Source organism: Nicotiana sylvestris, chromosome 10 (genome assembly GCF_000393655.2).
Source record: "Nicotiana sylvestris chromosome 10, ASM39365v2, whole genome shotgun sequence".
NCBI classification, from domain to species: Eukaryota; Viridiplantae; Streptophyta; class Magnoliopsida; order Solanales; family Solanaceae; genus Nicotiana; species Nicotiana sylvestris.
In genome coordinates, this window is record NC_091066.1 from 63,156,556 (window position 1) to 63,228,644 (window position 72,089).

At 37.8% G+C, this 72,089-nt stretch overlaps 3 protein-coding genes and 1 non-coding gene across 8 annotated transcripts; 1 reads left to right on the forward strand and 3 right to left on the reverse strand.

Moving 5' to 3' along the window:
• Positions 1 to 22,001: 22,001 nt before the first annotated feature.
• LOC104210924 (MLP-like protein 43) lies at positions 22,002 to 23,248 on the forward strand. The gene is made up of 2 exons (XM_009759897.1): positions 22,002 to 22,205; positions 22,900 to 23,248. Exons 1-2 carry the CDS (start codon positions 22,019 to 22,021, stop codon positions 23,154 to 23,156), a joined length of 444 nt encoding a protein of 147 aa, XP_009758199.1. The 5' UTR covers positions 22,002 to 22,018; the 3' UTR covers positions 23,157 to 23,248.
• On the reverse strand, positions 22,283 to 22,386 carry LOC138880580 (U6 spliceosomal RNA). The gene has a single exon (XR_011403311.1). It is a non-coding gene; the product is annotated as a U6 spliceosomal RNA (small nuclear RNA).
• Positions 23,249 to 43,482: 20,234 nt separating the features above from the next.
• Positions 43,483 to 48,153, reverse strand: LOC104248843 (transcription initiation factor IIA subunit 2). Of its 4 annotated transcripts, none has more exons than XM_009805174.2 (4): positions 48,065 to 48,153; positions 47,782 to 47,929; positions 47,008 to 47,058; positions 43,483 to 43,906 (listed from the first exon to the last, which is right to left on the reverse strand). In XM_009805174.2, the coding sequence occupies exons 2-4, from the start codon at positions 47,908 to 47,910 to the stop codon at positions 43,766 to 43,768; spliced, it is 321 nt and encodes a 106-aa protein (XP_009803476.1). In that variant the 5' UTR covers positions 47,911 to 47,929; positions 48,065 to 48,153; the 3' UTR covers positions 43,483 to 43,765. The 4 variants fall into 4 exon arrangements, with proteins under 4 accessions (XP_009803476.1, XP_009803489.1, XP_009803483.1 ...); XM_009805187.2 differs by having other exon boundaries at positions 47,782 to 47,917; positions 47,997 to 48,144; XM_009805181.2 differs by having other exon boundaries at positions 47,997 to 48,144.
• Positions 48,154 to 66,909: 18,756 nt separating this feature from the next.
• On the reverse strand, positions 66,910 to 71,820 carry LOC104219787 (uncharacterized). Of its 2 annotated transcripts, XM_009770520.2 has the most exons (6): positions 71,735 to 71,820; positions 71,478 to 71,546; positions 70,353 to 70,488; positions 68,950 to 69,087; positions 68,715 to 68,836; positions 66,910 to 67,194 (listed from the first exon to the last, which is right to left on the reverse strand). In XM_009770520.2, exons 2-6 carry the CDS (start codon positions 71,519 to 71,521, stop codon positions 67,044 to 67,046), a joined length of 591 nt encoding a protein of 196 aa, XP_009768822.1. In that variant the 5' UTR covers positions 71,522 to 71,546; positions 71,735 to 71,820; the 3' UTR covers positions 66,910 to 67,043. The 2 variants fall into 2 exon arrangements, with proteins under 2 accessions (XP_009768822.1, XP_009768820.1); XM_009770518.2 differs by lacking the exon at positions 71,735 to 71,820 and having other exon boundaries at positions 71,478 to 71,719.
• Between the last annotated feature and the right edge of the window lie 269 nt (positions 71,821 to 72,089).

A 72,089-nucleotide genomic window follows, 5' to 3' on the forward strand; every position in this document is an offset into this window, starting at 1 on the left:
TTATTAGTTTGGTTTCGAGTCTGTTATTTTCCTTTCCAAAAAAAGCGTCTGGTTTGTAATAGAATGTTTATTAGTGAAAAATCGAAAATTTCCAAAATTATCTTTTTATTTTCTGCACTTATAAGGCAGAACTACGCCCGGTCTGATTCATGCGGGGACATGATACGTTGGCAATCCACATAAGATTCGACCACCACTAAAAAGAAAAAGAGAAAAGGCAAAGTGAATAAAAGATAGGAAAAGAAAGAAATAAAAAAAAAGATAAAGAAAGTTTCAGAAACACTTAAACGAGGCACAAACAAAGTAAGCCAGAATGACGCATGCGGTCGAAGCAAAGACATGTTAGAAATGGTTAAACAGCCTAGGAACATTGCATCCCCCAACGTGAAATTGCAATATGTGTTAAACTCTAACGCTAACAAGTTTGTTGTCCTTCCAGAAATTTCAAACAAGTTAGTTTGTTAGAACATTCTGGCAGATTACCATTACCAAACAAGATCCAAAGAGCAGGTATCAGAAAGTTGTCGGTCCCGAAAGTTCTCGGACCACTGATTGGGCCAGATGGAGATTTGAATGAGGGCTTTGAAAGGTTGTTCGCCGATGTTAACATGATAGAAGCTGGAGAAGGGTCCAGTAGGTTAGATGTACAGTTTGTGGGGCCTAAGGCAAATATCAACAATTGGATGGCTACTCCCCTTCCTACCCGGAGGGAGTCTTGGTAGTGGGCTCTGATTTTACTTTCTTGTCTTTTTGGATTATTCCAGGGTTGTAATCCAGTTTTGTTTTGTATTCGGCAAAGTGTGAAACTCTGTTATCCCATATTTTAATAAAGTGAAAGCTTTTGTTCTTCTTATTTTGTTTCAACTTTGTTTTCTTCTTTTCTCTTTCTGAACAGTTCTCTTTATATTGGTTCTAATGACATGGCATGCACAACGGATCTTCAACCCAGTCTAAAAAATCAATCTGATTCCGAACTAATTGTACAAGAGGTCGATTATGATGATGAATCGGAATACGATAAGGATGAAGCCTTCGAAGAGATAAACAGAGAGTTAAGCCAGTTTGAAGAGAAATCCAAGCCCAAATTAAATGACACAGAAGCCATCAACTTAGGGGATGCAGTTGATATCAGGGAAACTAAAATAAGCATCCACATTGCACCGAATATCAGGGAGGCACTAATCAAAGCACTCATTGAATTCAAAGATGTTTTTGCATGGTCGTACGATGACATGTCGGGCTTAAGCACCGATCTAGTAGTTCACAAATTGCCCACTGACCCGGCGTGCCCTCCCGTCAAGCAGAAATTGAGGAAGTTCAAGACAGATATGAGTGTGAAGATTAAAGAAGAAGTAACCAAACAGCTGCAAGCAAAGGTTATTCGGGTCACTCGATATCCTGATTGGTTGGCTAATGTGGTGCTAGTGCCGAAGAAAGATGGGAAGATCAGGGTGTGTGTCGATTACCGCAATCTGAACAGGGCAAGCCCAAAGGATAATTTTCCATTACCCAACATCCATATCTTGATCGATAATTGTGCCGGACGTGAGATCGGGTCTTTTGTGGATTGATGTGTTGGGTATCATCAGATTCTGATGGATGAAGAAGATGCGAAAAAGACGACCTTCATTACGCCGTGGGGGATTTATTGCTACCAGGTAATGCCATTTAGTTTGAAGAATGCTGGGGCAACGTACATGAGAGCAATGACTACTGTGTTTCATGACATAATACATAAAGAGATTGAGGTATACGTGGACGATGTGATCATAAAATCCAAGCATCAGGAGGACCACGTAGCAGACCTAAGGAAGTTTTTCCAAAGACTTCGAAGGTATGATATTAAGCTCAACCCGGCCAAATGTGTATTTGGTGTTCCATCTGGAAAGCTGTTGGGATTCATCGTCAGTTGGCGAGGCATTGAGCGGTACTTATTTCTGAAACAGAACATCATTATCCTGTTACGGCTCAGCTGCGTTTCTATTGTACCAACAACATAGCTGAGTATGAGGCATGCATTTTGGGTCTACGGCTAGCTGCAGACATGGATGTCCAGGACGTCTTGGTCTTGGGAGACTCGAACCTCCTGCTGTATCAGATTTAGGGTGAATGGGAAACAAGGTATTTGAAACTCATACCATATCGACAATGTTTGCACGATCTGAGTAAATGATTTCGTTCAGTGGAGTTCAGACACATCCCAAGAGTTCATAATGAGGTTGCCGATGCTTTGGCCACTTTAGCATCGATGTTGCACCACCCAGACAAAATTCATGTTGACCCATTGCATATCTAGGTTCGTGATCAGCATGCTTATTGCAACGTGATAGAGGAAGAAATGGATGGCGAGCCATAGTTTTATGATGTCAAGGAATACCTCAAGATGGGGATATACCCGGAGCAGGCCACCGGAGATCAAAAGAGAGCCATTCAACGATTGGCAAATGGATATTTCCTCAGTGGAGGAGTGTTGTACAAAAGAACACCAGATTGGGATTGCTGAGATATATAGATGCTAGTCAAGCCACGACAGTTATGAAAGAGGTACATGCTGGAGTTTATGGGCCACATATGAGTGGATATGTATTGGCGAAGAAGATTCTTCGAGTAGGGTACTATTGGCTCACTATGGAGCGTGATTGTATCAGTTTCGTGCAGAAATGCCATCAGTGTCAGATACACGGAGATCTGATTCATTCTCCGCCGACAGAATTGCATACAATGTCAGCACCATGGCCATTTGTTGCCTGGGGCATGGATATCATTGGAACAATTGAGCCAGCAGCATCCAACGGGCATAGGTTCATTCTGGTGACCATCGATTATTTCACTAAGTGGGTTGAAGCTACAACTTTCAAGTCGGTAACCAAGAAGGCAGTGGTAGATTTTGTTCACACCCATATCATCTGTAGATTTGGAATCTCAAAGGTGATCATCACGGATAATGGTGCTAATCTTAACAGCAATTCGATGAAAGAGGTATGTCAACAGTTTAGGATCACACACCGTAATTCCACCCCCATATCATCCCAAGGCGAATGGCGCGATTGAGGCAGCCAACAAGAACATAAAGAAGATATTGAGGAAGATGGTAGAAGGGTCCAGGCAATGGCACGAAAAGTTGCCATTTGCATTGTTGGGATATCGCACTACTGTCCGCGCTTCAGTAGGTGCAACTCCTTATTTATTGGTATACGGAACTAAAGTAGTAATACCGGCAGAATTAGAAATTCCGTCCCTCCGGATTATCGCTGAGGCTGGGATTGATGATGATGAATGGGTCAACGCCCGATTGGAGCACTTGAGCCTGATTGATGAAAAGAGATTGGCAGCAGTATGTCATGGCCAGTTGTATCAAAAGAGGATGGCAAGAGCATATAATAAGAAGGTGCGTCCCAGGAAATTTGAAGTAGGACAGCAGGTGCTGAAACGCATCCTCCTACATCAGGCTGAGGCAAAGGGCAAGTTCACCCCGAATTGGCAAGGGCCATTCATTGTAACCAGAGTGTTGTCCAATGGCGCTCTGTGTTTAACAGATATCGAAGGGAAATGCATCGACATGGCTATCAATTCTGACGCAGTTAAGAGATATTATGTATGATTTCTTTTGATTGTAATTGTTGTTTGTTTGTACTTGGCGTTTATCAGAGAATGAAATGACGGAGGCAATTCTTTCTTCTATCCAAATACTTTAAACTTTGCTTCCCCCCTTTTGAGCCTTATTTATTATTTCATACCCCTCTTTTGGAATCAGTAATGAAAATGGAAGAAAAAAAGAAGAGAAAAATAATGATAATAAAGACAAAAGAAAAGTCACGAGAAAAACAAAGGAACTGAAAACTACGTTTGACCTGATTCCTCAAAGAAGGATACGTAGGCGCCTCACGGCTCGGTGATAGTGTAACAAAAAACAAAAAAAATCCCCAAGTAAGAAAAACTGGGGTAGAAGTTGTATTTATAATTTTGGGAAAGAAAGTTGATTCCAAAAGTTATAATGTTTTACCCATCAAGATTATTTTGAACCTTTTACCCTTTTTCTTTTAGCCATACACAAAAACCCATATTGATGTCCAAAAAAAACCTCCCGATCAGTATCCGAAAAGTGCCAAGTCATGCAAACGGAAGTCGGGAATAACACTCTGATCCCTAGCAAAGAAGAGGATCATAAGGTGGAAATGAATTGGTAGCCGAAAGAATCCCCAGCAGAGAGAGCCATATCGGTAACACTCCAATCCCCACCTGGGAAAAAATAAAATGAAATGAGAGAGTCTTATCGGTGAAAACCTCCACAGGCACCATAAGGCGACGTAAGCTGAGAGAAATAAAATGAGAGAGTCTTATCGGTGAAAACCTTTACAGGCACCATAAGGCGACGGGAGTTGAGAGAAATGAGAGAGTCTTATCAGTGAAAACCCCTCGAAGGGCGCTGTGAGGCGACAAGACAAGATTGGCGGAAAGGATCCGCATTTGGCAAAGAGTTGAGTGCTTGTTTATTCCCAGCAAGATGAGGTCGTCCGAAAGATTGATTGATACAAATAGACTGGGTTGATTAATCCGGAATTGACATGATCGTTGGGATCGGTTATATCATTCAGATAAGTTCTTTTCTTTCCTTTCCCCAGCATTTGTTTAGAAAGATTTCTTCTTTTTCTATCTTTGGAAATCATCACTTTTTCATTTCTTGGTCTAAAAACTTTATCTCCCCAGCAGTTTGTTTTTGAAAAGGATTTTTCAGAGATTATTACCAGTTGCCAAGATAGTGAAAAAACACAATGTGGATAGGACATGCCAAAGATAAGGCGACAAAGCGAAAAGAAGTTTGTCGCAAGACCAAATGATGAATGGGTCTAGATTCCAAGAGGACCAAATTTCCAAAGAAAGTTGGAGAAAAATAGAAAAAACAACAGTTGAAAAGTTATGGATCAAATTCCAAGAGGATCCCCAGCAGATTTGTGAGATGCGGGAACAACTCCGACAGATTATCGACCAAGTTCCGTGATGGTCGGACAACACAGAGCGGGAAAGGAAGAGAAAAGAAAAACCATCCCCGGCAGGAATATCATCCCCAGCAAATAATATCATCCCCAGCAAGTTTTGTAATAAAACGCAAAGCAGGGAAAGGGAAAGGGAAAAACCATCCCCAACAGGAGTGGCACGACCACTCACCACGTTTTAAACTAACAAATTTTTCTTTGATTTGAAGCAGGGAAAAGAAATGTTATTGACAGCGGGAAGACATGGCCACAAAGAAGATTATCAAACTAGGGCAGAAAAGTTTCTCTCATTGCGAAAATTTTCTTGAAATTAGATACCCACTTGGGGAAGATGGAAGATAACACAAGTTTTGGAGAAAGTGGAATCCCCAGCAATTTACGGGAGAAGGAAATACAAGTTTTAAAGAAAGCAATCTTGGAAGAAGCAAGATAACTCGAGTTTTAAGGGTAGTGGTCTTTAAATCAGTGTCATCCCCACCTTTGTTAAAAGGAGGAAAGTAACTAGTCTTAACGAAGGAAGATAATTCCCCATCAGTGTTATCCCCGGCAGAAGTGAAAACACCAGTTTGAGGGAAGTAGTTCCAGTGGAAGGAAAGCGCCAGCTTTAAAGGAAGTAGTCTTTGAAGAAGGAAAATAACATATTTTTGAATAAAACACCGGTGTTATCCCCAACAGTTTTCAGAGGAATGAAACACCAGTTTAGAGGGAAGCAGTTCTAAAAAAGATATTTCAAGTTGAGGGAGTCAGGAGCCCGCCTGTAAAACAGAGATTGTTATGTTTCAAGTTGAAGGAGTCAGGAGCCTGCCTGTAGAACGGAGATTGTTATATTTTAAGTTAAAGGAGTCAGGAGCCTGCCTGTAGAACGGAGGTTGTTATATTTTAAGTTGAAGAAGTCAGGAGCCCGCCTGTAGAATGGAGTTTGTTAAATCTTAAGTTGATGAAGTCAGGAGCCCGCTTGTAGAACGGAGGTTGTTATAATTTCAAGTCGAAGTCAGGAGCCCGCCTGTAGAACGGAGGTTGTCATATTTCAAATTGAAGAAGTCAGGAGCCCGCTTGGAGAATGGAGGTGTTATGTCCTTAAGAAATAGTCGAAGTCAGGAGCCCGCCTGAAAAATGGATGTGTTATATTTTCGAGTTGTAGTTGAAGTCAGGAGCCCGCCTGGAAAACGGAGGTGTTATATTTTTAAGTCATTGTTGAAGTCAGGAGCCCGCCTAGAAAATGGAGGTATTATCTCTAAAATTGTTTATTGAAGTCAGGAGCCCGTCTGGAGAATGGAGGTATTATATTTTTAAGAAGTTGTTGAAGTCAGGAGCCCGCCTGAAAAATAGAGGTATTATATTTTTAAGAAGTTGTTGAAGTCAGGAACCCGCCTGAAAAATGGAGGTCGTTGTCATTTCAAGTTGAAGTTGAAGTCAGGAACCCGCCTGAAGAACGGAGGTGTTATATTTTCAAATTTTAGTTGAAGTCAGGAGCCCGCCTGTAGAACGGAGGTTGTTATATTTTTAGTTAAAGAAGTCTGGAGCCCCCCTGTAGAATGGAGGCTGAATTATTTTTAAGTTGTTGATGGAGTCAGGAGCCCGCCTGGAGAATGGAGGCTGATTTACTTTCAAAATTGTTGTTGGAATCAGGAGCCCGCCTGGAGAATGGAGGCTGATTTACTTTCAAAATTGTTGTTGGAGTCAGGAGCCCGCCCGGAGAATGGAGGCTGATTTACTTTCAAAATTGCTGTTGGAATCAGGAGCCCGCCTAGAGAATGGAGGCTAATTTATTTTCAAAGTTGTTGTTGGAATCAGGAGCCCGCCTAGAGAATGGAGGCTAATTTATTTTCAAAGTTGATAAAGTCAGGAGCCCGCCTGGAGAATGAAGGCTGAATTATTTTTAAGTTGTTGTTGGAGTCAGGAGCTCGCCTGGAGAATGGAGTCTGATTTACTTTCAAAGTTGTTGTTGGAGTCAGGAGCCCGCCTGTAAAACGGAGGTTATTATAATTTTAAGTCAAAGAAGTCAGGAGCCCGCCTGGAGAATGGAGGTGTTATATTTTTAAGAAGTTGATGCAGTCAGGGGCCCGCCTGGAGAATGGGGTGTTATATTTTTAGAAATTATTGAGGTCAGTGGCCCGCCTGGAGAATTGAGGTGTTATATTTTAAGAAATTGTTGAGGCCAGGAACTCGCCTGAAAAATGGAGGGGTTATATCTTTAAGTTGAAGGAGTCAAGAGCCCGCCTGTAGAATAGAGGTGTTTATTTTAAAAAATTGTTATTGAAGTCAGGAGCCCGCCTGGAGAATGGAGGTCGTATTATCTTTTAAAGTCAAGTTGGAGTCAAGAGCCCGCCTGTAGAACAAAGGAGTACACATTCAAGTTGAAGTCAGGAGCCCGCCTGCAGAACAGAGGAATACATTTCGAGATCAAGCCAGAAGTCAGTAATGCGGAGGGTTACAACAAAAATACCCCCAGCATGAATCCCATTTCAGAAATCTGAAAGAAGACTACAAGATCAAGTCGAAGATAGATACGATTCTGTAATCATTAGTCTAGTCTAGCTTTTTGCTTTCTTTCTAGCAATGGTGTAATAAGGAGGTCGGAAAGCAGTAGTAACAGCGTGCAGCAGCAGTAACAGCAAATATGCAGTCCCATGGTAGTCCCAGCTACCAAAACTTTCCGAACTGCATTAACCTGATTCCCTTCTAGCCAGGGATATGTAGGAAACCTTTGAAGCAAAGGTTCGGTTAAATCTTTTCAAAAATTCTTCACACGGAGTATTCCAACGGGCAAAAATCGCTCGTATCCGCTCACTTTATCTTTGCACGAAAACTCTTTGTGTTTTCGGACAAAGAGGGGCAACTGTGAGCACGTGATTTTTGCCCTATGATAACTACTCCCAAAAATTCAAAATAAAATGGTTTTGTGTTGTTTGTGATTTATTTGTATTTTGTCTGTGCATGTTTATTTCTACTCTACTTAAGAAAAATACAAAAATATGTGTTGTATGTGTATTTAGGATTTAATTTTACAATTTAAGAATTAATTAAACAAACAAGTTTGTTTTACAAAATGGAAAAATCACAAAAAAATATGTACTTTGCATTCTTGCATTTAATGTCCGAATTGTGTGATTTTATCTTTATTTGATGTTTAATTTCGTGTGATAGCTATTATTAAGAGTTAATGTTTTAGTTAATTGTCAATTTTATAATTTAATTAGGATTTTTAGTTAAAAAGGAATTAAAAGAAAATGAAAGAAAAAGAAGAAAAGAGTGAAAATTGGGCAAATTTCAGTGCAAAAAAATCAGGCCCAAATCACCCATGAACCAGGTCCAGTTTGGCCTGGCCAGAGACGTCTTAAAACGATGTCGTTTGGTCACTCTTAATCAAGGTCGTTGGATTAAATCGATCCAATGGCTGAGATTCAATCTCCCTTACCCATTCCCTTGCCCGACCTGTTCCCCGGTTCAAACCGCCCTAGTACTACTCCAAACAACGTCGTGCCTATTAAGTGAATTGATCCAGGCCGTTGATTGTGCTTGATCCAACGTCCAGGATTAAAACACTCCCTCCGTATATAACCCTAATCCCTTACTCCACGCCCCAAAGCCATACCCCCCCCCCACCTCTTCATCCCTGAGCTTCAGAGACCAAACAGATCCCCCGCCTCTTGCCACCGTGCACCGCCCATCGAAAATCGCCTCACGGTGGTTTCGGTGGTCCAAACGACCGCATCTTTTCACCATTGATTCCCCTCGACCTCCCCATTCTGAATCCCTAACTCTTATCCCTCGAATCCCAGCCGTGTGCTTCGAATATTAAATCAAAAATCAGGCCAGAACCCTATCTCGTCCAATAGCCTCCAATTTCACACCACAGCTTCCCCAAGACTTCCTCGTTCCAGTCTCATGCTCAGTTTTCTTCGAATCACCCCCGAGCTATTCGAATCTTAGATCGAAGGAATCGACCCAAACCCTAATCCGTTCAAATACCACCAAACTCACACCTTGCCACCCCCTGACCTCCCTCGTTCCCAAACCACCCTTAGTTTGCGTCGAATCACCCCGAAAAGTCTCGAATCAAAAGTCTCAGAGTGGTGATCTGAAGCTAGTTCAGAGATTGAGGTCAAAACGGACCTTAGTTGAATGTGTTCTCGTTCAGGAACACTCGACTAGGGTTCGTCTTGGCCCCAAGTCCAAAAGGCATCGGAGGTTCGAACCCAGGCCCCGTTTAATTGGTAGGTTTTCGTTTTATCTTCTTTCTTTGTTCAGTAAATTCATCCTCTACTCCTTTCTTATTTCTTTTGTCTAAATTCAAATGTTTTGTGCTTACTCTGTATTTTGTTTCTTCTTTGTTTTCCTGAATGATTCGAATTAGTCAGTATTAGTAAGTTTTGTATAAACTGTAGCTATTCCCGTAATTGGTCGCTATTATAGTTAGTTCAAAGTATGTCATCTGTGATCGCCCCTCACTTTGTATATGAATTCAGTGTTTTCATTCAATGTATTTACAGTGTTGTTCGTATTTAGATTTAACATGGAATTATGTTTAGTTTATTCCCTGATTCATTGTTCTTATGTTGATGCCATTTGATCTGATTTAAATTCTAGTTTGAAAGGTCATTTGAATCCGAATTGAATTGGTTATAGCTGAAAGATGTAGTATAGATTAAAGGGTTTAAGGTAGGACATTAAATCATAGGAGTTTTCAGGGGTATTTTGGGGTTTTAAAAGGCTTGAAATGTTTAATGTTAGTGATCTGACCGTAAGGGTACTTAATTGACCATTAAACTAATACTTTGTCTAGTAGTAGTGGCTTGGGAAACATAATAGCATGGGGGATTAATTGAATATTATAAGTTGCTCATGCCTTTGGACACAAGACACTAGATAATGGGCTGTAAGAGAATATCATGAGCAAAGATGGTGGTGGTATTAGTCTAAGTGCTTTTGAGAGTTGGGGTGTCTGTTTTGGTGATAAATAGGGTCACTCAAGACCAGAAAAGGGCTGGGTTTTTTTTTGGAGCAGAAAATCAGCTCTCTAGAGGTTTTTTTTTGACAGAGTATAGGGGGCTGGTTTTAAGGGCAGAAGATCAGTTCTCTTTAGGTTTTTTTGAGTCTGGTCTGGCTTTTCTTTTAGGCAGACTTTAGAAGAAAAAGTAATCTAAAAAGGGAGAGAAAGGAGTTCAAAGTTTAAATATGTTTGGAGATGGTTTAAGATGAGTTTGGGTGTAGTGTTGCAGTAGTATGTTTTTCTGATTTCCTTTCTGAGGTCGTTTGAGCTGTTGAAGTTTGAGTGTTCTGGTTTTTAACTGGTTTCAAATCCGTTTGGGTCTGCTACATTTGCCACTAAATGTTGGTACCTGCTATTTGGTATTTGCAGTGGTTGTTTGCTGTTCTGCTATATTGTATCGCTACTGTTGCTGCTGTTGATCCTCATCTTCCTCTTCTTGTACTGTCAATACCAGGTACACTTCGAGACTTTGATGTAGCATCTCTTATCGGATGTGAAATAGAAATGAAGCAAGTTCCCTGTGCGGAATTATAACGAAAAACTTCTGTTACATATATAGATAATTTGCTTATGATGCATGTAAATGTCCACTGTAGTTAAGTATGCTGAACTCCAATGGACTGTGATGGACTGTTTGTTTTAACATGTGGACTGTGTTGGACTGTTGTAATAGATTCTAGAATTTAGAACATCAATCTGATTTAGTTAAACTAATTAGATGTGTATTCCTGGAAGCATAAGAGTTCTATAGCTAACAATCTGATTTAACTTGTATTGATTAATGGAATCTCAGTTTGCTTTCATATATATTCCACTAAATTATTTTTCTAGGATATAGTTGATTTTGAAATCAGTGTGACGGCCACTTTAAGTTTGATGGCCCGGAATTCATTGTTATAGTATAAGTGTTGGTAATTCTGGATTAATAGTTCATAGCAGTAGTTAATCGAATTGAAAATGCCTTATTAATAATACTGCTTTGAATCTGCTCGTGGATGTTAGTAGAATCAAATAATTAAGCTGTTTAGTCCAAAACTCGATCCCTCATTAGGAATCACCATTAGTTAAACAGGTGGAGTAAGCTAAATTTTAATATGAGATTCAAATGATCAATTGTTCCTTAGTTTGAGTAGATAAACGTGATTCTCCCTTCTCATAATTTGTTGAGTGCACGTTAAATAACTTGAAGTTGTTCCAGTGATTCTGCGTTCAACTAGAATTGAAGTTGCGGTCAGTGGTCCACTTTGGACATTTTGGGCTTTGGTACTGTCGCAAACGGCCCAGGTCTAGCTCTAACTGCATGTTCATTTGGACCTGGGCCTAGATCTATAGTTGGTTTGCTCTTTGTATACACTTAGATAAGGGTCTATTTATACGGACTGCCTTCAGAACCTAAAGCGAATAAAAATTTGATTTCGTATGAGTTCAATAGACCCAGGTCTTCTAATTCTTAAATAATGCAAAACTAATTAGGATCTTCTTCTTTGTTTTAGAGGCAAATAAAATAGAAAATTATAGATTGCTTTAGGATTGGGCCTTTAAATAAAAATGATGAGACGAGCCTCGCCGAGTAAAATTGCAAGTTGCGGAGCTCTCAATGAATGGTTAAAATAAAACATTTAGAATTCGGGACGGGCTATTTAGCGAATTTTACGGCCTTCCCAAAAATAATAACGCGTTAGTCTCTTTAGGCGCGTATTTTAATAACATTACCTCCCTAAACTCGGGTGCACATTTATGTGACCCAAATCCAAATCTCAACGAAAGTCGAAACGTGTCGCTAATCACGGGTACATTGATTGTGACGTGCTTCGAGATGCATTTCCACGATGTTGCAAATTCCTTTTAAAAAATAATAAATGAGGCAAGCCTCGACAAGCAAAAGTACACAAGATGTCGGGCCCTCTATACGTGTTGGTAAAATTACTTAGACTTCGGGATGGGCCGTTTAGCAAAATTTCACGGCCCTACCCAAAATAATGATACGCTAGTCGCTTTAGGCGCGCCTTTAATAATTTACTTTCTTAAACTCGGGTGCACACTTATGTGACCCAAATCCAAATCTCAACAGAGTTGAAATGTGTCACTAACCACGGGTGCATTGATGTGATGTGGTTCAAGGTGTATTTTCACGACGTTGCAATCCTCGTTAAAAATAATAATAATAAAAGCGGTAAACAGTTAAAATTTGCACATAGTTTCAACATGTATTAAAACCAGATAAATAAGCCGAATATGACAATTGAGCGACCGTGCTAGAACCACGGAACTCGGGAATGCCTAACACCTTCTCCCGGGTTAACAAAATTCCTTATCCGGATTTCCTGTTCGCGGACTGTAATACAGAGTCAATCTTTCCTCGATTCGGGATTCAACCGGTGACTTGGGATACCATAAATCTCCCAAGTGGAGACTCTGAATTAAATAATAAATCCCGTTTCGATTGTCCTTTAATTAGAAAAACTCTCCCTACGCCCCTCTGCGGGCGCCGGTGAAAAAGGAGGTGCGACAGTAATAATGGTAACTATCCAAAATTATACTTATAAAACTTTTACTAAAATGTTTTACTTAAAAGAAAATGCCACACTAACATAATATCTAACGGTATTAAGGTTGTTAAACTTTCAGGGTCTTAAACCCTTCAACCTCATATGGATTACTACGACTTATTCTAATATTAAAGTAAGGGGTGTAACAGATCCACTATTGGTGGTAAACCAAGTAAACAAAAGTTTAGAAGTTCGAGAGGATAGGATGCAAGGGTATTTGGATAAGCTACAGGTAACCTTGCACCGCTTCAAGGAGTGGACTCTGGAACATGTTCCTCAAGAACAAAATAGCGAGGCCGATGCTTGCTAACTTGGGATCCTCGATTGAAGAAGATGATATCGTCCTGGGAACTGTCATCCAGTTATTGAGTTCCGTGGTTGAGTTTGACTTGGGACTGGAGGAATAAGTATACCGATTACTTGAAAAATGGAAAACTCTCATCGGACCACAAAGAATTGAGGGCCCTACGAACCAAGGCTGCTAAGTTTGCATTAGATGAAGATGGAACATTGTACAGGATAATTTTTGATGGGCCATTAGCAATATATTTAGTGTCGGGGGACACCGATTATGTTCTACGAGAAATCCATGAGGGTACTTGTGGGAATCACTTCGGCGCCGAATCTTTGATTCGCAAAATTATTAGAGCAGGGTATTATTAGGACATCATGGAAAAATATACTAAGGAGTTTGTCAAAAAATGTGATAAGTGACAACGGTTTGCACCGATGATACATCATCCCGGAGAACAACTCTACTCGGTCATATCCCCGTGTCCTTTCATGAAATAGGGAATGGACATAGTCGGCCCTCTACCAACGGCCCCAGGTAACGCTAAGTTTATTTTGCTTATGACTGATTATATTTCTAAATGGGTGGAAGCATAGGCCTTCGAGAAAGTTAGAGCAAAGGAATTTATTGACTTCATCTGGGACCACATCATATGTCGGTTTGGGATGCCTGTTGAGATTGTATGTGACAATGGAAAGCAATTCGTCGGCAGCAAAGTGACGGTGTTCCTCGAAGCACATAAAATAAATAGGATCTTATCAACACCATACCACCCAACTGGAAAGGTATAGGACGAGTCAACAAACAAAACCATCATTCAAAACCCAAAGAAAAGGTTGGACGACGCAAAGGAAAATGGAGAGAAGTTCTACCCAATGTCCTTTGGGCATATCGAACAATATCGTAGTCTAGCACAGGGGCTACCCCATTCTCTTTAGTATATGGCTTCGAGGCCCTAATCCCTGTTGAGGTCGTAGAACCCAGCGCCAGGCTTCAACATACATCGGAGGAGTCAAATCACGAGGCTATGAATACTAGCCTCGAGCTATTAGATGAAAAACGAGAGGCAGCACTTGTTCGGATGGCCGCGCAGAAGCAAAGAATCGAGAGATACTACAATAGGAGGACCAACCTTTGACACTTTGGAATTGGGGACTTAGTTCTACGGAAAGTCACCATCAATACTCGAGACCCGAATGAAGGGAAACTAGGCCTGAATTGGGAAGGACCGTGTTGAGTCATCGGAGTTGTCGGTAAAGGATCTTATAAACTTAGCACAATAGAAGGTGAACAACTGGCAAACAATTGGAACGTATCACTACACAAATGATATTATTGCTAAGGTATCACTTTCTCCTTTTGTCCATTTGAATTTGAAACTAATCCATTGCAGGTGACCGGTGGAAGGTATCGAAGACACCTTTCTACACGAAGGCCTTAGGTTTTAAAGAACGTGTTGCACTCTTTTTCCCTTAGAACGAATTTTGTCCCAAATGGGTTTTATCGGCGAGGTTTTTAACAAGGCAACAACTATGTGCTACCTAAGGAGAACTCAACAGTATCCAAGGCTTCTTTTCAATCAACCTCAAATACTGGGGTGAATTACCCTTGGAGGATATATTATTGAGGAAAATACTTCACGCCAAAGAGGGCCTCGATAGTAGAACTTTGTAATAGGCCAAACGGTCAGATGAATCGTGTCCATATAGAATAGTCGAGCCCCGTCGGCAGAACATGTACGCATGTATCAATTGTTCAAAGAAGCATTCTTTCTATATTAAAACGTTTTGTGTCTCAAAGAAGTCTACTATTATACGAGCTTTACACTTATAATTCTATGAGAAACAGCCCAAGGGCCAGAACGCAAATACACCCCGAATACTCGGGGACTGTCATCGATAGTCAACGCATCCGAGTCATCAAAAACTCGAATTTATAAGACCTCAAAGAGGCATCCCCTCGATATAAAGGCCAAGGCCTTCGTAATCGGGGACTAACCTTTTGAACAATTTTGAAAGGTTATCGGGAAACAAGTCCAAGAGACATACCCGAAGGCTGTGGCCATATTAAAGACTACGGTCATATAAAATGGCTACAACCAAAATAATGCGGCTCAGAGACATCCGGCTTCCACCATAAATTAAAGGCCTTCCAGCACTTTGAAAAAACCGATTAAATTAGGCTACCCTAGGCAAAAGAAAATGATAAAGGGCTTCGATAAAATTAGCCCTCGAATAATTTAAAGGCATCGATAACATCAGCCTTCAAAAAATCTTCTAGAGATACTGGATTATCGTTACACAAATGAATTACAAATAAGGTTCCGATCTATCGAACCTTCAAAAAACCCAACGGGTACAAAAACATATGCTAAGGCATAGAAAAATTTTCACTAAGTCTTTTAGCCAAAAAAGGGAAACATTATAGTCGCTTTAGAGGTCAAATTGGCCCAACCTAAAAGAGCCTAAGGGCCAATATAAAAGAGCCTAAGGGCTAAAACATATAGGGTTCGAGACCTTGCTCTCACTCAACTCGGACTCAAGAGTCCCATTATCCCGAGCTCGCATCAAATCAACTTAAGTTTAGCTCGAGGATTAACAAAAACCTTAAGAGGTATTCTACTGTAACGATCGCCCATTGATTAATAAAAACCTAAGGGTTTATTATATTCGGAGTCCAAGCCAATATTCGGACTGATCATTAAAATTATAACATCAAATGTTTTCACAAATGAAGATGAAATGGAATTCAATGCAAATCGAAGATGAAGCAAAGAGATTCTTTATATTTACAAGAGATGTTTACAAAATATATTTACAGTACCCACGAGGGGCCCTTGCACAAAAACACAAAAATAAAATAAAGGAACCTAAATCTACTTCGGGACCACATCCTTAGGAGCTGCCTCTTCGGGAGTCGCGTCTTCAGGAACCTCCTCATTGGGAACTTCATCTTCATCTCCTCCGCTCTCGGAGCCACTAGCTGAATCCTCGTCATCAGAGAGCAAAGCGGCAACCTCTTCCTCCAAAGTCTTTGCTTTTTCAATGTCGGCTAAGAGGTCAAAACCACGAGCGTGCACCTCCTCGAGGGTTTCTCTCCGTGACTGTCGCCTGGCATGGTCGAGTGCATGTGATAGATTAACTTGGGTCGCAATGGAGATCTCATGTGCCGAGTGTTAGCGGCTTCAGTGTCAGCTTGGTACGAAGATACAAATGCCTCTACATCAGATTTGGCCTTTGCAAGCTCAGCAGCAGATTTAGTTTCGAGCTCCTCGATTTTGTGGCTTCGAGCCAGGCTTTCCTCCTTTACACTTTGAAGCTGGCATTCAATTGAAGTCAGCTGCTCCCGAAGAGTATCTTTCTCTGAGGCGAGACGGTCCATGCCTTATTTCCACCCTAGGGTTTCAGCCTCCTTCATCTTGAGCTCCTCTCGGAGCTGCTCCACCAGCTCGCCCTTTGCTGGGCTGCAAAGTTGAAGTGTTAGCCGCCCAATAGGACAAATGCATAACAAAACCTCAAAGGGTATATTACCTTTTCAATAAGCTCAGTTTGTTCTTGATGAGCCTTTGCCAGTTCAGCTCGAAGATTGCTGATCTCCCCTCTTTTTGACATAGAGGATCATAAGGTCGTCCCCCTCTTCTAAGAGCTTCTTGAGCTTGGCCTCACATCGTGCAAGCTCGGCTTGAGACTTGGAAAATGCTTCTCGGTGGAGCGTCACAGCCTTCACAAAAAGGAAAAGTTAGACTCGGAACAACAAGGATAAAGCGTAGGCGTAATTTTAAAGGCATAAACTTACTTGTTTGAAGAGTCGCTTCGCCTCATCAAAAATAAAAGAAGCATCTAGGTCGGGACCATCTTCGATCCCTACAAGGCACTCTTGAAAGATATCGTGCCCTTCGTGGCTCGTCCCAATATAGGGAGTTCTCATATTCCGGGCATCTCGAAATTGCCCCTCGGAGAACTCAAGACCAGGCGGCGATTCATCCACATTAATTACCTCAAGTGATCCACTTGGGACATTCTCGTCTCTTTGAAGGGCCTCGGATACGGGCCCCTCCGTCTCACCCTCCAAATGACCTCCAAGTCGAGGTGTTCTTTTGCTTCCCAATGGGTCGAGTACTTTGCTCGAGCTCCCTGCCAAAATGTCATCGGTTCGAGATTGAACCGTGTTCGCCACCATCGATTCAGTGGCCTTCGAAGCGTCAGAGCTTACTCTTTTCCGAACTACCAACAGGCAGTCGTCATTTTCCCCTTGTTTATCCTCATCCCGAAGGCGTTGGGCCATTTTTGGAGACAGGACCACAGTATCAGCCTTAGGCTTTCGAGCCTTGATTTTCTTTGGCTTCTGGGAATTTATGGGCGACCCCCTCTTTCTTTCCTTTTTCTTGGAAGGCTTTGGGATCTCTTCTTCACCGGGCGGGGACGGCCGCATAGTAACAGCGTCTTCGAGGCCTGCATAAATATAAATTAAGTATTTTGCTAAGAAACATAAGTATGCAAACAAGAGAACTCGCCATGGTTTTTAGCCTCCCATCGACCTTTGGCCAGGTCACGCCAATTGCGCTCTGCGTATGAACAAGTAGAGGCCAGTTTTCGGACCCAACCTTCGAGGTCTGGGGCTGCACTAGGAAACCAAGCAACAGCTACACCATCAGAAAGGGATTAGATCCAAAAAAATGATGAGGTCGAGAAACGGTAGGGAAAGTAGAATATAATGTCACTATCGATAAACCTGTACTTATGTTTCATGTTCCATTCCTCGGGGAATAGAATCCTCTTAGCAAGAATCAAGTCGGAGGTCCTGATTCGGACAAACCAGTTCATCAATCATCGGTCATTGTCCTCATCGATGCTGGAAAAGAGAGATTTCGTGGATCGGCATTACAGCTTTATCAGGACACCTCGATAAAGGCGAGGGCTGTATAGCCTGATCAGATGGTCGAGGGTAAACGGCATCCTCTCGGCCTAGCTCAAGAAGTATCTGATCAGATTGACGATGAGCCAGCATGAAGGGTAGATCTGGCCAAGAGTCACCTGGTATTGTTGGAAAAAATCAAGAATAACTGGATCTATGGGACCCAGAGTTGGATCTGCAAAACCCAGCGTGAAGGGGTAGGTATACACGCTTAAGTACCCTGCCTTATGAGTAGTGATGTCCTCTTCAGGGGAAGGGATCGCCACATCGTTTTGCAGTCCTTTTACACCTGATGGAGCTCACTTTCGATTATCAAGCAGATGTATCAGGACATGGGCTCACATCGGCCTGGTATCAATGCAGGTTTGTCGATTTTGAAATCGGATGTTAGTTCGCACGGTGGGGGAATACACTCCTCGATACGAGGTGGGCACCACCATTCTACTTCTGGCCGACCGCGATGATGAAGAGGCTTTTTCTTCTTGGGAAACAGTTTTAGATTTTTTAACCATTGTGTTTTAGATACTCAAGAGAAGAGAAAAAATTGATGCTGAAGTAAGAACAAATTGAGAAAAGGGTGAACTCAGAGAAGTTGAAGGAGCTAATGAGATTTTAAGGATGATTTGAGAAGTAAAGTTTGCAAAATTATGAAGTTGGCCTATTTATAGAGGCCTCTTAAACGTGTTAGGGAAGCCAAATAGCCGACCGTCAGTCGCCTCTAATTAATGACCTTGAGAACTATGTGGAAGCGGTTTTTCAATCACTTCAGTCGCTTACATCATGAGATTGACATCAGGATCAAGGCGTCGGAGCATCGAAGATCAAATCATTTCTTATAGTCCTACTCTAAGAAACGCGGGGACTATCTGTATATGGTCAAAATCATATGCCTCTGATCTATAGGCTCGAGAGGTCGCATCGAGGACCTAAGTGCTCGAGGAACATCGGAGCCAAGCTCAGGCTCGAAGGTAGAATAAGAGACTCGAAGACCTAAATGCTCGAGGAACATCGGAGCCAAGTACGACTGACTCCGAGACAGTGTCGTTATGAGTTTGTTACCGAAGGACAAGATTCCCGCCACGTCCCCAAGATCATGGCATAAATTCCGGAACAAATTTATACGAATTAGTACAAATCCGTACTAGGCGGTTATACAGCTGTCCTAATAAGATCTCTTACTGTAAATAGAAATGTACCTTATTTAGGGTTCCCCTATTATATAAAGGGGACCCCAATCATTTGTAAGGATCATCTATTCATTTTGGCAATGAATATACTATCCTACTTTTCTCGCTCATTATTCATCAGAATTGTCTTTTAGCTTTACTGTTTTTGCCTCGTTGTTCTTAACCCACCTCGAGGTCACTGGGCTCGAGGTCGATACTGCTTAAGTAGCACTGGTTTGATTCACTCATTTCTTTCATGTATACTTTATACTTTTTGATTATTAATTGGTTTTGAACTAAATCACCTATCTTTAAAATCACAAATCAAATTTAATTGTTACTCGTATTTTCGAGGTAAACACCTGTAAACTTGAAATCCTAGCTCTGCCTCCGTGTAATATCGTTCTTATGCTATTATACAATAGCATAGTGAGCACATTCCTCACTTTGACATTATGGAGGAAAGACATCATGTCCTTTTCCTTCATGTATTCATCTTTTTGACTGTTATCGTATAAGGTAAACGTTGTCAAATTGTCCATTTATGCCGTATATATTGAGAGAGAAAAAAGACTTAATTTTATTGGTCAAAAATTGTAAAAGCTATTCAGAAATGTCAATTATTTTATGTTTTGGGCAATAAGCAATTAGATTACCATGAATGATAGTTCTTGGTTAGTCTTCTAGCTACTATTAGCCAATGAGACACACCAAAGTTAATATACTAATTAACGAGGCAATATAGACTTCAGTTTTAGCTTATTTTATTTAACTAAGAGGAAATTTTGATCTATCTAATATCCTTCTTACGACATAATTACTGCCACTCATTTTTTACGCAGAATGGTGAGAAACCTATTAGCCAAACAACTAAATGAATACAAAAATAAACAAATAAATAAAAGGAAGCTTTTGCCAAATGATTGTATACGATTGTATCCATTTTATGCACCCTTTAGAAGTACTACATTCTGTATCTCAAAAATTGAATTATTCTCTTTCTCTTTTAGACAAAAATAGTTTCACTGTTTAAAGTAATTTCTAATATAGCAGAATGTTATTGCAAAAAAATATATATATTATAAACAGTTATATTCTTATCTTAAATAATTTATCACTGGAAATGAAAGCAAGAAGCTGGGATGAGATAACATAAAATAAGATCTGGCATTCAAAGTGGTATGGAGGATGTAAGCTTCATATTTAGTTTCAACTATACTACTTTGCAGCGTGAATTGGACGTGGACACTAGCAATAAATGCAACGGTATCTTAAATAGGTCTTCGAAAGATTTTTGAATTATTTTTTACTAAATTTTGGGTATGAAGAAAATAAAACATAAAACGAAAAGACAAATATTAGAGGAAGCCGATTGTGATAAATTTTCAAAGCTAGCAGTAGGAGTGTCAATGTATATCGTTCGGTTCGGCCGGTTATTTTGTAAAATATGTATTATATTAATTTTTTGATTATTTTATTTTATATAACCAAAATTAAACTTTTTGACACCGTCTCAATCATTTTGATTTTTCTTCGATATCGGTGCGGTTCGGTTAATTTTTGATATTTTTAAAAAATGTCATGTAAGAGTTGTTAATAGAAATTAGAACGCAATAAATTATGTACTTACTTAGGACTTCGACAAACTCTCTATATATTTTTACAGTTAAAAAGACGATGCTCAAGGGAATATGAAAGATAGCAAGAATAGAGATTTGTCTCACGATTCTACTACAACTTAAGAGAAATTGAGCAAAGATAAAAGAAATATAGATAACACGAGTTGGAACAGATTAATCAAGATTGGACTCAAGAATAAAGTCTATTAGAAGATTAAGATACAATAAAAAAAAACTTAAATCATACGAAAGGAAAGATATTCAATACATGTCCATTACCTTTACTACTCAAGATCGCTAGAATACTTGTGGCTTGCTACTCAAGATAATAGCTAAAACTGAATTAGTTTCAATAGAAGTAGCAAAATAGGTTTAAGAGTTGAGAATTTGGGCTTTAATTACTTATTGGCTTTTATACGGGTGAAGTTCAAAAATAGCAAGATTTACAAATGGTAATTGAAAAATAGTCACAATTTCAAAAGTAATCGAAATTTAGCCACTTTTTATGTAAAGATAAATCTAAACGAAAATATTGTTCAAAATCCAAAAAATATTCCATCATAATACACTGAAGGACCTCCAGTATAATATACTGGAGTTCCAGTATAATATATTGATTCAGTATAATATGCTGGAAGTTCATACATGGGTGCTCCAATCTCTAGTATATTATGCTGGAACTTTTCGTGTGTTGGAGTTCCAGCATAATATGCTGGAAGTTCATACACAGGTGCACCAATCTCCAGTATATTATGCTTGGAACTTTCCGCGTTGCAGCAAAATAGTGGTTATTTTTCAATGACTTTGTAAACACTGGCTATTTTTTAATTACCAGTCTAAAAACTGGTTAGCCCGTGTTATTTTCACCTTTTAAACGTTTCCATAATCACAAGGCCCAAGGAATGTCTTGTTATTTTTAAACTTAATATATAAATATATTTTTCTTATATAAAATTGATGGTTTGGTATTTTTTCAGTTTATGTTTGTAAAATTAAAAACTTACCCTAATTATTGGTACATTTATAATTTTATATAAAAACTTATAATTTTATTAAAAGAAATCTAATAATCGATTCGGATCAGTCGATTTAATCAATTTTTTAAGGTCTATTGACACCCCTACTAGCAGTTGCGCACTACTTGGATATGAAAAAGCCACGAATCAAATTGACCTGCCATTTACACATCCGGTGGTGCAATACAAACACTGTTACATGAGATTCAACATTAATACGTACACATAATTTTTAAAAAAATAAAAAATAAAAAAGATTTTTGCCTATACACAGAGTATATATATACATTTTTGGCCAAAAAACAAAAACCAAAATATATATATCCACGCACAAACACAATAAAATATTGACTCATTATAAAAAAAAAAAAAGAAATATTTTGTCACCCAAAAGGTGCTATATAAAGGCAAAGAAGCCTAGCTTCAAGTACAAGCTTTTCCTTCAAATATCACTACTCATAAGAAAGACAGCATTATGGGTTTGAGAGGTAAGTTAATTGCTAAGACAGAGGTCAAATGTGCTGGAGAAATATTTCATGATCACTTCAGCTCCAAACCTCACCATATCCCTAAGATAAGCCCTGATAAAGTACACAATTTTGACATTCATGAAGGTGAATTGGGAACTGTTGGTTCTGTTGTTTCATGGAAAATTACCCTTGGTAAGCCTCTTCAACTATTCTTTCTTTTATCATTCTTATGGTACCAATAATATAATGCATATTATTATTTATTTTTTTTAAATGTAGACCATTCCACGATTTGTGCGTGTCATCCTTGCGAAGGGGTCATGCTAATCTTCTCTGTATTGTTCCAATTTCATCAGATGCCCCTATAATGAATAGTTCAATGGTCACATTGGTAGTAACCATGACATAATGATAGCATGCTAGTTACCAATTAAAGACCATAATAGAAATGTATATATAATTTCCTTACAATTAACTTAATTGTGTAAATACTTTTACACAATTGGCCCATAGAACTTATAGATAGTCTCCTTATTTTAAAGCTAGTTAGATAAGGTGGAGTACCACTTTATTATGTTAAAGTGAATATTACTTTAGGATTGTATATCTAAATTAACGAGTCAATGAACTAAAAAAAAGGCAGTCTGGTGTACTAAGCTCTCACTATGTGGGGGTCCGTGGAACAGCTGGACCGCAAGAGTCTATTGTATGCAGTTTTATCCTATATTTCTGCAAGAGGTAGTTTCCACGGCTCGAACCCGTGACCTCCTGGTCACATGGCAGCAACTTTACTAGTTACGCCAAGGCTCCCTTCTAGTTAATTACCGAAGTAAAAGTTAGAAATTTGTTCTGCTTTGTTATAACCTCTTGAATGTTTCCGATGTAGATGGAAAAGAGAGAGTGTTGAAGCAAGTTATTGATGCTATAGACGAAGAAAAACAAAAAATCACCTTCAAGTTTATTGAAGGAGATTTGATGGAATTGTACAAGGCCCTTAGTGCTACTTTGGCTGCTGAAGGGAAGTGGATAGAATGGAGTTTTGAGTATGAGAAGCAGAATGAAGATATCCCAGAGCCTTTCACACTCTTGGGACTTGCCATTGATCTCATCAAGGACATTGATTCACACCATCACAACAAATGATACATCTATGTCATAGCTGTGCCTGCTTTAGTGGTCCAATAAATGAAGTATTTTCCGCTTCACTTTCACGGATCCGTTTTTCATTGTGTAATTTCGTGTGCATTTTCGAATGGTTTTTACCTATTTCGAAATTTTATTGAACAATAAAAATATAAATTCTGACTTTGGTTTCTCACTTTTAGTTAGTGGATAATGAATAATTGTGTTCTTAAAAAAAAAAGGATAAGACGTAATGGTTTATTCAGTTATTTAATTATGCAACTAGACAACAAAAACGACCATAATACGCGTCATGCTCCAAATTGGGGTGAGACATAATTTGGTACCAACCTATTTTAATATGTCGAGTGAATCCTGCCTAGTTGGCTGAAAGATACTACTGACCTTAACATGTCAAAAAAAAGGTGATAGTCTTCATTTAATAGTGTTTGAAAAGTGAAATTAAGAATCTAAAGCAATAAACTTCTGGGGTAGCCTCTACGAGCTAAAATCTAAATACAGAATCTACGGGGAATTTTTTGAAAATAACGAAATGTCTGCTAAAATAACGTAAGCTGGATAAAATACTAGTTACCGTTGGAAAGAATCAACGGAGCTCACCAACTGGGTCTATGACTTCAACACCTGCCACACGACGTAGCACACTCTAACAAATGAAGTACCACTAATCGAGTACCCAGTAAGTCTCGTTGAACAACCTTTAATCAGGGACAAGACTAGTTTGAACTAAATAAATATTAAAAAAATACAAGAAAACAACGCTAGCAGTTCATGTATTAAATTCTAAAATTTGAAAGCTGAAATTGAATCTAAAATCTGAGTGACAAGCTAAAATTTAAGTTACCATCTGAATGCATTTAACATAATTTTTTTTACAATCTATGGCCCTACTTATGTGAGATCTAACAACACGTACTGGGAGTGTCTACATATCTCCCACCTCAAATAATAGTACCTGCAAGTGTAGGGTAGCAAACTCTGGCCTCCGGTGGTACTCATACTCGGGGAGGTTGACTACTTCTTCCTCTCTGAATGTGATCACACTAAAATGAATATGATCTGATAATCTGAGCAATACAAGCTCATTCTCCCTTAGTGTTTGTAAGGCGTTCTCAAGTGATTTGTGCGATCTTCATGAATTTTTAAATACACCAGAATATCGTCAACAAAAATAATAATAATAATAATAATAATAATAAAACTATCTAGGAAAAGCTTGAAGACATGGTTCATTAAGTCCATAAATGCAGTTAGTGCGTTGATCAGGCCAAAAGGCATCACCATAAATTCAAAATGATCATGACAGGTACGAAAAGCTATCTTTGATATATCTTGCTCTCTTATCTTAAGCGGGTAATATCATGTCCTTAGGTCAATTGTTGAAAAGAATCTAGCTCTTTGAAGTTGGTCAAATAAGTTGTCAATCCTAGGCAACTGATATTTGATCTTGATGGTCGCCTTATTAAGTTGGAGATAATCAATACACATCTGCAAAGATTCATCCTTCTTTCTAACAATTAGGACTGGTGTTATACCCCATTTTAAACTGGTTAAAGTAGGGTATGAGACAATTCCGAATTTGATTAAAGTTAAGGAATTGCCATCTAATTATTTTTTCATGGTAAATTAGGACACCTAAATTATTTAAAGTAATATAATAAAGTATAATTCCGTTAATGATCTACTTAATCTAAAGATTCTAGGCAACGGTTCAATTTTAAAGGGAAGGTTTTAAGGCAACCTTTAAAATACATATTAAATAGTTAAGTGACCGAACTAATTTAATTAACTAAGGCTAAGTATTGTGAAAAATATGATATTTTATAGGTATAGATAAACGAAGTTAGCATTAAAAGACTAAGTCATATGAAGTCTAGAAGAGGTATATATTTTGATAACAAATACTCTCTCCGTTTCAATTCATGTGAACTTGTTTGATTGAGCACGGAGTTTAAGAAAAAATGAAGACTTTTGAAATTTGTGGTCCTAAACAAGTCAAAAAGGGGCCAGAGTATTTGTGTGGTTATAAAACCTTCTCATTAAGGGTAGAATTATAAGTTTAAGCTAAATTGTTACCAAATTTAGAAAAGGGTCATTCATTTTGGAACGGACCAAAAAGGAAATAGGTTCACATAAACTGGAACAGAGGGAATAGGAAATAGTTATTAAACTGACAGAGGGTTAGTTAAAAAATGGTTAAGATAGGCAAAAACATGATTACTTAACTGAGCTCAAAATAGAGTTTAAAACTGATCTAAAAAAATCTTAGATTAAAAGACTATGTACTGTTTTGAAGAAATTGTCGCAACATAAACGATGTCTCAGAGTTGCTTCGAAACATTTTGGATATTAACGGGTTAAAACAAAATGAGACAAATTGCAGTACACTAGGCTTTCAAAAATATAAATATTATCTCAAAAACTTTACTGACAAATAAATGACTAATTTAAGCACCTAAAAGTTAGATTTTTAGGTTAACTAAAGGTCAAGATCCCAAATAAACTTGTCATAGTAATTCTTGGCTGAACAACAATCATGATACAATTAAAAAGAACCTTACTCGCATAAACAAAACATAAACTAAAGGAAACGTTAGTCTCGTAAAACAGCAAAAATGAAATGAAATAGCCAAGAGCGCGCCATGTAAGCACCCCAGAAGATTTATTATCTCCTGTATTTTTTGTTGTATAGAGAAGTAAAAGTTGGACACGAGTAAGGATATGCATGACTCGTTGTTCTTGTGGTAGTGACGTTGAGTCTCAAAGTGAAACCTTTCGGCTTCGGTGTTCATGTGAACGAAAAGAAGGGGAATGTAGAGTTACAAGGAGAATTCGATTCTCAACATAGTATTGCCTATACGTATGGTGTTGGTGATGGGGACCATACCCATTAAAAGAAAAAAATCCAATTTCCATTGCAAATTGTGTAGTGCAAATTGCAGATTGAAATCCAATCTTCTTACTTAATTTGGGTGGCCATCCCTTAAGGAGAGCTTCAGCTCTCATTTTTATCTCACCAATTTCAGAGGGGAATATATCTGAGAGTAAAAGAGCAGTGTGAGGTATTCACAGGCGGTATAGTCTGTGAGGGAAAATAGAGAGTGCGAGCGGTATTGTAGTGAAGTGGGAATCTCAATAGAGGGTTATTTTTTTTGAGTGTATAATGGTTCCTGGATTATTTATTCGGGACTATAGAGTATAAACTTCCTCATTATAATGGATTACTTTATTCCTCTCGGGCTCGTAATTTTTTCCTTAATCAGAATGGTTTTCCACGTTAAAATCTTTGTGTTCTTGTTGTTCTTTTTATTCTTGTTGATTACCCTATCTCGGTGATACATTATTATTCCGTTATTATTACCGTGAATGTTATTTCTATGGGGGGAAGGGTTATTCCCAACAACTAGTATCAGAGCACAGGTTCTGCTTGTTCACAGTATTAGATAGTGATGCCAAGAAGTATGATACCATGAAAGCTAAGGATTTGGCTGACTTGGATGAAAAAGCTTCCAGTGCAATCAGGTTGCACTTATCAGATGATGTGGTAAATAACATCATTGATGAAGATACTGCATGTGGTATTTGGACAAGGTTGGAAAGCCTATAATATGAAGAAGCAACGCCAGGGGCGGATTTATTCCTGCCGAAGCGGTGTCACGCGACACTGCTTCGTCTGAAACTTTTATTATATATATATTAATACTGTACGAAAACGGATAAGTAGGAAAAATGACACCACTTGACAAAAATTGTGTCTTGTTGTATTGGTAATGTGCTTGCTTTTTCTCTAAGAGGTCAAAGGTTCAAACCTCAACTAGGACATTTTTCTTTTCCAAATATTTGAGAGGGCCTTTGTAGTAAAAATTGTGATGAAGTAGAATTGAACACCTTTTCTAACTTAAGACTCAACAAAATCAATAGACTAAGGTTATTTTTTGTCTAAAAGTATGATAATCAAAGTTATACTCCAGTTCTTTTATAAATTTCGACACCGCTTACAAAAATTCCTGCATACGCCCCTAAGCAACGCCCTACATATGGGCGAAGGTACAAATCTTTTTTCACATTTAAATATGTTTAATGGACTAATCACGTAGCTTGCCAACCTCAGGGTAAAGATCGAGGAAGAGGATAAAGCTATCTTTCTCTTGAACTCATTGCCATCTTCGTACGATAATTTGGCAATAATCATCCTACACGGTAAAATCACTATTGAGTTGAAGGACGTCACATCAGCTCTTTTACTCAATGAGAAGATGAGAAAATAACATGAAAATCAAGGACATGCTCTCATCGTAGAAGGTAGAGGCAGGAGTTACCAAAGGAGTTCGAGCAACTATGGTAGATCCGGAGGTCGTGGGAAGTCTAAAAACCGATCCAAATTAAAAGTTAGAAATTGATACTATTGCGATCAACCGGGTCACTTTAAAATAGATCGCGCAAATCTAAAAAGCGACAAAGATGAAAGCAGTGGCCAGAAGAATGACGACAACACAACTGCCATGGGGCAAAACAATAATAATGTTGTTCTCTTTATAAATAAGTTGATACAAAAGAATCTTACCATGCCACACCGGTAAGAGAAAGTTTTTCCAGATATGTAGCAGGTAATTTCGGCACTGTAAGAATGGGTAACATGAGTTACCTAAAGATTGCGGGGATCGGTGACATTTGTATCAAGACAAATGTCGTATGCACATTGATTCTAAAGGACGTGCGGCATGTACTTGATTTGCAGATGAACTTAATCTCGGGAATAGCTTTGGATCGAGATCGATACGAGAACAATTTTGAAAATCCAAAATGGAGACTCACCGAAGGATCATTGGTGATTGCAAAGGGAGATGCTCGTAGCACGTTGTATAGGACAAATGCAGAAATATGTCGTGACTTGAATGCAGCACAAAATGAGATTTCGATAGATTTATGGCAAAAAAGAATGGATATGAGCGAGAAGTGATTGTAGATTCTTGTCAGGAAATCACTCATCTGTTTTGCCAAAGGTACAACAGTAAAACCTTGTGACCACTATTTATTTGGTAAGCAGTACAGAGTCTCTTTTCAGACATCATCTGAAAGAAAATTGAATATACTTGATTTGATATATTCTGATGTTTGTGACCGAATGGAAGTTGAATCGATGGGCGATAACAAATATTTTATTACTTTTATTGATGATGCTTCACGAAAATTATGGGTTTATATCTTAAAAATCAAAGATCAGGTGTTTCAAGTTTTTAGAAGGTTCATGCTCTGGTGGAAAGGGAGGCGGGCCAAAAGCTAAAGCGTCTCCGAAGTGACAATGGAGGTGAGTACACTTCAAGGGAATTTGAAGATTATTGTTCGAGCCATTGGATCATAAATGAAAAGATAGTTCCTGGAACCTCACAATACAATGGTGTAGCTGAGAGAATAAACCGCACCATTGTTGAGAAGGTGAAAACATGCTCAAAATGGCTAAACTGCCTAAGTTATTCTGGGGTGAAGTAGTGCAGACAACCTGTTACCTGATCAATTGGAGTCAATCAGTTCCATTGGAGTTAGATATCCCAGAAAGAGTTTGGACCAACAAGGAGGTGTCCTACTCATATATAAAGGTGTTCAGTTGTAGAGATTTTGCATATGTACTAAAGGAGTAGAGAACAAAGCTGGATGATAAATCTGTTCCCTGCATATTCATCGGATATAAAGATAAAGAGTTTGGGTACAGATTATGGGATCTTGTGAAGAAGAAGAAGGTCATCAGAAGTATAGATGTAATCTTCTGAGAAAGTAAAGTTGGAACTGCAGATTATCAGAGAAGGCCAAGAATGGTATAATCCCTAACCTTGTTTCCATTCCTTCTACTTCTACCAATCCTACAAGTGCAGAAAGTAGGACCAACGAGGTTGCCGAGCAGGGGGAGCAATTTGATGATGATGTCGAGCAAGTGGAGCACCCCACTCAGGGAGAAAAACAACCTCAACCTCTAAGGAGATCAGAAAGGCCAAGGGTAGAGTCATGCAGATACCCTTCACAGAGTATGTCCTCATCGGTGATGAGGGGAAACTAGAAGGTCTTAAGGAGGTGTTGTCTGTGAGCACGTGATTTTTGCCCTATATATGAATTATTCCCAAAAAATAATTCAAACAAAATGATCTTTTTCATTATTTTACAATTTTGTGAATTTTGTGTCATTCTTTGTTAATTGTTTGCATTTTATTTGTGCATTTTAATTCATATGAAAATACAAAAAATACATTTGGCATTTGCATTTAGGAGTTAACTTCATATTTTAGGATTAATTAGGGGTTAATTTGTTTTAGAATAAAATATAAAGAAAATAACAAAAAATAGTTCACTTTTGCATTTTTAATTGTTAATTGTTGAATTTGTCACGAAATAGATTTTAAACAATTTTAGAAGTTAATTAGTTTAACTTTGAGATATATTAGGACTCTATTTTACTTTTTGCATTTTTATAAAATCAAAAAAAATACAAAAATACATAATGAAATACAAAAATAGATAAAAGAAATAAAGAAAATACAAATAAAAAGGAAGAAGTGGACTGTAACAATGAAGTGGGCCGTTTAACTCGTTTCTTCATCCCAAATACACACCCGAAATGACCCAGCCAAGTAGCCTTTACCCGGTCCGCCCATTTGCATAACTAAAACGACGCCGTTTGGCGTCGATCAATCTAGGCCGTCGAGGTTAATCAATCCAACGGTGGAAAAGTGGGGTCTTATTAGTATAAGACTGTCTGAACCCCTTCACCCCCCCCCCCATCTCATCTCCTTCATCATACCCTAAACCAAATCCTATAACGCCGCCGTCCAGAAATCGTCGCCGCCGGCGGCCCGTCTCCAAACCATACCAAAATAACATCCTAGAACCCTCTTTCTCTCTTCTTTCCAACCCCCATCTTAGTTTTTCTCGAATCTCATCCAATTGGTTCAAATCTCCGATCGAAATTTTCCGGCCAAAACGCAAACTCGTCCAAATCCGACCAAATTTACACCATTGACTCTCCTCAACTCCCTCACCTCAAATCCACAACCATTTTCCCTCAAATATTAGTGGAACGTCTCGAATATTACATCACAGGTTGGCCGGAAACCCTAATTTCTCTGAAATTTAGCAAATTGGTAATATACAGTCTCCCTATTCTCCTTGTGAAGAATCGACCCTTGGCGAGGTTCAAATATCACCAAGACCGCTCGAATTTTGAATCAAAGAGTTCGAGTCAAGCCGTGAGTCTTCGTTTTTTGTTATCTTTCTATGTTCTCCGCTTCTTCTTTTGATTAAAACAATGAATAAGTCTCTTAAATTTCTGATTAGTTGTGGTTTTGTTTAATTTCAACACTAATTTGATTTTCTTTAGTTTAGTTTAATTTTAGTTTGATTGTTGTTTTGTACTGTTAGTTTAAGTGTTAAATATTAGCTTAATTAGTTCAAATAGATTAGTTTAGTCGAATGCCCTTCTTGTAATTTGATTCTTTTAGATTTTTAGTTTAATTCTGTTTCCAACCTGTTTTGAAACTGTTTGATTCTCGTCTGGTTGAATTAGTACTTTTGTTAGTTGAGTTTAGTTTTATTTGATATTCAGTGTTCATTTGCAAGATAATTAGCTTTAGGAGGATTGGATATAGTTGATTAGAATGTTAGTAGTGGGGGCAAATTGGGTATTTATATTAGGAGAATAATGATCTAGTTAATACTAGAGCTCTCTAGATCTTTCTAGAATGGGTTCAATTCGGATTTTAGTAATTGTTAGGATAGTGACTTGAGGCATAAGTTAGAAATTAAGGGACTAAAATGAGTAAAAAAGAAGGACCAATAGAGTAAATAGAAGTTTTTAGGGCTGCCCTCTTGGCGCCTATAAAAGGCATCATTGATGCCTTGAAACACAAGTTTTCAGCTCAAAAATTCCCCCCAAAAATACTCTATAGTTTCAGAAGTTGAAGTTTGAATTTCAGATTCATAAAGTTAGACCTGAAATTTGAAATCTCTTTTAGATCTTAAGCTTTTTTAGAAAAATCAAAAAAAAACATAACAGAAAATCCAAAAAACACTGTTTCATTGCTTTTCCTTAGGTCATTTTCGAATTCTAGCCTCAGTTCAACTCTCTAGCTCATTTCGAAACCAAAATAGCTTGAATTCCCTTTGTTTCTGTTGGATAGTTGAAATCTGACAGCGTTTGTAATGATTTGTTGAAATGAATCTGATTGGATTGAGTTAGTTGTGGGTTAGTTGCTGAGTATGTTCGATTTCTGAGCTCAATTGCTTGCTGTTTTGGGTTTTCTTCAAGTTTATTTGGTTTAATATTGGTGTTGTCCTTCTCGGAACTCAACTCTGGATTGCTGATTCTGTTTCTGGGCTGTTTTGATCATCTGCTAAGCTACTGCTAACATCTCTCTTCTCTCTTGTTATTTAAACTTCCAGGTGCACACTTGAACTTAAATTGATGTAGCTTTGAGATGAACATGAAATGAAAGTACTCAGACATTTGTTTACTGGATGATGCATGTTTGTACGACTATGCATCTGTAGTTAAGTAGATATTAATGATATGTAACTGTGTAGTGTAGTCTAATTGGATTTATATTCACATGAAACTCGGACTATGTAATTTGTACCTAATTGGACTGTTTTAGACTGTTAATTTGTGGTTATCCAGTTGTAGCCTTAGTATAGCTTAGAACTTACTTTAGTTTAACGTTTTTATTTTAAAAAATAACAAAAAATCAGAAATAGTTCGGGTGTTGCAATTGATTTTGAGATTAGCGTATGATATCCACATTAATTTTAATTTCAAGCTAACGAGACGTCTCAAACAACTTTGTATTGCAGTAGCTAAGATCAATAGATTAGTTACTCATATCAACATCTGCGTTTCATTAAGTAGTTTAGTTTAGCTGTATGATGATTAGATGTGAATAAAGTGTGAAGTTAGGCTATTAACCTGTTCGTGTTAGTGTAAGTAAAATCTCGTAATTAAGTTGCTTAGCCTGCTCATCTGAGGTTTATATTCATGACTATTTTTGTTAAAATTCAATTCACGTTTCCCAGTTTGTTTTGCCTTTAGTAATATCCAGAAGTTCACTAGTAGGTAAATAGATAAGAAAATCTGAATTTTAGAATATAAATCCAATCCAGTCGGTTTAGACGTCTAGCTGTTTTGAATTTTATTGAGATGAGCATATGAGTATGTCAAGTATTGATTTGAATAAATGTGAAATAGCTCCATCATTTGCAAGTTAATAAGCCTGAATGTCAAGGTTGGGCCTGAATGAAGTCTGTCCGAAGCCCAACTTGAGTTTTGACTGTGTCTTATTCTTACTGGGCTGAGCTTGAAGCCCAAGGGAATTACTGAAATTTTGAATAAAAGTCAAGGACGTAAGTGTATTAGTTCTTGAACAATACTAATTAATTAGGGCTTTTTCTTTTATTATTAGAGACAAACTAAGTAGAAAATTGTAGTTTGCTTTAGGTTGGCCTTTAAATAATAAATGAGGGGAGCCCTCCTAAACAAAATGCATAAATTGCGGGGTCCTCTTAAATGTCTATAATAAAATACTTAGAATTCGAGATGGACCGTTTAGCGAATTTCACACCCCTCCCCAAAGATAATAACACATTAGTCACTTTAGGTGCGCTTTTAATAATTTACCTTCTTAAACTCGGGTGTGCATTTCATGTGACCAAAATCAAATCCCAAAAACGTTGAATAAATGTGTTCAGGATTGCGGGTTCATTTCATGTGACGCAATCCAAAGACACGTTTTAAACGACGTTCAACTTTCTCTAAAAATAATTGAATAAAAGCGGTTGAAAGCTAAAATTGGCACATAGGTTCAACATGTATTAAAATCAGATAAATAAGCTGAATATGACAGTTGAGCGGTCGTGCTAGAACCACAGAATCCGGGAATGCCTAACACTTTCTCCCAGGTTAACAGAATTCCTTACTCGGATTTCTGGTTCGCGGACTGTTAATAGAGTCATATTTTCCTCGATTTGGGATTCAATCGGTGACTTGGGAAACCATTAATCTCCCAAGTGGCGACTCTGAATAAATAATAATAAATCCCGTTCCGATTGTCCTTTAAGTGGAAAAACCCCTTTATGCCCTTGCGGGTGTAGTAAAAAAGGAGGTGTGACATTGTCCTATCAAAAAAGAACCAGTGGATGAAATCCATGCAAGAAGATATGGAATCTCTACAGAAAAATGGTGTGTATAAGCTGGTTGAACTTCTAAAGGGTAAAAGACCACTCAAACGCAAATGGGTCTTTAAACTCAAGAAAGATGGAAATGGCAAGCTGGTCAGATACAAAGCTCGATTGGTGGTAAAAGGCTTCAAACAGAAGAAGGGTATTGATTTTGATGAAATTTTCTCACCTTTTGTCGAAATGAGTTCTATTCGAACGATGTTGAGCTTAGCAACTAGCCTAGATCTTGAAGTGGAGCATTTGGACGTAAAAACTATGTTTCTTCATGGAGATTTGGATGAGGATATTTATATGGAGTATCCAGAATGATTAAAGTACCTGGAAAGAAACACATCGTGTTCAAATTGAATAAGAGTCTTTATGGGTTGAAGCAAGCACCGAGACAGTGGTACAAGAAGTTTGACTCATTTATGAAAAGTCAAACTTACATAAAGGCATATTCTGATCCATGTGTATACTTCAAAAGATTTTCTAACAACAATTTTATTATGTTGTTGTGGTATGTGGATGACATGTTGATTGTAGGACAAGACAATGAGCTAATTGCAAAGTTAATGGGAGATTTGTCCACGTCATTTGATATGAAGGACTTAGGCCTAGCACAACAAATTCAGGGGATGAAGATAGTTCGAGAGCGAACAAGAAAAAAGTTGCGGCTATCTCAGGAGAAGTACATTGAACGTATACTGGAACATTTCAACATAAGAAGTGTTAAGCCAGTCAACACACTTCTTGCTAGCCATATGAAGTTGAGCAAGAAGATGTGTTCTACAACGAATGAGGAGAAAGTGAGAATGACCATAGTTCCTTATTGGTTAGCAGTTGGAACCTTGACGTATGCACCAGACCTAATTTGCTCATGCAGTCGATGTTGTCTGAAGGTTTCTCAAAAATCCTAGAAAAGAACATTGGGAAGAAGTCAAGTGGATACTCAGGTACTTGAGAGGTACCTTAAGAGATTGTTTGTACTTTACAGGATTTGATCTAATCTTGAAAGGCTATTCAAATGCTGGTATGGGGAGCTACTTTTTCATATTTGTTTACTTTTTCATCGGGAGCGATATCATGGCAATCGAGGTTGCGGAAGTGTGTTTCACTTTTTACAACTAAAGTGGAGTACATTGTCGCTACTGAAGTTGGCAAGGAGATGATATGATTGAAACGGTTCCTTCAAGAGCTTGGCTTGCATCAGAAGGAGTATATTGTCTATTGTCAGTCAAAGTGCAATATATTTGAGCAACAATTCCATGTACCATGCAAGGACCAAACACATCAATGTGAGATATCACTAGATTCGAGAAAATGTAGAGAATGAATCTCTGCAAGTCCTGAAGATTTCCACAAGTGAAAATCTTACAAATATGTTGATCAAGGTGGTACCAATAGACAAGCTAGAGCTATGCGAAGAACTTGACAGCATGCACTCAAACTAGCAACTCCGATGTTATCTCCTTCCGGTAAGTGGGTCTAGGGGGGAGATTGATGGGGTCCATAACAATTAAAAGAAAAGGAAATAAAAAGAATCTAATGATGGTAAAACAAGTCTCAAACTTGGAAACCAATTTGCATTATTGCAAATTGCGTAGTGCAAATTACAGATTGAAATCCAATCTTCTGATTGGTTAATTTAGGTGGCCATCCCTTCTATATAAAGAGAGCTTCGGCTCTCTTTCTTATCACACTAATCTCAGAGGGAAACATATCTGAGAGTTAAAAAGCAATGTGAGGTATTCACAAGCGGTGTAGTTTGTGAAGGAAATAGAGAGTGTTAGCAGTATTGTAGTGAGGTGGGAATCTCAATAGAAGGTTATTTCTTTTGAGTGTATAGTGGTTCCTGGAGTATTTACTCGGGACTATACAACGTAAAATTCTTCATTATAGTGGATTACTTTGATCCTCCCGGGCCCGTGGTTTTTCCCTTATTCAGAAGGATTTTCCACATTAAAATCTTTGTGTTCTTGTAATGACCCGATGGGTTGGAAGCTTTAATTTGAAAATATTGACCAAACTTTGACTTTTGTAGAAATGACCCCAGAATTGTATTTTTATGACTCTGATAGCTTCGTATCATGATTTCAGACTTGGGTGTATGCCCGAAATTTATTTAGAAAGTCCGTAGGTTGATTTGTGTTGATTTGCCGAAATTTGGCAATTTTAAGTTGAAAAGTTTGACCGTAAGTTGACTTTTATCTATTTAGCTCAGAAATTTTATTTTTGGACTTGGAATAAATCCGTTATGGCATTTGGAACTTGTTTACAAAACTTGGTGTCATTCGAAGTTGAATTGATAGGAATAAAACGTATAGTTGTAATTTTAGAAGTTCTTGAAACTCTCTTTGAAAATCATGCGTTTTAGAGTCCAATTCGTAGTTTAGGTGTTATTTTTGTATTTTGATCGCACGAGCAAGTTTGTATGATGTTTTATACTTGTGTGTATGTTTGGTTTGGAGCCCCGAGGACTCGGGTGATTTTCGAACGCTTAGCGGAGTGTGGTTGGAATCAAAAGGTTGTTAGTTTCTGTACAGGTCTCAGATCTCGCAATTGCGAGGTTTGAGTTCGCAATTGCGAATTTAAGCCAAACCTGCTGGGTTCGCATTTGCGAGCCCAGTGTTCGCACTTGTGAAAAAGGTTGGGAAAGGGTCAGTTCGTATTTGCGATTCATTTTATCGCAATTGTCAAAGTCCAAAGTTAGTAATTGCAAATTATTCATAGAAATTGCGCTGATAACAAAGGTAGAAGGGTCTTCACATTTGCAAGTGATTCTTTGCATTTGCGAGGTTCGTATTGCGAATCCTAGGTCGCAAATGCGACATCTGCGACTAGACTAATATTTGGGGGACGGGATTTTTGAGTTTATTCTCTCATTGTTGAATCCTAGACTCGGTAGGAGGCGATGTGGAGAGGGGATTTTCAACCACAAACCTTGGGTAAGTGATTCTAATCTATTTCTAGTCATATTTCATCAACATATCTTAGATTTTAACATCAAAATCATGTGAATCAAAGTAGAAATTTATGAAACTTTGTCATGTTTTTGAAAGATAAAAAATTGAGTTTTGAGAGTCGATTTGGACCCAAACTTTGAAACTAATCACATATATGAACTCGTGGGGTCATGGGTACACGGAATCTACCATTGGACCCGGGTTTCGACCGTGCAAGTTCTGGGTTGACTTTTGTTGACTTTTTTAGAAAAGTATAAAAACCTTAACTTTATCTATTGCAATTAAATTCCCTAGCATTGTTTGATGTTATTGAGTAAATTTTGGTTAGATTTGAGCCGTGTGGAGGTGGACTTTAAGGGAAAAGCTATTTTCGAGTTGTGAATTGGCCTATAAGGTATGTGTCTTGCCTAACTTCGTGTGAGGGAACTACCCCTTAGGATTAGTATTGTTTGATTCAATTATGCTAAGTGAAATACGTGTAAGCAAGATGTCGAGTAGGTACACGGGTTGTACGTAGTATTTGATCGGTTTAGGCTACTTAGACTATTTTTGTGCTTTAATTGAAATGCCACATTGTGTTTTAGATTCTCATAGTTAAATCATCCTTAATTGTGTTAGACTATCCTTAAATGCTTTAGTTGAATTGTTTAGTAATTGTCCTACATTTTACTTGCTAAATTGCTACATGCTTTAGTAGAACATGTTGCCCTTTATTGTCATATGTTATCTCTTCATTGTTAATTATCATTATTGAGTTAATTGTTTATGTTGCCCATTATTTGTTGACTTCCATTATTTGATACTCATTATTGAAGATAGTTTCCTTTATTGTGGGTAGTCTTATCTAATGTTGTAGTTACACGTTATTTTCTCATTATTGAGTTATTTGATGTTGAGGTGTGGAAGTTGTTAATATGTTGAGGCGATGTTGGTTATTGTTGGAACATCTATCCTATTGAGCATTTTTCATACATTATTGTTGTTGATATTCTTGTATACGTTGTAGTGGAGCCATGGGCTATTGTTGTGGAAACATTGATATTGATGTTGTTGGCAAGTTGTGATATATGGGCACTTGTGGTGCGATTTATTATTGTGATATGATATTTATGCGCATGCGATGGTATAAGGCTTGGGTTGATGTGCATGTGGCAGTATAAGGTGGGACTTATATGTGTGTTACTTGTAGGGGAACTACGTGAAGCCACACGACGTCATCAGGTGGGCTAAAGTATTTTCAAATGTAAGGCTCACGCGGCGGCATAACGAAAGATTGTGATGGAAATTGAGAAATGTGAATAAGAGGCGGTACCACGATTGTTACTCTTGATTATACGAGATAGTACCTCGGTTTGATTTCATTATACACGAGGCGGTATCTCGTTATGTTTCTTACTATTATTTCATGTTGCAAGTGTCGTGGAAGGAATATTTCTTGTTGTGCCATTCGTTATCATCCTAGTAGTTGTAGTCCGTACATGATCTTTGTATCACTTTAGTTGTTTCTTTCATGCTATTTCTATCGTTGATTTTCCCGTTTTAGATCATGCTATCATCTTGTTCCATATTAGTTGTTTTCTTACTTCCGATTTTATATCTGTATTTTATTTTATACTGTCTATTTCATATCCTAGTAGGTAACTTGACATGGCCTTGTCACTACTCTACTGAGGTTAAGCTTGATACTTGCTAAGTACCGATGTGGTGTACCTATACTATGCTTCTGCACATCTTTTTGTCCAGATCTAGGTACATCTGCTCGCGCCGGTAGATAAAGAGTCTTGCTAGCCGCTTTTACTGGAGACTTCATGGTATGCCTGCTCGGCGTCCGCAGGCCTCGGAGTCACCTTCCCTTATTTTCATTACTGTTGTTTTCCTTTTTGGCCAGTGATGTAGTAGCACTCTAGTAGCATTCTATAGAGCTTATGACTCAGTTCCATCGATTTTGAGGTGTGATTGTGAGATTCTATTTACAGACGGTTTTATCCATTTTTTAGTCGCTTTTAGTATCTTGTATTTATATTGTGAGCACGTGATTTTTGCCCTATGAGAACTACTCCCAAAAAATTCAAAAAAAAATAAAATGGTGTTGTGTTGTTTGTGATTTATTTGTATTTTGTCTGTGCATGTTTATTTCTACTTTAATTAAGAAAAATACAAAAATATATATGTTGCATGCACCTTTGAGATTTAATTGTGCACTTAGGAATTAATTGAACCATGTTTTGTTTTTAAGAGAAAGAAAATTACAAAATAATGTATTTTTGCATTTTTAGCATTTCATGTCCAAGTTATGTGATTTTATTTGATTGTGTGTGTTAATTGTTATTAAAAGTTAGTTAGTACTTTTATAAATTAATCTAGTCCTATAAGTTAATTTAGGATTTTTGGAATTTTTAGTTTTATTAGTTTAAGAAAAGAAAGGCAAAATAAAAGAGTGTTAAGTCATATTTGGGCCAAATCAATTTAAAGTCCATCATCCCAAACATTTTTTCTTCCCCTTTGAAATTAAAACCCGGATACCCAGTCCATACCCCATCCCCGACCCGGTCTGCCCCATAGCCCAAACAACACCCCCCATTTCTTCATTTCATTTCCAAACCCCTAACAATAAACCCTAAACCACCCGCCCCCTCTCCTCTTCATCTTCTCCAAACAGCTCATCCAGCTCCCACGACCACGTCCATGGCTGCCCTCCGTCTTCTTCTTCTCCAAACGACCCCTCCATCTCCCACGACCACCCCCATGGCTGCCCTCTTCTCCAAACGACCCCTCCCTCCTTCTCCCTCGACATCCATGGCAGCCCTCTCCATCGACGTCCAACGACCACCGGCGACTCCATCACTCGTCGACAGCCCGCCTCACGCCCACCACGACCACGTCCAGCAGCCACCACCAACTTCTCCAAACGACCACCTCCCTTCAAGCCAGCCCCACTACCAACGACCACCGTCGACTCCATCAGCTCGTCGACCACCTGAAACAGCCCGCCTCACCATCTCCAGCCACCCTCCAGTCCAAAACGAGACCAACCATCCGAGGTCGTGCTCAGTCGTACGTCGAGGGAGTGCGTCGAGGTTCCGTCCGAGTCCATGTTTATTAGTCAAGCATCGAAACAATGTTGTGAACGAAGCTGTGTTTCATTGGAAGTTCAGCATTGTTCGGCATCGGATCGTTAGAGTAAAGGTCAGCCATAGCTCGTTCCGGATTTTTTGCTTTTTCTTTGGAGTTTCATTTTCATTGTGTGTAACGGAGCAAGAAAGTGCAGTAGTAAAGGTTATATCTCTTACCTCGAATCTATGCTATTCACGGATCTATATGTGGTTTCGTTTTAATGTGGGTTCATTTTGATAAAGTTTTCGCATGAAGTATCCTACTGCATATTCGTTGAAATTATATGTGTATGTGTTTTGACGACTTTCCTACTATTTTGAGTTCAATTGATGATTGTGTTTAGTGATTTGGATATACTTGTTTGTTCTGTTAAGTTTGTTCTGATATGAATCTAGCCTTGTTGAATTGTCCTAATGTTGTTAGTTTCATGTGTTTAATTAGTCAATTGTTAGGATTTCTCAACTAAGATTGGTTATAGCTGCTATAGTTTGGTTAATTGATTAGGAGGATTGGATATAGCTGATGGGATAGAATGGTAATTTCAATAGTTTCAGGGGTATTTTAGGATTTAAAGTTTTAAAAATGATTAATTTGAGTGCTCTGTCCACTAAGCACTAATAATATTAAAATAAGGCATTGTTTAATACATAGAGGGGGACAAGACATTTGCTAGTGGGGAACAAGGCATGCAAGTGTGGGGAACAAAACATAATGGTATGAAAAGCTTAAAAATGATTGATTAAAATATGTTGTCCATACCTGTTTTTGGGTTATAAATAGGGTCATTTCAAGACAGAAAAGGGAGGTGGGTTTTTGGAAGAAAAAGAGGAGTTCTCTTTCAGTCTTTTTTTCAGAGAATTTAGGCTGGATTTTTAACATTTAAAAGTTCAGTAATTTGAGATTAAAAAACAGGCTAGTTTTTAATCCTAAAAGGTTCAGTGTTCGGAGAGCTAAGAAACTGAAAAGTGAGTCTTTTCTTTTACTACTGAATATCAGAACTAGACAGTTGTTGTTTCACTGTTGTTGATGTTTGGTATTTCTGGGGTTTCAATTGGTTCTTCCTGAGTTTGCTATTGGTTATTGGCTACTGTTTTCATTGGGTGTTGCTGGAACTCTGCTGGTTCCTTCCTTTTTAATCTGTCACTGGGTTGTTCTGTCACTGCGTTGCTGTGTTATTACTGTTGTTGACTACTCCTTCATCTTTTTGTATTTCCGTTATCCAGGTACATGTTCTACAGCTCTCAAATTTAAAGGAAAGGAAGTAAAGAGTTGTTGGAATAGATTTCTGAAAATAATTATTTCTTTGTGTTTAATTTGATGTATAAGCAGTAGTTCACTTGATATTTCATAGTATGTATTGGAATGACTTTGAAATGCATAAACTGGACTGATTGAATCTATTTCTACAAACATGGAATATCAATTGTAATTAATCTTAGTTGGTGATTACTAGTTATGAAATATACTGTATTTAATTCTTTTGTTCAGTAGTCGTGAAACAATTTCAAATAGTTTATGTCACAAAACAGATTCAAATAGTTTATGGAAATCAGCATGTTGGTTTAATAGGTCTAATTCTGAAATTGCGAGTTCACTTGAGTAAATAACATCATTTTAAATAGCAATGTAAATAATGTTAGTAGCTAATGTTAGTTCTCAAATGTTAGTGATTAATGTTAGCTTGATGACAGTTTTTTAAGCATTGATACATTTTTCAACAAATCGTAAAAAGAGCTCAAAAATGGCTTTGTATTCCACATAGTTAATTCCAATAGTCCAATTCATATAATAAAGCTAGGTTGAACTGAATCGAAATGGTAGTTGGTTTGTTAATATTTACAACGGCAGGCGGCGGATTTTAAGTTAGGTAGCGGGTTCAAACTAGAAGGTGTTTCCTTTTGTTTGGACCCGGACTTGAACTTGAAGCCCGAACTTTTAATACTAATTGATTAGGATTTTCTTTATTCTTAGAGACAAATAAATAGAAAATTAGTCGCTTTAGGATATCCTTGAATAAAAATGAGATGAGCCTCGCCGAATAAAAAATACAAAATTGCGGGGCCCTCAATAAATATTTGTTTCAAAATACTTAGATTTAGGGACGGGCCGTTCAGCGAATTTCACGGCCTTCCCCAAAAGATAATAACGCGCAAGTCACTTCCGGTGCGCGTTAAAAATTTACTCTCTTAAACTCGGGTGCACATTTATGTGACCCAAATCCAAATCTCAACGAAGTCGAAATGTGTCGCTAATCACGGGTACATTGATTGTGACGTGGTTCGAGATGCATTTCCACGACGTTGCAAATTCCTTTTAAAAATAATGAATGAGAGAGACGAGCCTCGACAAACAAAAATACACAAGCTGCGGGGCCCTCTATACGTGTTGGTAAAATTACTTAGACTTCAGGATGTGTCGTTTAGCAAAATTTCATGGCTCTACCCAAAAAATAATGATACGCTAGTCGTTTTAGGCGCGCCTTTAATAATTTACTTTCTTAAACTCGGGTGCACATTTATGTGACCCAAATCTAAATCTCAACAGAGTTGAAATGTGTCAATAACCACGGGTGCATTGATGTGACGTGGTTCGAGGTGTATTTTCACGACGTTGCAATTCTCGTTAAAAATAATAATAATAAAAGCGGTAAACAGTTAAAATTTGCACATAGGTTCAACATGTATTAAAATCAGATAAATAAGCCGAATATGACAGTTGAGCGACCGTGCTAGAACCACGGAACTCGGGAATGCCTAACACCTTCTCCCGGGTTAACAGAATTCCTTACTCGATTTCTGGTTCGCGGACTGTAATACAGAGTCAATCTTTTCCTCGATTCGGGATTCAACCGGTGACTTGGGACACCATAAATCTCTCAAGTGGCGACTCTGAATTAAAAAATAAATCCCGTTTCGATTGTCCTTAATTGGAAAAACTCCCCCTACGCCCCTGCGGGCGCAGGTGAAAAAGGAGGTGTGACATATATATCTGTTCAATGGTTGCTATTTGCAGGCTTACCTAGTCGTAGAGATTAGGCGCCATCACGACCTCCTTTGGAGGGAATTTAAGGTCTTGATAGTTCTTGTTGTTCTTTTTATTCTTGTTGATTACCGTATCTGGGTACTATATTATTATTCCGATGTTATTACCGTGAATGTTATTTCTGTGGGGGGTTTATTCCCAACAGTTGGATCAAACAACTCTGTCGAATAATCATATGATATAAATGCATTTATGTTGTTCTCTATACTTTTGTGGTGCTGTTGCAATTAACAAATTGTATAATATGTTGTTGGATGAAGAACGGGAAATTGAAATTGAATTTGGTAAAGGTATAATGCTTTTGGTAACTGTTAGAACCTTTGCTGGTATGGTTGATCCAGTTTTTGCCTGATCTTTTGCCTTTAAACCAGTGAAATTGAAAGTTTAAGCAGGTATTTTTATCAACTTTTTAAATTTGCCAAGGACGTTTTGATTTTTTCCTACTTGTATTTTGCAATTAATATAGTATTAGTTTTACTGCTATTATTATTACTAAATCACCACATTATTTGAATTTTGGTACTTGTTAATAGATAAGTAATATTGTGTACTCCTATTAAAGAAGACCAAACATTATAGGTACAACGAAAAGATCATAATATTTTCAAATAAAGATAACTGTAGCAAGCATCAATCCATTGTCTCAATTTATAAAGGTACATCCTTACAAAATAATGTTCCCACTTGGGACGCTAAGATGGCCTCTCAGTTGTTCCAATTCCACCTCTTTTCAGGCTTGTTCTTTATTTGCCTTTCCCAAATTCATCTACAAGGATGAGTCCCTTACAATTGCCTTATCTGGCATGGAGAATATTTTATTTTCTTGAATTTGGATGAACAAATTCCAAATTTTAGTCAACATTTCGACTACGTAACATTTGTGAGTTCTTTGTCGTAGAAGTGTTTTCAAAGGAACAATTTCACGTGCTGGTATACTTGAGCTGATGAATTTCAGTTTCACCCCAAAATGAGCAAATTACAAGATTTCAGAAAATATAAGAAGTTCCAGATAGGAGAAATTAAAATTGCGTAGCTCATATCAACGTCAGAAATACTAAAGTTTAACATTGTACAAAAGGTCCATCAAATACACTGGCATCATAGATATAACTGTTTGACTACTGATAGCTATAGATGTTTGCTGGTTTGTACAAAAATAAATGTAAGTGGCTGCCTGGAAATATACCCGGAATGGATATAATCACACTTCCCCTGCACCCTCTTCTCCCAGATTTCTCATTAAAGATAGAAATGCAAATCTGTAACAGAAAATTCTCTCCATCAGCTATCTACTCACTGTGTGAGCAGCTTTGAGTCACATGCCACAATCTTAACGCGGCTAACAGTCTCCTGGCATTCTTCACTCTTGAACACAGCATCTTGTAAGATAAAGGTCCACACATTGTCACAGAATCTGTAGGTATGAAGATGTCCCTGCACCAATAGTTGGGCAAATTCAAAGAAGAATGTAACTGAAGCATTATCATGCTAATAAGCCCCAAGAAATCATAGAAAGAACAACCAAATTCAGTAACAGTTAAAGGAGAGCGAAGACAAATAAAAAGGGTTGAAAGGCCTAACAGACAAAAATCCATATTTCATTAAAAAAACAGAGGCCTAACAGATATAAATGCTGGCAAAAGGACAATATCAAGGACATCCCGGTGCACAGGCATCCTGCGTTCGTGCAAGGTCCCGGAAAGGGGGTGTGATGCAGACAGCCTACCATAATGCAAGCATTAGTGGCTGGTTCCATGGCTCGAACCCGTGACCTAGATCACACAGAGACAACTTTACCATTGTTACAAGGCTTCCCTTCCAAGAGGACAGTATCCTTCACAAATAATTTTGACCATAGTATAGCAAAATCAAAGAGATGACAAAAGAAAGGACCTACCAAACAGAAGCCCTAGAGCTCAATTTCAAGATTGCACAAACTAAGCACACAAGATCTCATTCCACAACTAATGAAATGTGAGCACCTTCTTGAACACATTTTTTTTTTGTGATGAAAACCTTGTTGAACACCTATCCCACTTGCAGGAACAGTCATGCATATTTTAGCATCCAACAGAATGTTGTTCTCGATATATACATCACCTCCAACAGACCGAAAAGTGTGACCTAGAGGTCAACTGTTAATGAAGCTACAATGAAAACAATGGAAAATCACGATCAAATCCAAATTGAGACCTAAGAAGCTAAGTGAATAATCCTATCTGCCTAACCCATGTGGGTAGAGTCACTAACTGTATTAGTAAGAGGTTGTAGGTACCAAGTGGAATAGCCCAGGCGCGTAAGTTGGACCAAACACTACCAACTAAGCTATAAGCTAATTACAAAATTAGCACGAAATGGATGACCAATATCCCTATGCCAAATAGTTGACATCCAAATGTAGTGTTAAAGTTCTATTCTATTCCCCAGAGGAGTAGGAGTTAGTTGGTGTCTGGCTGGACACTGGTGAAAGGCACTCGCTTTTCCACTGCTTGTGCATAGTTCAATCAATTATTCTCAAGTTGTGTGCAATAGCTTTCTAGTCAAAAATTTGTAAGGCAGCCCTCATGGTAAGTGGAAAGACATGTTGTGTTAGAAAGATAACAGAATAAACAAGGGAGTGGAATGCATACAGGAATCAAGATGAAGAGCAAAATCTGAGGAGTCTAAATATAAACTTACTTTGTAAAATCAACCTGAAAGGAGGCGGTCTCTTAAGCTTCAGGTTCAACCATAGCTTTTATTGTGACAGTTGTATAATAATCAAAGCAGTATGACTTGAGCCTTATTGTGACAAGTTGTCAAGTCAAAGGCTGTTGTGCAATTTCTGATTTAAAATTAGCGATAACTTCAAGTCTTCCCTCATGTCTTTCTTGTGATCAAGAAGGATCAGCCAGTTAATTACTTTATTTCGAGTAATGTACCAGATCTTGAAAGATTACTGTATTTTACTGGATTAAGTTCTTTATATAATTTGCTCTTACAGGAAAGCACTCCTCAGAATCTGTTAAAATTTACAGCAGCTTTTCTTCTAATTCAAGCTCAGCTACTGAGCAATCATCCACCATACCTACTACCTTCAAAGACATCAACTGAAAGACTTCTCTCCTCATTTAACCACTTTAAGATACCTACCCCATTGAGTTGGATTTTCATGAATCCTGACAGTCAGGAGACACAATTTGGGTATACTACCTACCTATATGCTGTAGATGTCTATTGTAAAGAATAAGCAAATCAATAAAATCAGCCTCCTCTCTCTGATTGCAATCACTTGGCAATATGAAGATAACTAAACTCTACGCCTAGATGTTAACATCCGATGCCAGTCATATCATATAAGACGGAAAAATATAGCAACTAATCATCTATACTCTTCAAATATTTTTGTTTTTTCCTAAAGAAGAATGATAAGCTTCAGTCAGATGGATTAGAACGAGCATGATTCAAGTGGAAGACCTCAAGTTTTGCAACTGCAATACTTATGAGGTCCATTCTCGAATGTTACTAGACAAAGAAAGCGTAAAATATATGTGCCTGATCTATTGATAATTTAAAAGAAAAGGAAAAGATGTGAGTGAATGCTATGTCTCAAAAGTAATATGCTAGATATCAACACAGCACACAAATCCAGCAGGATGCAGTCAACCAAAAGTTGCTTCTAAGTTAACAATTTTGGGGCGGGAACTTTATCCACCGAGTTTTGAACCATGCGCCAGCTGACACTCAGGGATTTCTTGGCTATCAAGAAAAAAGGGTCTGTCTTATAAGCTTTTGGTTTTGTTCTAGAACAATGTTATTCAAATTCATTGATGGTGTTCAGAATGAGAGGAACCACCTGATATCCTAAATTTTCAACTAATGAGACACAAACATTTCAATTTATGGTGAAACTATTTGAGGTGCCAAAGATATCTTAACAGAAAACAAGCCAATAACTCATACCAACATAAGTGAGGTTTAGAGAAATGTTGCTCATTGGCAGATAACGTCCCATGTTCTACTGTATATCTTAATTCGAGTCCTGGCCAAGTGGGAAATATTGGACAACAACCCCCCCCCCCAACACAAACAACTAATGGGACAATATGGATTATGAAAATAACTTATGATGATGCGACTCATTGTGCTGGACAAATGAAAATATTCTGATGTGACTTCGTATTATGGATATAAAACAGACACACGAGTGAATTCATCAGCTTCTTCATCTTCGATTCTTTTAAATAAAGCCAACAGAGACAGATTCAGCCACAACTATTTTTTCTTCTGTTTTGTAACACTATTGCATCTTCTTGATGCCATTAATGAAACCAATTACTTCATAAAGAAAAACAGAGACATATTCAGCCACTACTACTAGTAAATTAGATCATAATAGTAAATTTTCACATAAATACCCAGAAAGCCAAAAAGAGTCAGTGATTCTTAATTATGTGAATCATGAAACTGATCCAATGATATATCATCGGTGTGAGCTCATATGGATCTAAACTGACAAACAAAGAGAACATCAAACAAAAGCAGGTTACAAGTACCTTAATAGTAACCTTGGTCTTTACTTGACTCTCCAAAGCTTCAGTCATTGACTGCAAACAGTGCAACAACATAAGAGATAAACATGGTTTAAACCCCAAAAGGCCAAACAAAAAAAAAAGATGTTTTGACTATAATACACGATTTTAGAAACAGATTATTTGTATGGATATGTACTTACATACATGCATATAAAGGCCAGTATACGCTTACAGAAATAGGTTGCCACTAAATGCGAGGGCGGATGCAGTACTTGGAGCCATTGCAGTAGATTTGAACCATATACATAGTTGAACAATTTCTCAAAAACGTAATTTTATTTTTAAGTTTGCACCCAGTAACACAAAATGGAAGTGGATACAATGACGTCCCACGCCTATAGCTTTAAATCATGGAGACTAAATGCAAGGAGATGTAGTCCTTGGGCAGCGGGTTCCGGCCCATTGCACTCAATTTAAACCATATACATAGTTGAACAAATTTTCAAAAAAATATAGTTTTGTGTTCAAGTTCACCTTCGTTACACGAAAAATTAGTGCTTCATTTTTAGATATGTGTAAATATTAAAAAGAAAGTTATAATTTATACAGACCTGGTGTTTACACCAACCAAATGGATACTAATCATAGTTGATCAATACATATTCTCACCTTAATTAATGACTTAAACATGATAAATTAGTAGGATTTGGTGTACGCGTTGGGTGCGGGCAAGTGTTTTACACTTCATCTACTGATTTAAAATCCTGGATCCATCTGTGAGGCAAAAAAACTGACCTTGTCGAACTGAACAAGAACTTGAATGGCGAGTTCCGGGCTAAGAATACCGTTGGAGACCATCTCATCAAGTGTTTCAGTCAAACACATCCCAATCGTTGACCTCCTGTATAGCTCGAATGTCGCCATTTTTGGTCTTTTTCAAGATCTGCAAAAATTAAGAATCAATTCAAAATAAAAGGCAGATTTTCAAGAGAAAATTAAATAATACTTACTAAATAGATTTCAAGAATGTACAGAAATTAAACGATGAATTAATGAATTCAGGTTTTGAGGGAATTACAATTGAAGGTGAGAGAAGAGCGAGGGAGAGAGAGATAGGAGTTCGGTTCGAAGAGAGGGAAGAGATTTGGGGCTTTTTATACCCTAATATTCATAGCGGATGGCATATATAGGCGGGCGGTGGAATCGTTAACGTGAATTGACCTAAATACCCTTCTTTTGCTCCCTATTTCCCAAGGGAAGTCTATCCCAATGGGAAAAAAAAATTGAAATACCTTTGAGGTTCCATCAAACTCGATCAAACCGTGAACTAAGCTAGAGAGAGAAACTCTCCCTTCTCTCTACATTCCCTACCTCCGCTTCCATGGAAACTGTAACTGTCTCACTATCCACTCACCCAGCCTCCCAAATCCCACCCAAACCACCTGATATACAACATAATTGTGAAGAAATTAATCTGCATATTCTTTCTACTAGTAGGGGAAATCAAATGATTGATGCAGAGAACTCCTCCTCGCCAATCATGCTAGATAAAATACCCCAACCTTAAGGTTCTTCATATAAGGAAGCTCTTCTATTGGACACTATTAGCAGCCAGATTATTCAAAACCCCATGCAACCACAAACCACCCAAGTCTTTCCCACGCAACTAGACTATAATTCCTATGGTCTGCCTAGCCATATAACCAGTCCACAAAACACCATAGAATCAAATGATAACCTACGAGTTTCCCTTTCAGCAGGTGATCTTCAAAGGATATACCAACCATGGAAATATTCTCTTATTATTAAGCTCATGGGAAAATGTATCCTCCATCAATACCTCAGAAGGAAGATATACCAACTGTGGAAACCAAATGAAAATTTCACCCTAATGGATCTAGGGGTTGATTATTTCATAGTAAAATTCTCCAAAGAAGAGAATATATCCAGAACCCTCAATAACGGACCATGGTTTGTTAATGGCTATCACTTATCAGTCCAAAAATAGGAACCTCATTTTGTATCAAGTGAGGCAAAACAATTAAAATCCGTCGTGTGGATTCGATTACCCCAACTCCTACTAAATTTTATGACTTAACCATTCTTCAAAAAATAGGGAATACTATAGGTCGTCTATTGAGGATTGATGCCTGCACTTCCTCAACTCTAAGAGGAAGATATGCTCGACTTTGTATTGAAGTTCCTATGGACAAACCAGTAATGCCATCCGTCTATATTGGAAATTACAAGCAGCATATACACTATGAGGGGGAAAACTTTTTATGTATTAAATGTGGGAAATTAGGTCATAACCAATTAAAATGTTTAGTACCCTCACCACCTTATAAAGCCAATGATATCCAAGGAGGCATAATAGGACCTCAACAACAAGACTCCTCGAGCGATTGGGTAACTGTCACGTTCAGTAAGAAGAAGAAAGTCAATGGAGTAAATCAAGTCCACACTGCAAAGGGTAACAGTCAAGGTACACATCTAAATCCATCTCGCACTGACATAGGTATGTCCTCTAAACCTCATAATTATCCCTACTATACCTCTAAAAATTTGAGTAAAGAACCATCTAATACTACTGGTAATATGCCAAAGAATAAACAGTACAAGGAAAAAAACAGCTTCATCAATACTGGCAAGAATCCAAACTTTTTTGAGGCTCTGAACTCAATAGAGCACATGGTTTTGGATGATGGTTTAGATGACAATCCGGATACAATCCTTATTGCCCAATGCATGCAAAGTAGAAAAGACAAAATTAAACATGTGTCAAGTAATACTCCCACATTGGAACCCTCATCCCAATCATTACAAGAAGTTTCCACTAAAGACAAACTTAGGAATGACTCGGTTGCCCCTAATCTAATGTGCAATACTAGTACTAATCCAGATAACACTACTACCCCTATCCAATCTACATTACACATGGCCATGCATGCAAAGGGGGACGTCCAAATGGCAGAAAATTCAGAGTTCTTGGCAAACTCAATATCCTCCAAGGATATTATTTATCAACACACGCTAAACCAATTACCGGACATGCATCAAAAGACCACTATTAAAATTAATAATCCTACGAAGGCTAAATCTCCTACTGCCGGTATAAACATCATAAATATCATCTAAGACAACAATGCCAAGACTCCCACTATCAGCAAGAAGAAGGTTTCGATTGATTCACCTAACAAACCAACTCAGACCCTCTCAAATGGCCAACCCTCCACAACTCCCTCCACAACTACAGAACCAGCCCCTCTTCTTCACATCACCCTCTCAATCCCAGAACTACCAACCGACCTCTTAGCTAGAAACATGTCTCCTAGGCCATGCAATAACCTTCAATATTCTGATCAATGGTCAGGAAATGGTAATAATAATACAGAATACTCGTTACCTATCCCAACTAGTAACGGAGGGGATGCACTTGGCTATGACAACTACACAAACCAAGCTTGGAGCAACAACATTTTCCACCCCTTAGCCCCACATATGAACCACACCTTGATCTAGGAAATGCAGAGTCAATGGAACCTCCCTCAAACTCCTAACCAATATATCAATCTCCCAATGACTCTCCCCTTCTTCCCAGCAGAGGAAAGCATAATGATCAACCCAATCTTCATGCCATGGGGTCACCATACAGCCCAGGGAAACAACAACCCTCCAAACATGGCCCCAGTCAACCTAGATCCAATTATTCAAGCCAATGCTCCAGAACAAGGCCCTCCACAACCTCCAGTAGAGGAAGAAGAAAAACACCATCCACAAGGTACTCAACCAAGTGTAGAATTTTCAAGCCTAAATGAAGTAAAAATACTTCTCTTCCCGGAACTATGGAGCAAGAAATACATCTTTAGTTGTCCGAGCACCATGTACAAATGCTCAATGCATGTTCTTCCACTACAAGATCCCACCGTAGGAAAGCAAGTTATCATTCTAGTTCCATCCAGAAGGAGGAGTCACAACTCAGTGGAAAGGGACTCCACTGTGATCCAACCTCAATCCCCTCTAATGAATAGAGCAACCACTATTATATTCTGGAACGTCCGAGGTGCTAATAATGATGATTTCCGTCGTAACTTTAGGGATTTAATCGATACCCACAAACCTTGCTTGGTGGCTCTCTTGGAAACTATGATGCATGTGCATGCACCCCTCCTCCATGAATTTAATTTTTCTGAACTCATAGAGGTACCCGCTGAAGGCCAGTCAGGAGGAATGGTTGTCCTTTACAACCATGACATAGTTACGGTTGAGCACTTCACCAGAAATGGTCAGGAGATCCATGCACTCCTTCAGGTTCGTCCTTTTAATTTTAGTTGGCTTTTTACGGCTATTTACGCTAGTACTCAAGTTCAACATAGAGATATTATGTGGGAAAATATAAAAGCTAACTCACAAAATTATAAAGGTCCGTGGATGTTTGGGGGTGATTTAAATGATATTATTAGCACAAATGAAAAAATAGGAGGAAGACCTCTAAAGAAATATAGGGCAGCTAAAATATGGGACAATATCGACTCATGCAAGTTAATAGACCTTGGCTTCAAAGGAAGTAAGTTTACTTGGTCCAATCATAGGAAGAAAAAAGGTTTAATTATGGAAAGGTTAGACCGAGTCCTAGCTAATGACGACTGGGTAAAAAAATTTCCTAATGTTACCATTACTCACCTCCCTAAGACACACTTGGATCATAAGCCTATCCTTGTTAAGCTCAATAATATTACTCACCACTGTGAAAAAAAATTTAGACTTGAAAATATTTGGTGTACTCATCCTAATTTTGGTAATATAGTTGCAAACCAATGGAAGAATAAAGATCTAATGGGGGCAACCAATTCCTTCACTACCTTTATTAAGAAATGGTGAAATGACAACTTTGAAAACATATTTAGGGAAAAGAAATTGCTTCTAGCCAGAATAAATGGCATACAAAAATCTTCTTATCTTTCCTCTAGTTCTTTCCTTCAAAGTTTAGAAAAAGATCTAATTACAAATTATAATAACATTCTCAAATTAGAGGAAGACTATTGGAAGCTTAGATCTAGAATCACCTGGCTAAACGAAGGGGATGCAAATACTAGGTTTTTTCAAATAAGTGCATCTAACCGGAGAAGAAAAAACCATCTTAGCTTTCTTAAGAATAGTGAATGGGTATGGATTGACAATCACCTTGACATTATTAACCATACCCTTGATCACTTCTCTAAGTTATTTTGCACTAGTCACACCCTTACAGATATGACTCACTTTAAAGCAAAACTAGTTTCCATACAATAGATCTATCTGCTCTGGACAGACCCTTGATAGATGAAGAAATTAATAGTGCTATATTCTCCTTCAAACCTTTTAAATCACCCGGACCAGATGGTTTACATCTTTTTTTTACCAATAATATTGGAAGATAATAGGAGATTCAATGAAGGTTTTTTTGTCACAAAGTTTTTATGGATAATGCAATTCCTCAAGAAATAAACTCTACTTACATTTGCCTTATCCCCAAATTTCCTAATGCTAACAACCTCAATAATTTTCGTCCTATAAGCCTATGTAATACTATTTACAAGATAATCACCAAAATTATTGCAAATAGGCTAAAACCTCTTCTAAACAATCTCATCAGTCTTATTCAATCTAGCTTCATAAAATATAGGAGAGCTAGTGATAATGCTATAATCATCCAATAGCTCATTCACTCTTTCAAAAAAGCAAAAGGAAACAATGGGAAAATGTTAATAAAAATTGACCTTGAGAAGGCATTTGATAAACTTGAATGGTCCTTAAAATACAGGACTCTTCTTTTCTTCAAGTTTCCTCCTAATATTTCTAAACTTATTATGTCATGTGTAGTGACTTCATCCACTTCTATTTTAGTAAATGGAAAAAACTTGTTTTTTCAACCTAGTAGAGGGATTAGGCAAGGGGACCCTATGTCTCCCTATATTTTTATTCTATGCATGGAGATGTTATCAAACTATATAAATCACCTAGTAGATATAAGAAGTTGGGACCCTATTTCCCTTAGTAAAGACTGCCCCCAACTATCTCATTTGTTTTTTGCAGATGGTTTGGTTCTAATAGGCAAAGCAAATAATAATACAACCTCTTCTATAAAGTCTGCTCTTATGCAATTTTGTGCCATCTCTGGGCAAACAATAAACGTTAAAAAATCTAGGATAATATTTTCAGAAAATTGTGGTACGACAACTAGATCTAATATCTCTAAATCCCTTAGCATTAAGGAATGCAATTCTTTTGGGAAATATCTAGGTTTTCCCATCATTAGCAAAAATCACAGTCACAAAGACTACCAATTTATCATTGATACCATGAGGAGTAAGCTCTCAGGATGGAAATGTGACAAGCTTAATCTAGCCGGTAGATGCACCCTAATTACATCTACTCTAGTAAGTCTACTTGCTTACTACATGCAATATACTATGCTTCCCCCAAAAACCCTTAAGACTATTGACCAAATTCAAAGAAATTTCCTTTAGGGCTCAACCGAAAATAGGAAAAAACTATATCTAGTTAATTGGGGTATTGTTACTACACCTAAACAGGAAGGGGCCTGGGACTAAGGAAAGCTCGGTCAAAAAACATAACCCTACTTGTAAGTCTAGCATGGAGATTAACAAACAATACCACTAATCTTTGGGCTTCAACACTTCTTAAAAAATACTCTCATAAGCCAAAAAGATAAGGGCTCCTTCATTTGGAAAAGTGTGATCAGGGGATGGGAACTATGCCAAAAAGGTTTGTCTTGGACTATTCATAATTCTTCAACCCTCAACTTATGGGATAATAATTGGATAACCAACTCCAAAGCACTTAGAAGCTATATCATTGACCCTTTAACTAAAGAGGAATCCTCCCTTAGGGTATGTGATATTAGAACTAGGAATAATTGGGATTTGGGTAATATTTCCTTAGATATCCCTAAGGAAATTATATCTAAAATCCAATCAACTTTAATCCCCAATGACACAAAATCTGATTCTTTATCATGGGATAGTAACTCAAATGGTCTATTTATGACCAAGTCTTGTTACGAACTTTTGGAAGGGAAAGTTCACCCTGAAATCAAAAGTGACTGGATCTGGGAATTGCACTGTCCTAATAAAATTAAACACTTTATATGGCTATGCAACCTCAATAGATTGCCATGTAGAAAATACCTTTCCCATATTGGCATGAACATAGATGAAACATGTACTATTTGTCGTAAGGAACCTGAATCTCTTAAGCACATTTTTCTCGTATGCCCAAATGCTAAAACCCTTTGGGATAATCTGGGAACTGACACTTCCAATTCTCATCTTTCAAGCCAAATATGGCTTCATTCTCTCCAATTAAAAAGTCCCATTATTCCCAATAAGTTAATCAATTGGAACACCTTGTTTCCCTTTATTATCTGGAATATTTGGATTACTAGGAATAGTAACAATATTAATAATACTACCATTCGCTCATCCCTCAGTAAGATCATTGATCCATCAGTCGAATACATGTTACTTACAAATAGGAAGTCTAATTGGGATACGAAAGTCATTCTCACCGTCAGTTGGACGAAACCTTGTAGGGGATGGTATAAACTAAACATAGATGGTGCTTGTAATAAGGAAAAAGGTATAGGAGGCATTGGAGGGGTCATAAGGAATGAGAAAGGGGACTGGCTAATTGGTTTTGCTTCAAAGATAAGTGTAAAAAATCCAGTTCAAGCGGAACTCATGGCTCTCTATGAAGGACTTTGTATTTCAAATAACAGGAAACTCTATCCGTTGGAAATAGAGACAGATGCTACACAGGTAATCACTTTTATTCGTGATGGATGCAAAACTTATGATTCTATTATAAATTGTTGCAGGTTACTTCTGGCACAAATGGGCACCGTGGAAATGCATCACCTCTTCAGGCAGGGGAATGAAGTAGCTCACAAATTGGCAAAGCATGGAATGACCAGCTTAGTCTCAAATAAATTAGTATTTTGGTTGTATCCGCCACCTTTTGTCTTGGCCAGAATGTTGGCAGACAAGTGTGGTGAAGTTTGTGAAAAAATAATTTCTGTTAAGTGTTGTAAAACTCTAGCTACTATGGGTAATTCGCATGCCATGCATAGGTTACCATCTATCCTTGATCATCATGATCAAAACTACTCCTGTAATGCTTAGTACTTATGTTTAATAAATAAGTATATTTTATGTTCAAAAAAAAATTCCATCAAACTCTTCATTTTATTTTGCTACTACTTTGAACCCGCTTCTACGCATCTAAATTAATTTATTTAATATTTGTTATTTTTTTGCTAACACAAGTTATTTTATCCATCAAAATTTATAGATGGGAAGAATTACCTAGTATCTTTTTTGTCTCCACTCTGCCGTAATTTGTCTCCCAAACTCTTCATACTAAAGTAAGTTATTTTTACTTATTAGGGAACGCTTGACATACGTTAAAATCCATTAATAAGAAATTGACGAGGGCGAGACGACGAGTAATGCAAATAAAAATATTTGAGATAACTATTGATAACTACTGTTGGATTAATTTTTTAAAAAACCAGCCATCACAAACATAACCAAGCAATTCAACAAAAGGAAAAAAGAGATAGTGACTACTTTTAGAAATTCTTATATTGGAAAATAAACTTTGAAAAATTGTAATGAAGTACAGTCAAATCTCTCTATAGCAGTCTCGTTCGTTTCGATATTGTTTGGCTTTTATAGTGAATGATTGTTATACATCTATAACAATATTTGACGTTTAAATATTTTTTGGCTCTTATAGATAAAACTTATCCAAAAATTAATTATTTTTCTTTTTTTAATGTTACATGTAAAAGCTAAAAAATAATTCAAATTTAAGATCTCAAAAAATATGCATATTTCACTAGGTAAATATTGTAGAAAGCTATACATTAATTAATAAATGCAACTAAACGGAAAAATATATAAACTCTAGCGCACACATTTTAAAGTTGCTAGAAAAAAAATCTTTCAAGAGTGATGGAAGAATTTTGTAATTATAGTTGTTTTATAGATTTCATTCTCTTATTACCGATATAACATTTGGACTGGCGAAGATTCGTGTTCAAATTTTCAGCAAAAAAGTATCTAATGGAAAATATATCATCTGCAAATCTTCAAATCTTATGTCTTACGCAAGATAGAAACTTTGTTCGATGAAAAATATTATGTGCATATTTTTACAATTATTATTAGTAATCTTAAAGATTTTATATGGTATTATAGAGGGGTAATTTTACAAAGAGCGTTCTGTTATAAATATGGATGTTGCTGTTATAGGTAAAAAGATATTATAGAGAGGTAAAATAAAACTAAAAAGTCTATTTTGAAAAAAATTTAGCTTTTATAATGAATGATTGTTATTATATAGGAATATTGTTACTGAGAAATCTAATTGTATCTAGTTCCACGATGCTAACCATTTATCAACATGCTAAAAAAAATAAGCATTACCAACTCATGTATAAATTAGTAAATTACGATGTTCTAGTTCTGTCTTTAGATATCCCATTTGTCCGGCAACAATTAAAATCCAAAATTATTCTGTAATTGCACAACTTCAACAGACACAGGCGTAAATTGATATAATTCTAAATAATTTTTCTTATCTTTGGTATGATAAAAGTTATTATCTATATAAAATATTTTTGTGAATAATATTTTTTTCTATCTGAAAAATGTTTTGCAATGTTTGGTTGGTGAGAATCTCACGTTATCAGTTTGAGTGGAATTTATGATCTACAGTTATTTTTAGAGTTTAGGACCAAAACTGTTATACCGCTCGATTCACTTTTACTTGGCAGACATATTAAAAATAAATTTTTATTTTTACTTGTCAATTTACGCATATCAAAAAGAAAAAAAGAAAAGAAAACCCAACCAACAAAACATAGTTTTCCCTTGTATTGAGCCGGGATAGTATATGTATGTACAGAAATTTTAGGGGTTAAAGTGTACAAAATAGAAGTTGGTAACTAATTTAACTAATAAGGTGTATTAGTAGTTGTCTGTATATTAGACTAGCAGAGCTTTTCTTCTTAGCTAACTTCTTCTTCCCCAATCGTGAATAACAATGGAGATTTCTCTGATTGCTCTCTCTCTCTCTCTCTCTCAAATCCTCATGCATGTCCTCTTCTATGGAAATTTGATATGGTATCAGAGCGATCGATTAAATTCTGTTGTGTCTTCCTTCCTTCTGTCAATCTCACAACTCCGATCTTCGTTTTTCAATTTTCATTTCGTCGGTGATCGTCGTCCCAGAGCTAGGGTTCTTAATTTAGAGCAAAAATGGCAGTTAATGATGGATCGATTGTTGAGACTGTGCTAGGACACACTCATCCTCTGTATTTGCAACCTTCAGACACGCCGGGAGAGCATCTGATTGAATTTAAGCTTATAGGGACTGAGAACTACAACTTGTGGTCTAGATCTATGAGAATTGGATTGTTTACAAAGAACAAAATCGGATTTATTGACGGAACCTGTAAGAAGGAGAATTTTGGGCAAAATTTGCATGATCAATAGGAGAGATGCAATGCATTTGTGCTATCATGGATAATGAATGTTGTTACCAAAGAGCTTTATAGCACTGTAGTCTATGGATCTTCTGTGTGCAATGTATGAAAAGATCTGAAGGAACGTTTTGATAAGAGAAACATTTCTAGAATCTACAATTTGTCGCAGGAGATTATAGCTCTTAAGCAGGTTTGGCACCAGTTTCTGTTTACTATTCTAAACTGAAGAACCTATGGGATGAGTATGATCCTATGACACATACTCCTTCATGTCCATGTCCTGAATCGAAGATATTTCTGGAACATATTCAACAACAACGTCTAGTGCAATTTTTGAGTGGTCTCAATGAGTCATTTGCTCAATAAAAAGGGCAGATAATGTTGATGATTCCAACTCCAAACATCAATGAAGCCTATGTGATGGCTGTGCAGGATGAAAGTCAGCGAGCCAAGGCAGCTAGCATCATTAATTTGGAAATAGAAGCTCAGGCAATAGTGTATAACACAGGTTATGTATCTAACCCAATGGCTTCCAATGCAGGTTATGGAGCTAATGATGTGTGTTACAATACAGGGCAGACATACACTGGAGGCTACAAGCAAAAGAACCGGTTGTACTGTGATTATTGCAAAAATAGGGGACACACTAGGGATGTCTGTTACAAATTAGTGGGTTATCCTACAGATTTCAAACCAAAGAGGAAGACATTTGGAAGGAATGCAATTGCAGCACATGTACAGATGGACAAATGTACAGGCCATGAGCAGGTGGAACGTGCAAAATTTGAACCAGCAGAACATTTCTTTACAGAGGAGCAATATCATCAGCTGCTGCAAATGCTCAACCATACCAACACTAACACTTCACCTGATACAACAGCCCATGATAAGATCATATGGATACCACTGTCACTTCTGAGTATGATCAAAGAAAATAGATGGATTATAGACTTAGGAGCTACAAATCACATGGTGTCTAGCCTACATTTATATATTGATTATGTGGAGCTGTCTGAAGTAATTCAAGCAAAGTGCAATTGCCTACTGGAGAGACAAGTGTAATTACACACTTAGGGACTTCCAGCATATTGGATGGCATAGTGATCAAGAATGTACTATATATACCTAAGTTTAGGTATAATATGTTATCGGTGTCTAAGCTGACCAAGGATTTGGGCTTATTTCTTGCCTTCTTTCCTACCTGCTGTATATTCCAGGATATTTGCAGTGGCAAGGTGAAGGGGATTGGTAGAGTGGAGCATGGATTATATGTGCTAGACCAGACTATCAAGAGAAACATACAGGAAGGATTACCTATTGGCCTTATATCTTCTACACTGTCTGTAAATAGAATAAATGATACCTTATGATATAAACGGTTAGGACATGTACCTGCGGAGACTATGAAAAGGATGCATATGTTTGGAAACACAAAGTTTGTTAACTGTGATGATCATTGTTCTGTATGCCCTTTGGCTAAACAAACACGTTTACCTTTTCCAGATAGTACTACAAAGAGTTATGCATTAGGTGATCTTATTCATGCAGATGTATGAGGACCTTTTAGGGTACCCATCCATGATGGTAAACAATATTTCTTAACTCTTGTGGATGATTTCAGTAGATTCATGTGGGTGTGTCTCATGAATTCTAAGGATGAATCAATTGTGGTATTAAAATTCTTCATTGCTTTGATTAAAATAAAATTTTCTTCCACTGTGAAAACTCTTAGAATAGACAATGGAGGAGAGTTTTTCAAGAACCATCTTAAGGAGTTGCTGCGTACAGAAGGTATTACTCATCAAAGCATATGTCCATATACCCCCTCAACAGAATAGAATAGTAGAAAGAAGACATAGATACATACTGGACACTGCCAGGTCATTGAGGTTCCAAGCAAATCTACCTTTGAAGTTTTGGGGAGAATGTATTATGACTGCAGTGTATCTGATCAACAGAATCCTCTCAAGAATATTGGGTGGGAAATGTCCATTTGAGCTGGTGTTTAACAAAGCTCCTTCACTGGATCATCTTAGGGTGTTTGGATGTCTTTGTTATGCTGCAAACTTGAAGAAAAGGGACAAGTTCTCTGCCAGAGCTATTCATGCAGTATTCTTGGGTTATTCTTTAACTCGGAAGGGTTATAAACTGTTTGATCTATCTAATCGTGTAGTTTTTGTTAGCATGGATGTTATTTTCCAGGAAGACAACTTCCCATTTATGCAAATGTCAAGTGGATCAAGTTCAGTTGTTCCATCTACACATCAAAATCACCATGTACCTATTATAGACATTGATGCCCATCCTATGTCAACTACATTTCCCAATGATGATTCTGCATTTGATACAATGCCCATAGATTCTCCACTTCCAGATATGCAGGAAGACATCTTACTAAACAACCCTATTGATGATTCTCCTACACCAACTATTGTGGATTCTTCTACATTACCTACTGCTAATTCTACAACTCCTGCACACTCACCATCACCTCAGTATGAAGACAATTTTGAACCTCATAGGAGCTCTAGAATTTCTAGACCTCCCATTTGGATGCAGGACTATGTGAGTTCCCAGAAAAGTGCCTACCCTATTTCCAACTCTGTTAGCTATCTTCAATTGAAACCTCACTAATCCAAATGCTTGGCTGCTTATTCTTCTGAGACAGAACCAAGATCTTTTGCTGAAGCTACTAAGGATCCTAAGTGGGTTGATGCCATGCAACAAGAAATTCAAGCCTTGGAGGACAATCAGACTTGGAGCTTGGTGCCACTACCACCTGGGAAGCAACCTATAGGGTGTAAGTGGGTGTTCAAAATTAAGTATCAAGCTTCAGGTGAGGTCGAGAGATACAAAGCTCGACTTGTAGTAAAAGGTTACACACAAAAGGAGGGCCTTGACTACACTGATACTTTCTCACCTGTTGCTAAAATGGTGACAGTAAGATCAATTGTAGCACTGGCAGCTTCCTCTGGTTGGCCTCTTTATCAGATGGATGTTCATAATGCCTTCTTGCAAGGCGACTTAGTTGAAGAAGTTTATATGCTTGTTCCTCCTGGTTTCTCTAAGGGAGTTGCCAAGCAGGGGGAGTACCTTGTATGCAGGCTACATAAGTCCCTATATGGCCTTAAACAGGCATCTCGGCAATAGAATATTAAGTTGTTTGAGGCACTACAGACCATGGGGTTCTCCCAAAGCCACTATGATCACTCTCCATTTACCAGGAAAACTGATACTTACCTTGTTCTAGTGCTCGTCTATGTGGATGATTTGATAGTCACTGGGAACAACATAACAAAAATTAACAAGACAAGGGCCAACTTGAAGTAGTGTTTTAGAATGAAGGATCTTGGAGAATTGAAATTCTTTCTTGGGATTGAGTTTGCTCGATCAGAAAAGGGCATATACATGAGCCAACACAAATATGCATTAGAGCTAATTTCAGAACTTGGACTAGCTGGGGCCAAGCCTTCTAGCACACCATTAGAAGTAAACCAAAAATTAACTTCTGTTGATTTTGACAAATTGGCTTCTTCCTCTGATGATACTGTTCAAGACCCTCTCTTGAAAGATGTTGATGAGTTTCAAAGATTGGTGGGAAAATTACTATACTTAACAATGACTAGGTCGGATATATCATTTGTTGTACAAACCTTAAGTCGGTACATGTACTCTCCTAAGCAATCTCATCTAGATGTAGCAAAGAGAGCTATCAGATATGTCAAAAGTGCACCAGGGCAGGGGCTGCTATTACCATCAGGTGATGGGACTTTGAAGGCATATTGTGATGCTGATTGGGGAGCATGCCTTCAAACTAGAAGGTCAGTCACTGGCTACTTAGTATTCTTTGGCAATGCCTTGATTTCTTGGAAATCAAAGAAGCAGGAAACAATGGCAAGGAGTTCAGCTGAAGCTGAGTTTAGAAGCATGGCTTCAACTGCAGCAGAAATTGTGTGGCTCGTTGGTCTGTTTGGTGAATTAGGTGTCAAGTTGCAATTGCCTGTGGCTCTATATTGTGATAGCAAGGCAGCGATCCAAATCGCAGCAAATCCTATTTTTCATGAACGCACAAAGCACATTGACATTGATTGTCATTTCATTAGAGAGAAGATAAAGACTGGTATCATCAAGACTATACATGTGAACATTAAGGAGCAGATAGCAGATTTGTTGACTAAGGAACTTGGACGAACACAACACCATCATCTGCTTTGCAAGCTTGGAGTGAAGAATATTTTTCTACCCTCCAATTTGAGGGAGAGTATTGAGCCGGGATAGTATATGTATGTACAGATAGTTTTGGGGTTAAAGTGTACAAATAAAAGTTGGTAACTAATTTAACTAATAGGGTGTATTAGTAGTTGTCTGTATATTAGACTAGCAGAGCTTTTCTTCTTAGCTAACTTCTTCTCCAATTGTAAATAACAATGGAGATTTCTCTGATTGCTCTCTCTCTCAAATCCTCATGTCTTCTATGGAAATTTGATACCTTGTGCTTGAGATAGTTTCTCATAAGGCAGATACATATCAAAGCTAACGAATGGGCTTATTAAGTATATGATTACCACCAAGAAAAAAAGGGGCTAGGAAATTATTATGAACAGCCAAAATAAATATAGTAAATTCTAAAAAAAGAAATTTGCATGATTGGAATAAAAGAGATAAAACTTTACATAGTCATTTTGAGCATTTAACCGCAGTCCTGTAGAAGACATTGTGTGACGACCCAAAGGGGTCATCACCGTAATTCTTCCTTGTTCCGTACTTACGAGGCCTTGAAAACCTTGCTTTTAGTTGCCTCGATTTGCGTGCGCAGTTTGGGCGCGTAGCCGGAAAGTTTTTATGTTAGAATATGTGAATTTTGTGAAAAATTTGATGAATTTTGATATTAATATGCATAATATTGACTTCGGTCAATATTTTGGGGAAACGGACCCGGACCTGTGATTTGACGATCCTGGAGGGTCCGTAGAAAAATATGGGACTTGAGCGTATTCTCGGAAGTAAATTCCGAGGTCCCAAGCCCGAGAAATGAATTTTTGTGTGAAATTGTTTTCTGAAATTAATTAAGGAAAATGAAGAAGAAAATTGATCGGAAAACTGTGGTATCGGGCTCGTATTTTGGTTCTGACGCTCGGTACGAGTCTTAAATATATTTTAAGCACTATCTATAAAGTTTGGCTAAAAACGGACGTCATATGACGTGTTTCGGACTTAAAATGGGGAATTTGAGTTTTATGAAAGTTGAGAGAAAATCATGTGTTTTGAGGCTTGATTCTATGTATATGATGTTATCTTGGCGATTTGATCGCACGAGTAAGTCTGTAAGATGTTTTAAGGTTGTGTGCATGTTTGGTTTGGAGCCCCGAGGGCTCGGGTGAGTTTCGAGTGGGGCCCGGGAGGTCTTAACTTAAAAAAAATGCAGGTTCAGGTGTTGCAGGTCCGGCGCGGCCGCGGCCATTTCCGCACTGGCAGCCACGCGGCCGCAACACTTTTTTGTGTGGTCCGCGTGGTGGGGTTCAGAGAGGGGTGGCCAGGCCGACCAGTGTGGTCGCGCACCAAATCAGTGTGGTCCGCGCTGGGTGGGTTCAGAGAGAGCCCACTTCTTCCCTCCCTTGGCACGGCCGCGGTACATTTCTGCGCGGTCCGCACTGGCAACCACGCGGCCGCGGTGCATTTCTGCGCGGTCCGCGCCAGCCCCCAGTATATATATAAATTCAGGATTTTCAGTCATTTTTTCCAGTTTTCAAAAACCCAAAACCTAAGAGGCGATTTTCCAAACAACTTTTCTTCTTCAAAACGATTGGTAAGTGATTTCTAACTCATTTTCTTCACTTCTTAACATCTTTTAACATGATTTCAACTTCAAAACAAAGATTTTCATGGAGGAAATTGGGTGTTTTGGGTAGAACCTAGGTTTTCTACAAATTGAGGAGTTGGACCTCAATTTGGGGTCCGATTTCAAAACAAAGCATATATTTGGATTCGTTGGAGAATGGGTAACCGGGTTTTGGTCCGAACCTCGAGTTTCGACCACGTGGGTCCGGGGGTGTTTTTGACCTTTTTGGGAAAAAAATCTTGTAAAAATTATTTCCATGCATTGGGATTGATCCATTTAGTAATTATTAATGTGATTGAGTAACTTATGACTAGATTCGAGCGGATTGGTGGTGGAATCAAGAGGTAAAGCTATACTAGAAGCGTGAGTTGAGTTTGGAGCATTCGAGGTAAGTGTTTGTTCTAACTTTGGCTTGAGGGAATAGGATTAGGATGATATTTGCTACTTGCTAATGTGGAGTACGGTGTATAGGCATGGTGACGGTTATCTATGCACCGGAGTCTAGCATGACCGTGAGTCTTGATTGCTTTTAATTCGAATAATGTGACACAAGCTCCTTGTTTATTTGATGAGTTTCATATGATGTGAACGGTTGAGGTAGAATTGTGATTGGTGTACTCTTGGAGCGTTAGCTCGAACATGAATGTGTTAGTTGAGGAAGAAGTGATTTAAAAAGAGAATGTGTTATGATTACTCCCTTGTCGGGATGTGTAGACTGATATATATACTCTCCCTTGTCGGGATATTTTGGGTTGTTAGTTGTACCCTTGCCGGGTTAAAGGTATTGAGATGTTATTCTCCCCTGAAGGGGTCTACTATATGAAGTCAGATATTATGAACTATATTATGGGATCGTGTGGCACGCCGTCCACTTATATATGATATTATGGGATCGTGTGGCACGCCGTCCACTTATATATGATATTATGGGATCGTGTGGCACGCCGTCCACTTATATATGATATTATGGGATCGTGTGGCACGCCGTCCACTTATATATGATATTATGGGATCGTGTGGCACGCCGTCCACTTATATATGATATTATGGGATCGTGTGGCACGCCGTCCACTTATATATGATATTATGGGATCGTGTGGCACGCCGTCCACTTATATATGATATTATGGGATCGTGTGGCACGCCGTCCACTTATATATGATATTATGGGATCGTGTGGCCTCGTCACTACTTCGCCGGGGTTAGGCCAGGCACTTACCAGCACATGGGGTCGGTTGTGCTGATGCTGCACTCTGTGCATTTTTGTGTACAGATCAGGGAGCAGCTTTCGGACCGCAGCAGTAGGACTTTTGGGAGCTATCTTCAGTCCAGGGACTCTCGAGGTAGCCTAGCTGGCGTTCGCAGGCCGAAGTCCCTTTCCATGTTTTTCGTTGTTTATCTTGTATCAGACAAACATGATGTATTTTCCTTTCAGACATTGTTTGTAGCATTCTGTAGTAGTCCGTGAGCTAGTGACACCAAACTCTGGGTAGCATTTTGGTTCAAACTTCCGCACTTTTGGTTTTCAGTTGTTTTAAAATTAAAGTCTCCCGCTTAGATTTTGTCTCGCTTATTATATTGTTGAAAGAAAGCAGGAAAGGTGTTTTAAATATTTGGCTTGCCTAGCTCCGATAGTAGGCGTCATCACGACACCCGATGGTGGGAAATCCGGGTCGTGACAAGTTGGTATCAGAGCACTAGGTTACTTAGGTCTCACAACCCACGGACAGCTCGGTAGAGTCTGAGGGATCGGTACAGAGACGTCTGTATTTATCCCGCAGAGGCTACTGAGTTAGGAAAACTTCACTTTGTTCATTCTTGTCGTGCGATTCTGTTTCTCAAGTACTGATTGTCTTTCCACTCTGTTCTTTCGCAGATGGCGAGAACACGTGCTTCCTCTTCTACCGCGTAGCAGCCTGAGCCCCCAGCAGCAGCTCCTATTAGGGGCAGAGGGCGAGGCCGAGCTCAGCCCCGAGCAGCAGTCCCTGTAAGCATTTTAATAGCAGTTGGTATGTCAACCAGTTTGTAATTTATGCGTTTATTTACAAACGTTTTAATCTTTCGGGTATATTAGTAAACAAACATATTATTAAGCTTTCGGCGCCATTATTAAGTCAATTGTCCAATCACATGCAGAATAAGCCTAAGGCCCTACTTTAGTTAGTTCATATATAGTTGACATTATTATTATTATTATTATTATTATTATTATTATTATTATTATTATTATTATAACTACACTAATCATTCGAAATACAGGTTGACGACATATTTTAACAAGTTACACTATATATATGTCATGTTATAGTCCACTCTGTTAACTTTGAGCGTGATGTGGTAAAAATACTCATAAAAGCATCTTTCTTTTTTTTGGGTGCTGAAAAATGAAAACGAGGCCTCAGCTGGGTGGTTTCCAAGTCTTAGATAAAGCTGTTGAGACTAAGAGGTTTTAAGTTTAATTCTCATCGAATATAGTGACTTTGTGTACAACTATGTGTTTATATTCTTTACTAAGATGTGCTAGAGTGTGATACTTTGCATAATATCCTGATTTAAGAATGATATCGCAGAGGATTAATTAAGTTGGAATTAATCCCATGAGTTGGCAAATGATTTATCCTTTTCTGTTCATCCTGAGAAACATAATTGTCATTTTGTTTATGTTAGATTTTGGGAGTTAGTTTATGCTCCCTTATTCCAAAGGGGATATATTCATTTTTGCATTTTTTTTTGCTTGTGTAACTAAAGAAATTAGTCTTTGGGAAAACATAGGCTAGTAAATAGTAATGCAACAGTAGGAAGAAGATGGATCAGTTAGTTTGTTTCCACTCAACTTGATCTCCATGCACAATTAAAGCTTGCTTCCTCAAACATCAATAGACGTTTTCTAATCGCTAAGAGTTTTTCAGAGGGTAGTATTGAGGTTTGCATGTTGAAGACATAAACAAAATGTCTCTTATAATTTTTAGATAAAATATTGATGCAACTCAACATGGTGTCACAAGTTTAGGTCCTGGGATAAAAAAAAGTCATTGTCACTCCATTATTGAAAAGAATTATCACGTGCTTAGCCCATGAGACATAATTAAATTTGCATGTGAGGCAGTATAATGAAGACTTATTTAAAAGTGTGTTTTCCCTAATTAACAACCTAAACATTTAGATAAAATGATTAAATATTGCAATAATTAGTGAATGGTGCTTCGTGCTGTTCTAACCATGTAGCCAAGGATAGTTTGAATCTTTTGATAGAAACATGCATCAGTAACTTAAGGGCATTTCAGTATAGTGTTGAGGAGTCCTCTGACAGTTCAAGTACATATATAGCGGAAACTCAGTTTGTAGATCTTCTTCCAACCAAACGCGCCTAATCAGGGAAATATTCTGCACTTGTGACTCCAAATAAATCATTGCATTCCACAGCTTCTACCAGAGTTTGCTCTTCTTTTTTTCGTGGATGGGATGTTTTCAAGAAGGCGATTACATTATTTTGATCAACTAACAATACAAATTGTTCGACTATCTGTCCATATTTTAGTGGAACTCATCTTTGATTTGCATGTTAATTATATTGCTTGTAGGTACATTAGGAATTAGAAACGCAGATATCCTTATATCAACTTGTCTGATAGTAAGATAAACAGTTAATTGATTACAGTAAAGCTGCTACGGCACTTGACTGTTTTCAACTTTCCTCTGGAAAATGAGTGAGCCAAATAAAACAGCAACGCCTGTTATTGCAATTGTAAATAGAAGCCGCTTCTTGGGTGGCTGCCTTCTAGGAGCACCACGATCTCTCTCAGCTGGACTAATGTTCCTTCAAAAATACCAAAAGCGGGACAAAAGAATTAAAGACTAGAGCATTTGGCATACAACACAAGATATAGCACCAGAAAACTACTGTTAAGGAGAGTACTGGTAGATGGTTTAGAAGTGCTTAGTATTTATTGGTCAAGACATATGATGGGAACAATTGCAACGGCCGGATTAGATGGCAAGTTACATGAAAGACCACAAGCGGATATCTGGTAGCAACTTGAGTTTTACTAACTTCCACAGAATGGTGGTAAAATCACACCCTTTCACCTGTATTATTTTTCTGAAACCATAAAGTTTCTGCATAGGGCATAGCATGAGCTAACAGTTGCTCATTTTCTTATTGAGTAACTCTTGTAATCCTCGATTTAAGGTTTCACATGTAGTGTACTATTATGACTTGTGGACGTGGATGCCCCTATTCCAACCACTGTAATATATCATAAAATTGATAGACAAAGAATGCCAAGAGACTCTAGATATGTGAGATCCATCTATTATATAAGCACAGAAGAAAGATTCTTTCCAAAATAAGATAATCAAATATATAAAGGGGGGACGAAGCTGGCAGAAAACCAGATACTTTCTTGATTAACATAGATAAGTTAGACGAAGAAAGGACCTCACAGAGAGAAGAATAAGTTCAAGTGTAACCTTAGAAAATTCGATCACCTTTGACTGGGTAGGTAAAACATAAAGGAAACAAGTATATGCATATTTATATGCACTAACTGCATTATGGATGAGAAATAAGAAAGTGTATAAACATGTCACCTGCCAGTCATGTCTGACCTAGATTTTATTAGAGATTCTTATGTTATATTCATGTCCAGGTAGGAGAAATACTGATTTTCATACATCGCTCAAAAGCAGCTTATCTAATAGGAGTATCCTTTTAGATAATCTTATGCTAGGTGGACTGAATCGAAAAGGGGAAAAGTATTCCATGGTAGAATGCCTCGTCCCAGTTACTAACCAGCAAACTTGACATGTTGCCAGCAATAGAATTTGACTCAACACCATGTCAAGAGTAGGTGTCAAGCAGGAATCCATCTATCCTTTATGATATCAGGCTTATTACTCATGTTCACTACCCAAGACCCCCTTCATTTCCAGACATGATGTTCTTAGGCTCATAACTCGTTACCACACACCACCGTGTGTCTATACAGAATGTTTCCTTTTTTCTGTTTTATCTTTTTGGCTTTAGGTTAGGCAGTTAGGGGAGGAACTCTATGTCTTATAAGTCAGTGTTCACTAATCAGTGAAACAAAATACATAGACTAGTTGTAGCATAAGAGAGGAAGGCAAAAAATAAGCATCGTAAATGCATGTCTGTTCAATTACGTTAAGGTAGGAATGACAGAGAGATAAATGCTTCCAACGGGCTTTGACAGTTGGACCTCATAAACATCACCAAAGAATCAAAGCCAAGATCCACTCAGCATACAAAGAACGGCTCAAAACGACCAAGGGGACATGCAAAATGCCAACTAAATAAACATTTTAGGTCCATAATACCTGGAAGATTCTGCAACGATATTTGTGCCTCCATTACATCTACTCTCATGGTCATCTCTTTCACGGAGCCTAATATATCTGCTACACAGATGACAGAGTTCTGTTCTATTCCCACAAACTTCCTGGTAAAGGAATGCAGATATTATGAAAAACAGCAGGATACTGAAGTTCGATCATTTACCCAAAACAATTACAAAATAGAAAAAAAAGCCTAATCATAGATACTCATTATAACCTGATGCTTAAATAAATCAATTGCAGGCAAAGGAAACTCGCAATACTCGCATGTCACAATCCTTTGTGGGCAATTTTCACCTTTGTGAACAGTTAGCACCTCACGCGCCATTGTCTCGCTACACAAAGAACAGGTTACCTGTAAATTAACATGCATAACAATCACATTAAGAAGTTGTATTTGGCTTATTAAGGAACTCCAACAATGACGAAGTGGGAAAAGAATGTTCCCGTAAAACAGAACAGACTGGTAGAAGCAGAAAAGGTGGGAAGACCTACAAAACATATGTTCATAGAATGCAAGAGATTGAAAAGAAAGTAAGAGGTATAAGTTAACACTAAGATAGAATGTTGTAAAAGACTATGTTCAAGAACTCTTAAGCCCTGAACTAGGTGCAGCATAGGCTGAACACTTATCTTCGCATAGACGTAGCTTTAATGCGCACCAAGGCAATAAGGTGTGCACCTCATCGCCCATGGATTTACCTTGAAGAAGCCTATGTCAACAAATGAATTCAAAATGGTCTTTAAAATTGATTCACATGATTTTTACTTCATATATTATACTTAATTGTGTAGTTTTTACATATAATCGTTGTTTGAGTTTAAAGTAATTTTTTCTTACATAAAAAAACACATTTGTATTCTTTCATTTGTATTCACTAAAACTCGCGCTTCAATAGCACATTGCGCTTTAAACCGCAACAGATCTTGGCAATTTTCACTTGGTGCTTTCATATGAATAAAATTCTTTACTTATCAGGAAGAAAAAAGGATCTTATTTTTGTTTTCTTAAGGTAGCATTGGAAAAGGTACCTCTTTTCTTTACCTAGAGCTTCAACCCCTGCAATAAGTATGCATCATGATTTTAGTAACCCCGAAAAGTTTATCTATTAATATATCTTTTGGCTGGTGTTCAATCATCACTCATCAGCACTTCACCTCTTGTGTTGGTTACCGTTAATCTGAAGTTCTTAATTATTTATTTAATTTTCAAGAATAGGATCATATATTTGCCGTTTAAGGTCCATTGTTTACACAAGGAATTCAGTTGCAATGCCTAGCACGTACATAACGTCATGACAAATGTTCATTGCACAACCATGAAGTGAAAACTGTATTTACGAACACACACAGCTGTATAAAAGTGCATAGTCCCATAAACGGTTCTGGAAGCAAACTGGAAGGCAAATAAATGCAATTGAATGGATCAAATTTAGAAGTCTATCTCAGAAAGGGACTAACATCTGCTGGACCAAATGACACAGTTACAGGTAATTGAGAACTCCTTGCGTCTAAAAGCTGAAGGTGAAATTAGAGAAGGAGAAAAAAGGAACTTTTTCCCTGTAAAACCTCTCGGCATCATCCACAAAATGAAGAGATCAAATAAATTGGTTCACTTACCGGAGCATGAGTGCTCAAGAAATGTTCTTCTGCATGTTTTTTTGGAACCATATCACCACAGATTTTACATTTTTCAAGTTTCCGGGAGCAGTGAGCAACATGCAAATCAAGATTGGAAGACGGAATCGCTCTGTCACTGGAAACATAGAGATTCAGAATAGCAAGTGATGAATATACAAGCACATAGGAAAAGATAATATGTAGAATAAGAAGCTGACAAATATACAAGGCTGAAACATGGATAAAGATGACATCTAGCTTGGTACGACTGGTCATGCACAAATGGCAACCCGCTGTTAAACTATAAGTCTTATAGCTTAGATTTAAATATAGAGCTGTAAGGTTCATTACTTCATTTCGAATTTTATGGTGTATTATCCACAAAGCAATAATCCATAATCTATTAAAGACCCGAACTCTTCAGTTTCCATTGGCAGCAAAATGAGGATACTCAATAAGAAATTCACTTCTGCCAACATGACAATCCACAAGTAGACACCAACAAACTAGCTAGTATTTACTTTTCCAAATTAAACCTTATGCACATTGCAATCAGTAATAGGAAAAAACAACTTGCAACTAATATATCCCATTAATCAAGCTAAATCATGATCAATATTTGCTGATAAATCAATAATATTTCATTAAACAACACACCAAGATGGTGACAGAAGAAAATACAGACTCAAGCACAGTTATCTACCAAGTATCACAATCATTAATACACACTTGTATATTGTCTTTATACAGTTCTCCTTCTTCAATGGGGCATAAAATTGCAGCTAAAGACAAACCCATATATTGTCTGTAAATTGTTTTTTACGACGGTGGTATATGGGTCAGCTTGAGCACAGCTCGACTATTCCACCTGGTACCTCCCACCAGCATAGATACCAGACAAGTTTGCCCACGCTAGGGGCATAAAACTGCAGCTAAGATACAAACACAATATTGTCTGGATAATTTATTTTTATGACTGTGTTATTCGGGTCAGTTTGCACCACCTCAACTATTTCACCAGGTACTACTATCTCCCCAGCCTAATTACAGTGCAACTCTGTCCATCAAGGCTCAGACAGATAGTAATATTGGTATAAATTCCAACAGGGGGGGGGGGGAACTTACCAGTGACTGCAGATGGTTGTGGCTTGATCAGAAGCTACAGCCATTAAAATCTACCTTTGATTAAAATCTCTGAGATAATAACAAAGGAAAATGGATAAATCAAATATCAATAATTGAGAAGGAAGGTGATGTAGGAAAACTAATTAAATTAGTTCGATTGAATCTTCTATATGCATTTGGCTCTATTTGAATTCTGATAATATTATTAGATAAATTTGGACTGAGATTTCAATTGTTTGCTTAAATAGAGAAACAACCTATGATTCTCTGAGTGGGAATTATCGATTCACTTTCACGATGTTGTACTATAATTTGGTCGCGAACTTTTATGAGTGCTAGCTGGGCGGTTGGGCACGTTCCCTTTCTGCGCGTGTTAGGGACTCGCTTCGACGGAGGATTGATTGGGCTGCTTTTACGGTCTGGGCTTGTTGGGCTTAGTTGGATCAGCTGGAGAAAAAGGTTAACTTCAGGCCCAATTTACGGGAAGATAATGAATTTAATCCCTTTTTGGTGTTTATGAATATCTAGCTCGTTGTTGGCTGCTGAGTATTTACTAACTGTTATGAAATAAAAGCAATTTAGTAAAACATGAACAAGAAATAAAAGCAATTT

What these genes read in the sequence shown, in the direction of transcription:
- LOC104210924 (XM_009759897.1), top strand. Translation starts at nt 22,019, where the DNA reads ATGGGTTTGAGAGGTAAGTTAATTGCTAAGACAGAGGTCAAATGTGCT. An exon ending in TTCATGGAAAATTACCCTTG is followed by an intron (nt 22,206 to 22,899) that starts GTAAGCCTCTTC and finishes TTTCCGATGTAG; the next exon opens with ATGGAAAAGAGAGAGTGTTG.
- LOC104248843 (XM_009805174.2), bottom strand. Translation starts at nt 47,910, where the DNA reads ATGGCGACATTCGAGCTATACAGGAGGTCAACGATTGGGATGTGTTTG. An exon ending in TTCTTGTTCAGTTCGACAAG is followed by an intron (nt 47,059 to 47,781) that starts GTCAGTTTTTTT and finishes CACTGTTTGCAG; the next exon opens with TCAATGACTGAAGCTTTGGA. An exon ending in AGACCAAGGTTACTATTAAG is followed by an intron (nt 43,907 to 47,007) that starts GTACTTGTAACC and finishes CTATTGGTGCAG; the next exon opens with GGACATCTTCATACCTACAG.
- LOC104219787 (XM_009770520.2), bottom strand. Translation starts at nt 71,521, where the DNA reads ATGGCTGTAGCTTCTGATCAAGCCACAACCATCTGCAGTCACTG. An exon ending in ACAACCATCTGCAGTCACTG is followed by an intron (nt 70,489 to 71,477) that starts GTAAGTTCCCCC and finishes CTATGTTTCCAG; the next exon opens with TGACAGAGCGATTCCGTCTT. An exon ending in ATCGTTGCAGAATCTTCCAG is followed by an intron (nt 67,195 to 68,714) that starts GTATTATGGACC and finishes GTATTTTTGAAG; the next exon opens with GAACATTAGTCCAGCTGAGA.